Source organism: Pongo abelii, chromosome 1 (assembly GCF_028885655.2).
Source record: "Pongo abelii isolate AG06213 chromosome 1, NHGRI_mPonAbe1-v2.0_pri, whole genome shotgun sequence".
Lineage (NCBI taxonomy): Eukaryota > Metazoa > Chordata > Mammalia > Primates > Hominidae > Pongo > Pongo abelii.
Genome location: NC_071985.2, coordinates 32,238,422 through 32,310,510, shown reverse-complemented (window position 1 = coordinate 32,310,510; position 72,089 = coordinate 32,238,422). Strand labels below are relative to the sequence as shown.

Sequence of the window (72,089 nt, the reverse complement as noted above, 5' to 3'; positions counted from 1 at the left end):
TCAAACTCCCAGAGTCCAGTGATCCTCCTGCCATGCCTCCCAAAGTGCTGGGATTATAGGTGTGTGACACCTTGAGCTAGGCCAATTAATAATTCTGTATTCTAGTCAAAGGTCTAGCTGGGAAAAGGGAGAGGAAGAACTGGGATTGGTTCTCAGGCCATTTTAGTACCCAGATGACACAGCCATGCTGGTAGAGAAGGCAGGATGATGGCTGAGGAATTGCAAGTGGGATTGAGAAAGGCGGGGAATTTTAAGGTTCATAAAGTTATCTTGGTCTGGGATGGTTCAAGCTGATTATCACATCCCTGGCAACTTAGCAGCCAGTGGTACCACGAAAAACACAGTTTAGGAACTGTCAAGAGATTATGCTCTGATTATTGGTAAAATGGCGGCTGCCACTTATAACCATGATCTAAGGTCGGTCGTCTAAGAAAAGCAGTGTCTGTATGCAGATGGGCACAGGTACCCACTTCTGTCCAATTCCACGTGCATGGACACTCTCTCATTGCCTCTTCCTGAGGGTTACAGGTGCATGGTTACCCCTTCCTTGCCTCCTTTTGGGGGTTACAGGTCACAGATCTGAAGTATTTCTAAGAGGACAATTCCTCTTTCTGCCATTTTCCAGAGTTGCTTGAAAACCAGCTAATTTGCAGGAAATGAAATTTCTTCTTTCTTCACTAACTGATTTGGAAACAAATGGGCCTCTCCGTTCTCTGTCACCACCTCCCTTCCATACCCCAAAAGTTTCTTGTCTAGTTTTGTCTACATGGTGGAAATGTCATCTTTACTCGCAACGAGAAAGAGAACTTGGGGTCCTTCCTATCTACAACCCCAAACTGTGAGGAAAGACCCAGGGCTCTAGAGGTCAGGCCACAGAGGCCTAGTGCGGGAAGGACAGGCTAGAAAGGAGACTGCTGTTGGGAGCGCGAACTAGAAAGATATGGCCAGCATTGCTGCATAGAGAGAGCTGAGCGAGTGAGTCTCACAGCCAGAGCAAGTCACTTTCCTAAGCGACGGAAGCTCCCGAGTTTTAAGATCCCGTCAAAGGCGGGGAAAGCCCTAATGCTTCACAAAATTCTTGAAAGCGGAATGAATGATTTAGACTACAAACACTCTGCTCCCACTGCTACCCAGGAGCCTGGCGCCTAGCGCCCCATCTTCAGGACCCAGAGTTTATGCTAAAGCAAAATTGCCGGAGGTACTGGGAGCCCACGCTCTCGGGCCTTCTCCAACTTTGGCCAATATTTGAGCGACGCGTGTCATAGAAACATTTTGGGGGTGGGGTATTTAAATGTGTCTGAGGGTCCTTGGCTAACTAACTCCTTCACTCTCGAAAGTCGTGGGCTTTTCAAACTGAACAAGGTGGAAAGAAAGACAGCTAGCAATTGTGTTTTCCTTTTTTCTTTTCTTTCTTTCTTTCTTTTTAACTGTGCTTTTCCTTTGAGTCTTTTCCTTCTCTCTTTTCCTCAGTACTTCTGCCTTTCTTACTTTGACCTCTTCTCTCCTTCTATCCTTCCCTTCCCATTAGGGCTTAGGGCAAAGATCAACAGCTAAGATAAACCCTCAACCAAAGAGCTGAGCGCATTTACTGTTGGGGAATGGGCCTGAGAGATACTGAGACATCGCACCTCCAGCACCTGAATTCCAACATTTAGAGGTCAGAGCCACCGGTTTCTGACTATGAAGATGTACTAATTTTCACATCTACCCATATCCCCGAATGTGGCCCAGAGTTAGTGGCAAAAACTTGTTTCTGCTTTTAACTTGGCAGTTGAGTTTTGGAAAGCGGTTTTGGGAGGGCCAGGTTGAGAATCTGGGCAGCTCCGGACCAGATGTGGGAGCCCCGGGTCCTGTCTGAACCAGACTGCTGCTGCAATGTGAGCTCGGGAGGGAACTGGGGATGCGAGCTGGGAACAGACTGCGCCCCAGCCCCCATGGTTTGTGACAGGGAACTTCGGGCGCACACACCCAGGGGAGTAGGTCTCCTCCAAATGGCACCGACACAGACTGGCGCTGGGTATTCTCTCCCTGCCAGTCTATCCGCAAAGACCGCCTGGGCACTTTTGGGGGAATGTGGCCAAAAGGGGACTCTAACTGCGACATCTACAGAGGAAGGAGAAACTGGTGGTGCCTAAGAAGTTGATCCCGATGCGCGCAGTGAGGGCACAGGGCCCTGCGCGCCAGAGAAGCGAAGCCAGCGGTCTCCCCTTACTTGTTCTTAATTCCTCCCTACCCCCGCTCTGGCCTCTCATTTTCGGTCTCATGGATCCAAGCCCCGGGGTTATTTTCAGTCACAACCTTCTCCACACCCCGTACCCCCAAAAGTGTACCTCAGCTCAGGCGGGAAAGGGCACTTTGACCCGCCGTGCGAGAGTTTCCAGCCAGCCGCTGCGCGCCTGCGAGATAGAGCGCCTGGCTGCGGCTCCGAGCGCACAGCTCTTCCCCCGCGCGTTTGGCGCGGCTACGCTTCTCTCGCTCCGGGCTGAGGCTCGAGGAACCTCGCCAGCTTGCTGTGGTCCCGTCCCCTTGATGTTTGATTTCTAAAACCGCATAGTCTGCGGCTCTGGCATTTAGAAAAAGAGGACAAGGTCAAGGCCTATGGACCGACCGCGGCGATCCGCTTGCACCTTTGCTCTCACAGCAAGCGAGTCCTGGCCGCAGCCGCTGGAAAACGGTGCCGCAGCGCCCAGTTTACCTGGAATTCAGGGACCTGACCCTGACTCTATTTCCGGCTAGCCCCAGCCTCTCCTTCCTCTCCTTTCCCCGCTTTCCGCCCAGGGCGGTTCTGAGATTTTGATTAAGAGAGATCTGTCCCCGCACCGCAGAGGGATGGTCCCAAATGGCCAGGCTTCCTGGGCACTGCGTCCTTATCCCCAGGTCAGAGCTACTGCGAAAGGAAAGGTCTCCATCTGGACGCACCTCGTCCCCTCCCCCAGCGCTCCGGGCCGCTCTCTAGGGCCAGCTCGGGCACGCGCTTTTCCCCCTCCTCACCCCCTACCCCGCCCAGCCCCGCACAGTTTTATTCTTTATGAAACACACACGCCCACCCCGCCTCCCACGTAAAGGCCAGTCTTGACTCATTTTGCGCCCAGATGCAAACTCAGCTGGAAGTTGAGAGTAGGGCCAAAGAGGTGAGGGGAGGGTAGGAGATACAGCGAAATAGAGAATGAGAAGGGAGAAATCAAAGGGGGAGGAGGGACAAGAGAAAGCGTGTGGAGCTGGAGGTTGAAGGGGCAGAGGCGGAGGCCAAGGACTGAACAAGGGGCGCGCGCGGCGGCGGCGGCGGCGGCGGCGGTGTTGGCGGCGGCAGGGCGGCTGCACCTCCTCCCAGCCTTTTCGTCCGCGCGCGCGGAGCGGGGTCAGGCGCGGACTCACATTCACCGACTGCAGAACTGTTTTCCTTGCCACTACCAGAGGGTGTTTCGGGGCTCCCCACGGTCTTCTGCCTGGCTGCTTGCCGCGTGAGAGCAGAAATAAAACAAAACAAATCACGGGACACGACGGAGTCGGGCCGCTGGGCGCCTCCGGGATCGCTCTCACTTTGCACTCGGAAGCGGGCGCGGGGATTCGGGCTGCCGCGTGTAGCCTATAAATAGCAAACTTTTTGACCGAAGCAACTAACAAATAAGAGGAGCAGGCGTGCATTTTGCTCAAGATCCCCCCTTTTCCGGGGACCACCTTACTCCCACCCCCGCCCCCTTTGCAGTAGTTGTGAGGGGACAGATTGGGAGAGAGAGATGAAATTTAATTTTATTAGAATTTACAGTAGTAGTGTTATTTTTGCGGAAGGGGGTAAGAATCTCGCCATTTATCTGACCTTCTCTACCCACCTACCTTTGCTACCCTTCTCCCCCACCCAGCAACTGGCACTGGCTGGGAAGGGCAAAGAGCGGAGCTCCCAGGGAGGGTGGCTGTTGAAGCCAGGGGGCGGAGGGGGATCCGGAGCCGGGTTTCTCTCTGGGAGTACCGGAGTGACTGGGAGGGAAAGCGGAAAGCAATGCCAGGAGTTGGCGTTTTCTTGAGGTACTGGGACAGGAATTTAGGTAACCCAGAATTTTGGATAGAAGTGCGAAAGGTGAGTGCAGAAGGCACAAAGGAGTTCCTGCAGTGCAGATTTCCTTTCCCAGAAGCGACAATAACCCATTCAGCAACTTTACTTCAACCCTAGGCTCTGGCCTACCGGGAGGGCAAACGCGGGCACCCGGGTCACGTCATCGCTTGCTTGGGGGCGCCAGCTTTAGGGTAAGCCTGAGCTGCGGGATAGCTCCGTGGGGTTTAGCCATGGGGTCTTGCTTACTAATCACCCCGCACGCCCTCACCCTGTCCCTGGACGCCCTTTTGCTGCACCCGCCCACATCTGCAGACCCAACGGATGGGATATACTTGACTGGGATTCCTGAAAACAACTTACTGCCCGCCCTTCCCCCTTCCTTTTGGCCAGGCCGGATTGTGAGTGGTGATTGGCTCAGTAGGATTTTCATTTTCATTCTAGGTGCTTCCTTAAAAATAAAGCCCCCCGAATATAACAGACACTCGCTCCATACACCAAACTCCCCAGTTCCTGAGGTTGCGACGCTAAATTTATCCTGAATGTCGCACAGAAACCAGGGTCAATAGGACGATCAACACGGATGGGTGTGGGGATTGAGGAAATTGGAGATATTGCAGCTGACGCCAGGTACCGGGAGAGGAGAGTCCGCAGATGCAGGGATGTTGCTCTGCTCCTCTTTGGACGCTCTCTGCCTCAGCGTCAGGCCTGCGAAGTGGGAGTCAAGCCCGTCCCGTGGGCCTAAAGCGGCCAGCAGCTGGGGTGGGGAGGGGAGGGAGCCGGAGGACAGTGGTGCTTTTTCTTTCCAGTGCCCCACCTCTGCCCAATGCCAGCAGCCCGTACACTACACAAGAGGTCAAACGCCTAACCTCTACTTGTACCCCAAAGGGCAAAAACCAAAGAGGGTCCCCCATGCAGTTTATGTGGTGGCGTTGCTGACCCATTCGCGCCTTTCCTAACACCGCTGCCCACCAGTTACCTCCTCCTAAGACCGCTTCCCACTAGTTACCTCCTCTTAAACGCAAAAGTTACTCTGTCCCAGAATCCAGTTTGGAAAGAGTGGAAAAATGCAGAAATGCTAAGGGGGCTCCGGCAGTAGCTCCCCCTGCGGGGTGTGCCCACCGCCCACGGCTCCACGCAGGCGTTTGCGCGCGTCTCCCTTTCCACCCCCGCGAAGACCGCGCCCGGGGCGCGAAAGCTGACGGACTGCCCTTCCCAGGCTGCCCCAAGGGCCTGGGAGGCTGCGGTGCCGCCCGTCGGTCCCGGTCCCGAGCGTGCTTGCTTAAGAGTTCTCAAAGACGGGGTTGGAAGCAGTACAGGCGTCCCCGGTTATCGCTGCCGGGCTTGTGCGCCCCACGCCACCTACCTGTCCGGCCTTCCCGCTCCAATTGCTGACCCGTTTAGGGAGCCCGGCCTGGAGCCCGCCGCCTCCAGAGGAGCCCGCCCTCGCCCTCCCCCGCGCGCCTCCGCTCTCTGGGACGCCCGGCCAAATGCGGGGCGGTCTCTCGTGGGCCATTGGCTTGGGCCACCGTTCCGAGTCAGCTCCTAGGATTTCCCCAGGCTTTGCGGCCCCTTTGTGGGTCTAGGCCAGCGCCTCACCTTCCACCCTATTTCACCTCCAGTCCCCTTAGGTGCCCCCGCATCCCTCCTCCAGAGTCCAGGCTTTGAAACTGCAGCAACTCCGCAAAGAAAGCCTTTGGGAAAACCTTCTAGCGGGCCGAATGTGGAGGTCGGGTGGGTGGGTGGGTGGGTACTCGCGGCATTTCTCAAGGTTCTGGGTATTCGTAACTAGGGGAACAGACCCTATGGGGGCAGAAATGACAGACGCACGGACAGCGTCCCTGTGGCTGTCTGCAGCGCGAGGTTCACGTCTATTGTTTTATGCCTCCGGGAGAGCTACCCCGCGTGATAGATCTTTTCAGATCCATCACTGGAAGAAAAACCCTAGTGATAACGATTATCTCCCGCTCGCGCTATCTCGCCATCGCCCCAATTCATCTCTCTCTGGCTCCAGCCCCTTGGGGAGACGAGGAGGGCGAGGCGCTGGCAGGAGGACCCGCCAAGCCGCTGTTCTCGGATGGAGCGGAGAGGGAGAGGCACGAGGCCACTTCATTCGTCCCTTTCCGCTTCGGGCTGGGGAGATAGGACACGGAGGGTTTCTTTCTCTCTCTGCCAAGCCTCACGCTTCCTTCAAATGATTTTAGTCTGGTGCTCCGGTCTATCCATATACGTTTCCAATCTCATGGCTCATAAACTATTAGCAAAATGGTTTCATTATTCACCTTCTGTATCCTACAAAAGGGAGAAAAGAAAGGAGCGGGAGGAAGGCACAGTGGGGGCGGGGGACAGTCGTCGGACACTAGTTAACAATGATGCCTCCGGTGTTTAAATCATGGCTCTTACTGCTTTCTTCAAGCCGACACTCAACAAATCTGGTCTGTTTCCAAGGATCTGTAGCCGACCCCTTCTCCCCCTCCCCCTCTCCTGTCTGTCTCTCTCTCCATCCATCACTATCCATCTCTCCTCCATACTTGGTATTCTGGAAGGACCAGATGAATAGCGAGATACTGCAAATCCATTATTTGCTTCATTAGGTGTCATCAATAAGGCACGCCCTTTAGATACGACACACATAATTAATTGGTTAGATTTGCTATCCCTGGCCTCCTTTTGGGTGGTGTTGGTGATGGGATCATGTGGCATCCCTGAAACCAAAACATGTTAAGACAAAAGTCTAGGTTGATAACCAAGAAGTTGACTTAGAGGTCGGTGTGGCCTTAAAGTGCCCAACTAGGCACCAAGTCCTCCTCTGGCTTCTGCAAGTGGGGAAGTTGCAATGAACGATGTGTGGGAGTGTGGGTGAATGTGGGCGTGCATAGGAGCGCCTGCCCCTGTGAATGTGTATAGGCAGGAGAATGAGGCGGGTTGGGCCGGGGGTGCTAACAGATTTCAGAGAGAGGGAAGATGCAGTCAACAGCTCTTACTCAAGGTCTTTGGTGGATTCTGAGAAGTGTGACACACACATACACACAGTCAACCCAAATGAAAACACAAATAGAAGCAAAGTGACACGTGGAGGCCTGAGAACCTAGGGCAAAGGGCTAAATAAGGCCGAAAACTGCGGGCAGGCGGGAGCTGGCAGATGCAGCCTTGGGCCAGTGGAACCTGGACCTGCTCCTCCGATGAGGTCGATGATGATATTAGGTGTCTCTGCGAATACTGTTACTTTTCATATAAATATTTTTAAATCTAGAATGACTATCACTCCACCTCCAATACATACGTACTCTTCCCCTGCACTTTTTTAAAATATAAAGGACGCTAGGCAAGTGAGCTTGCGGTAATTATCCCTGGATAGAGAAACCAATCTGGCTGGGAGAGGCCCCTCTGCAATCGCCGGCGGCGGCGGCGGTGCGCGGGCCCGCGCAGAGGCCGGGGACTCCGGGCGCTTGCTAGGTCACCGCGCCGCGCGACCGCCGCTCGCCGGCTATTTAATATACATGGGGTGGGAACGGAGCGAAGCGGATCTCCGAGCCTGCCTGTCCTGCAGAAAAAAAAAAAAAATCAATTTGCTATTTATTTTTGAAATATATAGATTTAGGGAATTTTTTTTCCAGCTCGACCCCCTTCAAGAATGGCGGCCCACATTTAATTACGTCTTTTAATGACTTTTCCCTTATTTGCCATCGCTATTTCACGTTAAGGGCGGGGGCGGGGTGGAGTTTCTTTAGGGGGTTTTCAATTCTGGTATCTTCAAAAAGATTTGCCTTATGTGTTAATTGCATGCTGTTAAGCACATCTGGGACTGCGTGCTGACCAACTCAGACCAACTTTTAATTAACACATTGACCCGGAGAAGAAGCAGCCGCCCAGCCTCCCCCTCTAAATATGTATATTAGCCGCGCCGCCAGATGCAAGCGAGGAATTGCCTGCGTCGAGGGGCGGGAGGGGGTGCAAATTGCAACCGTTCTCTCTCTTTCTGTGAGCGTTTTTTCTCGCCTCACCTCTAGGAAAACAAGGAAAAAGAGTAAATGACCAGCTCCTGGAGCAGGCTTCTTACATGACCCCAGGCAGGGGGCTTGGAGGAATGGGAGGGAAGGCCCGCCAGAGCTGTTTTCTAAGGAGCCTGCCTTGGGCCTGAGTGAGGACTCCAGCCTAGGCTCTTGGAGTGGACCGAGTTCTACTAACGAATACGGGAATGCCCTAGGATCCTGGTGGAAGGAGAGAACGAGCCACTGATTGTCTTTTGCGGTTCTGCTCTTCCTCCTTCCAACCTCCTCGACTTTGCCGGAGGCTCTCCGAGGCTAAGCCACAAACTCTAGGGCTCCGGGTCCCAGAAAAAGGAATACTTGTGTTCCCCCCTCCCCCACCCCTTCGCCGGATGGATCCCTGCTTGGAGCACGCTGTGGTCAAGATAGGGTAACGGAAATGAGTCGCTATTTTTAGGACTCCAGGCCCTTTCCCAGAGGTCTAGGCTATTCAGGGGTGATCTTTAGCAAAGGCCAGTCAAACCCAGGTTGGAGGGATAAATAAACCTGGAGCACAGCAGAGATAATGCCACCTGCAGATATGCAATTTCACCCTAAGTAATTTCATTCAGAATTGATGGCGTTTCACTGGAGTGATGCCTTCAAAGTGAGTGCCTAGCTTGCTTCCCTGTAGAGCACAAATGCGGGTTAATCCCCAAATACGTACTCATTTTCTCTTTTCGCATCTAATCTCAACTGCCTCGCTCTTCTAAGTGCTTAGCTTCTGCACACAAGCCTATAAAAAAATGTCAGAGTGGTATTCCTTCTCCTAGCCATAAAGAAGTTGGAGTGAATCACTCCCAAGTCACCATTTAACGTCCCCTCCAGGTAACAGTTGAAGTTTCTTGTTTGACATTTTTCATTCCCCAATACAGAAGTTTTCAATAAATACGCAGTACTAGCGTGAGGAGAAGCCTATGTTACAATAAATTCACAGCTATATGCTCCAACTATGTCGATGCTTTGGAAAATTTAATGTGACAAGATTGCTCCCCAAATTCCTTCCACCTCTTTTTTTTCTTGTTCTTATTCTCCTTTTTTTGTCCTTCTCTTGAGTCTATTTTTCCTACCCACTTATCAGAGAATCTGCAAAATTTGAGACTAAAAGAATAGAAAAGATAAAGACAAGAAAACGAAGTTCTATTACTCAGTATTCCTCTCAGCTCCTCCACATCTTTTTATATTCAGATAAAGGTGTAATCAACGTACATCTTTAGACAGGGAAAAACCAATCAGCTGGTAAATTACAATGTCCCTTTGCAAAGATAAGGCCTTTGGAAAGTTAGCACAAGAATCACCCAAACCAGCTTTATTTCGAGTTTTAGTGAGCTCACAAATTGATCTGCAAAATTGCAGCCCACACCTGATATCCAGGGGAAAACAAGCGTTGGTAACTCCAGCTGATTCTTCTTTTGATTTACTCTGCCTGGTAAGATGTATCCTGGAGTGTTCTGATAAGAAACAAGAAAAAAAAAAGGAGTCAGCAGTTTGATTTGGAAACTCTTTTATTGCTGAATATGGTTGCAGGTTTAAACTAAAGAATGTGTTTCTGCTGGGGACATTTGCATGACACATCCATATGCATTAGCAGCTGCACAGTGTTATATCATCAGTTCCTGTGAGCATTTATCTTTTTTTCTCCCTTCTGTCTTTCTCAAAGGAAGTAGGTAAGTGGCTTGTAGGAAAACCATATAGACTTTAAAGATTTGTAATTCTTCCTGTTTCCTTCAGGCCCTCAGCACCTAAGTGGCCTGTAACAACCTATTTCTTTGGAAGATTTTGGAATATTTGAAGTAACTAGCCTCCCTGGTTACTTTTTAAAATTAAAATAATGAATTAACAGTGTATAAAATATAATAAAATAATTATCTAGAGAAAGGGGCCTTGATGATTCAACTCTGTAGTCAAAAAAAGGCACTGTCATCAACGTCCTTCTAATTTGCTTAGAGACATTCCAGAGGAACTTTTCATTAGATAATTCTTCATGTCATCAGTCTTCACTTTTTGATACTTGATGGAGATAATACATTTGAGGGAAGACAGCTAAGACCTTGGCATGTTGGCATGTAGTGATGATGTCAGAGAGCACAACAGCAGTTCTGGAAGATGTTTGCTTTTCCAGGCATTGTATGATGGTACAGGGGCCATTGTCTAACATCCACAGCAATTGTCTGCACTGAATCCTACCAATACTGTATTTCATGTGTCTGATTCTCTGAGAATTCCAGTGGTCTGTAAGCCACAGGAACTACAATGTCAAATTGGAATCAGAAAAAAAATTCAATTCTTATTTTGTCTGACTCAGTTCAGTCACTCAGGGCAATTTTTTTGAAAACAGAGAACTGTGCATTTTAACATTGGGGTAACTAGGAAGTATTTGGACTCAAAACCAAGAGATGTAGCATAAGTACATTTTTTGAAATCACTTCTCATTTGTGGTCAAAGTCAATGTTTCATGGAATTATTTGCACATAATCTGAATCATCCTCAGATGTTTCTATTAAGTCAAATTCAAAGTGTGGGTATATTGCAAAGTGAAACAAAAACCTTGCACACACACACACACACACACAAGCAAACAAAAAAATAACCCTTACCAGGAATTGTGATGACTAACAAGATATGCTAGTAAAGATACGGATTTTCATCCATGTTGTAGTGTTTTGGGCACAAAAAAAGCTATTTAGAAAAAAATGAAATGACAATAATCAGTAAAATAGTGCCATCCATTTTTTTCTAACATACTTGGAACTAATAGGCACTATTGTACAAATGTGCATGTGCAATGACACATAAATATGCATGAGTCTAAATAATAATCTATTTTAATGTCTTGTTTCCAGATGTTTGCAAATACTACCAGTACATTGAATTGACCTAACCAAAAAGTAGCTAAGATCTCTGCCATTCAATTAAATCCTGGGTGTTTTATGTATCACATGGAACAACTTTCTCTTGCCCTCCATTACACATAAGGTTTTTGGCAAAAAACAAAAAACAAGCAAACAAAAAAACCTCTTTAACTTTAAAACAGTAATTCAGTATAATATGGGTGAAAGTAAAAACTGTTATTTGATATTATATGATGGAAAATATTACCAATTCCAGTATTTTACTCAACTATTTCAGTGATAATTAGAACATCCAATTGTTGGGGCTAGCTAGCTTAGCTGTTCAGATTAGAACATGGTCCAGAATTGATCCTGTGGTTAATTGTGTCTGTACTTGAGAGTCACATACTGCATCCCTTAATCCAATCAGCCCTGGACAATTATGTGCCAGAGGTGATTGGAGGGCTAACCAAGAATGTAGATGAATCTGCACATATCAAAGAAAAACCTTATTTTAAAAAGAACATATGTTACTTGCAGCATTAAATACAGAAGAGAGGAAGTATATGTTTGCAATTCAAATGAAATCTTTTGGGCAAAATTTATGAGAGAGCAGGAAAAGGGAGCAAAGAATACCTAATTGAGGCTACAAGGAGAGCTTAGGCATGATGAAGAAAAATACTATACCTACTTTGATATTGGTATATAATTTAAAATTTTTATAGATAGGATGCTACTACTTCAAAGTATATCCATTTTATCTTTTTAAGGTAAAGAGAAGATTTGTTTGTTTGCATGCTTTGAGCTTGGATATTGATATTAAACATTTCTGGAAGTACTAATGGTATCAGTAAACTTAGGATATGGGAGATCTGAAGGAGTTACATATTTGCTTATTCATTTATCTTTTGGTTATGCTTGCAGAATAATTCTATTTCTCCCTCAAAGACTTTCTTTGTTATGGGTCATAATATCATAGCCTCTTTGAAATATGATGGCTAGCAAAGATAAAACATAGACCATTACAACTCGTCATCCTTGGTTCAGCATATACAAATCAAAAAGCAGACAGAAGCTTTGTTAAGTCAGTACTTAATTCTATGACCATTTATACTCATTTCCAAGAACTATGAGCTAGGTAATGTCTGTGCAAATGCCACTGATTGCAGTCTGGAATGTAAGTAGCTTAGAAGTCACCACTCTCTCCTAACAACAAGTTTAAAAAAAAAAAACTGATCGGACTGAAAAATCTACAAATCTTCTTAGATCTGCCAGAGAAATGAAGTCATAGGGCAAACCACTGTCCCAAAAATTGGAGAGACATACAGGCAGTTAAGAGAATCATAACTTACTGGAGCAGGTACTTAGGAGTAGAAGCCTCTGTAGGAACCAGTGCCACGGTAGAAAAACCTAAACTGTAATTGACAAATTGCTGGAGACTCAATGTGGACAAATCTGAGAGTTAAAGACTCCAAAAACCTCATTCGTAGGTTGGCCCCTACACTTTTTTCTGTTCCTCCTCCTGGAACTCTACCAGGTTCTCACAATGAATATGTAAGAAAAATCCCCTTGTATGTTCAGCAGGAAGAAAGGAAAAGGAACCATTTTGAAATACTTCAGAGCATTCTGTTTCTCTGAACAAGGCCTAACCTCAGGAGAAGCTATTTTTCCAGAGTCTTATTAGAGTTTTATCAGAGCCTAGTCTACTTGGAGGAAGGGCAACACCCAACTCCAGTGATCACTAGCCATTGCGTCCAACATAGGGAGGGGTGACAGAGAAGCACTGGTGAAGCTCATAGCCCAGAGACACAGGTTCACCAAAAGACTAGGGCCTAATCATAGGACTGTAGAACACTTCCCTTCCCCTACACCTTGTCACCACATTACTAAAGGCCTATTTATTTTAGTTGCTTTTACCCGGTACACCATGTTCACCTTTTAACAAAAAAATTACAGGGTATACTTAAAGGCAAAAAAGTTTGAAGAGACCAAACGGGCATGACAAGGAGTCAGATATGGCAGGAAGGTTGGGATTTTCAGACCAGGATTTTTTTTTAATAAGATGAATATGCTAAAGACTTTAATGGAAAAAGTAGAAAACATGCAAAAACAGATTGACAATGCAAGCAGAAGTATGGAAATTTTAAGAAAGAAACAAAGAAATGCTAGAGATCAAAAACACTGTAAAAGAAATGAAGAATACCTTTGATGGGCTCATTAATAAACTGGAAACAGCTGAGAAAAAAAACTGTGCGCCTGAGGCTATGTCAATAGAAACTTCCAAAACTGAAAAGCAAAGAGTAAAGGTCTGAAATAAAAAACAGCATTTCTAAGAAATGTGGGAAAACTGCAGAAGGTGTAACATACACACAATGGGAATACCTGAAGCACAAGAAAGAAACAGAAGCAACATTTGAAGCAATAATGACAGAATTTTTCCAAATTAATATCAGACACCAAAGCACAGATACAGGAAGCTTGGAGAACTCCAAACAGGATAAACGCCAAAAATCCCCCAAGCTATGTGTAGCCATATCATATTAAAACTCTAGAAAATCAAAAATAAAGAAGAAATCTTTAAATATGGCAGAGAAGAAAAAGATGTTACCTATAGAGGAGCAAAGATCTGAATTGCATCCAATTTCTCCTCAGAAATCACACAATCAAGAAAAAAATGGAGTAAAATTTTTAAAGTATTGAGAGAAAAAACTCTAAGACATGTAATTCTATACCCTGTGAAATTATTCTTCAAAAGTGAAGGAGAAATAGATAACTTCTCAAAAAAAAAAATTGAGCAACTTTGTTACCAGTAGACGTGCCTTGCAATAAATCTTTTTAAAAGTACATCAGAGAAAAATATGATAGAGGTAAAAAATTTGGATCTACATAAAGAAAGGCAGACAATCAGAGAAAAAATAAGGTAACACAAAAGCTTTTATTTTCTTACTTTTTAATTGATTAAAGAAATAACAGTTTGTGCAAAATAATAATAGCAACAATGTATTTTATCATTTATGCATATATATATGGGCTTATGTATGTGTACGTATTTGGGAAATAAAAGGCAGCAATAATACTAGACTTGAGAAGGAGGAATTAGAAATATTTTATTATAAAGTACTGATATTACCTGTGAAGTAGAAAACATTATTTAGAAGTAGGCTTGGATTACTTATAAATGTATATTGCAAATTCTAGGTCAATCACTAAAAAAAAATGATAAAAAAAGTAGTTTAGCTGATATGCTAAGAGAGAAGAGAAATTATAATAATGTAAAATGCTCATTTAAAAATCTCAAAAGGCAAAATACAGTGGAAGGCAAAATTGGAACAAAGAACAAGTGTAACAAATAGAAAACAATAACAAATATAGTAGATATTTTAGTCCAAGTATATCAATAATCACTTTGAACATCGATAGTCTAAATGCACCAATTTAATGACAGACATTGTCAGAATTAATCAAAACAGAAGACCTGACTATATGTTGTCTATGAGAAACTTACTTTAAATATAAAGAAGCATATAGATCAAAAGTAAAGAGATCGAGAAAAGTATACCCTGTTAACCCTAATCAAAAGAAGGTGAAAGTAGCTATATTAATTTCAGACAGAGCTGACTTCAGAGTAAGGAAATTTATCAGAGATAAAGAGGGGCATTACATAATGATGTAATACTCCAAGAAGACATAGCATATTTGATGCATGCACCCAGCAACAGAGCATCAAATATGTAAAGCACAAACTGATAGAACTCCAAGGATAAATATATCAATCTATTATTAGATTGAGTTGGAGACTTAAAACATCCCTAGCAGAAATGGACAGATCCAGCAGGCAGAAAATCAGTTAAGGACATAGCTGAACTCAACAGCATCACCAATCAACTGAACATAATTTACATCTATACACGATATTGTCCAAGAACAGCCGTTTACACATTCTTCTCAAGCTCACATGGAACATTCACCAAGATAGAACACATTCTAAGCCATAAAACACACCTTAATAAATTTAAAAGAATAGAAATCATACAATGTCTGCTCTCAGATCACAGTGGAATTAAACTACCAATGATTAATAGCTGGAAAGTCCCCAGATACTTACAGATTAAAAGCACACTTTTAAGCATGGGTTGAAAAAAAGAGAAGTCTCAAAAGAACTTAAAAAATGTTTTGAATTAAATGAAAATGAAAATACAAAATATCAAAATGAAAACATTGGAATATTAACGTTTGTGAGATGCAGGAAAAATAGTGCTTAAAGGAAAATTTATAGCATCCTTAGAGAAAAATTTATAGCATTGAATGCATATACTAGAAAAAAAGAAAGATCTAAAGTAAACAATCTAAGCTTCTAACTTTGGAAAGTAGAATATGAAGACTAAATTAAATCCAATGTAAAGAGAAAAAAAGAAATAACTGAAATTAGAGCATAAAACAATGAAATTAAAAACAGGAAATCATAGAGAAAATCAACAAAACCATTAGCTATTTTTTAAAAGATCAATACAATTGATAAGACTTTAGTCAAGCTATCTATGAAAAAACATGGAAGACAGAAGTTACTAATATCAGTAATGAAAGAGGGAGCATCACTATATATCTTATGAACATTAAAAGGATAATAGTGAAATATTATGAACAACTGTATTTCTATAAATTTGATAACTTAGGTGAAATGGCCCAATTCCTTGAAGGACACAAGCTGCCAAAACTCACATGAGAAGAAATAGACACAAGAAGGGGAACATCACACTCTGGGGACTGTTGTGGGGTGGAGGGAGGGGGGAAGGATAGCATTGGGAGATATACCTAATGCTAGATGACGAGTTAGTGGGTGCAGCGCACCAGCATGGCACATGTATACATATGTAACTAACCTGCACATTGCGCACATGTACCCTAAAACCTAAAGTATAATAATAATAATAACAAAAAAGAATAAAAATAGTTGGGAAAAAAAAGAAATAGATAACTTGAATAGGTCTATATTTATTAAAGAAATTTAATCAATAATTAATCTTCTCAACAGAATGAAATGTATTTAGTAGATTCTACCAAACATTTAAGGAAGAAATTATACCAATTTTCTACAATTTCTTCCAAAAAATAGTAACAAAGAGATTATTTTCTGATTCATTTTATTAGGCCAGCATTACTCTAATATCAAAAGTGGATAAAGACATAACAAGAAATGACAACTACAGACCACATATCTCTCATGAACATATATGCAAAAATCCTAAACAAAATATTAGCAAATACAATTCAAAAATATATAAAAATAATTATACACCACAACCGAGGGGGATTTATCCCAGGTATACAAGGCTGGTTCAATATTCAAAAAAAACAATTAATGTAACTTATTATATCAACAGACTAAAAAAGAAAAATCACATCATCATATAAATAGATGCATTTGACAAATCCAACATTCTTGTATGCTAAAATTCTCAGCAAACTGGGACTAGAGGGGAAATTTCTCCACTTGATAAAGAACATTTACAAAAAACCTACAGCTAAAATTATAATTAATAATGAAAAACTTGAAGTTTTCCCAATAAGTTTAAGAACAAGGGGAGGATGTCCCCTCTCACCACTGCCTTCCAACATTATCCTAGAAGTCCTAGCTAATGCAATAAGACAAGAAAAGGAAATAAGAGATAAACTGATTGGGGAGGAAAAAGTAAAACTGTCTTTGTTCTCAGACAGCACAATTGCTTATGTAGAAAATCTAAAAGAGTCAACAACAACAACAAAACCTCCTGGATCTAATAAGCAATTATAGCAAGGTTGCTAGATCCAAGGTTAATATACAAAAGCCAAGCACATTCCTATATAGTAGCAATGAGCAAATGGAATTTGAAATTAAAAATATATTACCATTTATATTAGATAGAAAAACTGAAATGTTTACATATAAATCTAACAAAACATATACAAAATCTAAATGAGGAAAACTACAAGACTAAAGAAAGGTATCAAATAAATATATAAATGAAGAGACATGGATACAAAGACACAATATTGTCAGTATGCCAGTTTTTCCCAACTTGATCTATAGATTTAATGTAATCCCAGTAAGTTTTCTCAATAAAATCCCAGTAAGTTATTCTGTGGATATTGACAGACTGATTCTGAAGTTTATACGGAAAAGCAAAAGACCCAGAATAGCCAATTCAATATTGAAGAAGAAGAACAAAGTCAGAGGGCTGACATTACTCAAATTCAAGACTTACTATAAAGCTATGGTAATCAAGACAATGTGGCATTAGTGAAAGAACAGACAAATAAATCAGTGGAACAGAATGGAGAGCCAAGAAATAGGCTTACACAAATGGAGTCAAGTCATCTTTGAAAAAGGAGCAAGGCAGTAGAATGAAGCAAAGATAGTATTTTCAACAAATGATGCTAGAACAACTAGATATTCACATGCAAAAAAAAAAGAATCTAGACACAGATTTCACACCCTTCACAAAAATTACCACAAAATAGATCATAGACCTAAATGAAAATCACAAAACTCTGAAACTCCTAAAAGATAACACAGGAGAAAACCTAGATGACATTTCATATGGTGGTGACTTTTCAGATACAGCCCCAAAGGCAGGATCCATGAGAGAAACAATTAATAAGCTGGACCTAATTAAAGTTAAAAACTTCTGCTCTGTGAAAACAATATAAAGTGAATGAGAAAAACGGCCACAAAATGGAAGAAAATATTTTCAAAAGACACATACGATGAAAGACTGTTATCCAAAATATACAAACAATTCTTAAAACTCAAGAGTAAGAAAATGAGCAACCCAATTCAAAAATGAGCAAAAGACCAGAACAGACACCTCATCAAAGAAGATGTACAGGTGGTATGTAAGCATATGAAAAGATGGTCCACCTCATATGTGATTAGGGAACATGTTAAAACAAAATTGAGATACCACTGCAGCCTTATTAGAATGGACAAAATCCAAAACACTGATGACACCGAATGCTGTCGAGGATATACAGCAACAAGCACTCTCATTCATTGCTCATGGGAATGCAAAGTGGTACAGCCACTTTTGAAAACAATCTAGTAGTTTCTTACAAAAGTAAACATGCTGTGTCTTACCATGTGATCCAGCTGTCACACTCCTTGTTATTACCCAAATGAACTGAAAATTTATGTCCACATGAAAACCTACACATAGATGTTAATAGGAGCTTTATTAATAATTGTCAAAAATTGAAAAAAACCAGAAGATCTTTCAATAGTTGAATGGATAAATTGTAACACATCCATACTACTCAGTGTTAAAAAGAAATGAGTTATTAAATTATAAAAATACATACAGGAAACTTAAATAGTTATTACTAAGTAAAAGAGGCCAATTTGAAAGGCTCCATACTCTGATTCTAAGTACATGACATTCAGAAAAAGACAAAACTATGGAAACATTAGAAAGATAAATGGTTGCCAAGGGTTAAGGGAGAGGGGGGAATGAATAGGCAAAGCATGGAGGATTTTCAGGGAAGTGAAATGTTTCTGTATGATGCTCCAATGGTGGATATATGTCATTATAAATTTGTCATAATGCATAGAATATATGACACAAGTTTACCCTAATGTAAACTATGGACATTGGTAATGATGTGTCAATTTGAGTTCATCAGTTGTAACAAACATACCACTGTTGACAGTGGGAAGGATTATGGGTGTGTGGGAACAGGGAGCATATGGAAACTTTCTGCTCATTTTTTGCTGGGAACTTACAACTACTATATAAAATAAAATTTATTAATTAGTTATTTTTAAAAGCCAGTGATTTGCCATGATATTAATAAATTGTTATTAGCATATTTCAGCTCCTAGGCACTAGGTCCTGCTGCTTTGTAAAATCTTTCCATAAATATTTTTATTTCTATTCATTAACAATGAGGGAGAGTGAATACAATACTGAATGTGAAAATATCTTTGTAAATAGCATGAATTAGTGCAACAAAATCAACTCCAAGAAATATTTCCAAGACAGAAAACAGGCATGTTTTGGAGGATTTTTAGTTATTAAGTGGAACAACAATACAATACAATACAACTAGAAAGCGTAATTTACATTATATAACATTACATTTTCCAAATAATTCTTTTTGTAAAACCCTTTAAAGCAAGTTTTAATACCCATTTTGCAGGTGAGGAGGAAAATAACTTGGGTAGGTAATACAGCCAAGTATATGGCAGAGCCACGATTCAAACTCTAGTTTGTTTTACCCTCACCCACACTCTGAAGCACTCTCCTCGTTTTATACATCAGTCTTTGATGCACTCTGGTAACATGAGTCTAGTCCTCGGAAGTGGACAGTCTTGACATAGTGTCAAAATCAAGTTTCTGAAGCACCATATTCTGGACCTGGTAAATTCTCCAGGACTGTAAAATACTACCATGGAAAGTCTTGTGGCAGACAGCAAACTGACCTTTTTCCTGATGCCTCTGTCTTCCTGTGTGCTTTTATTGAAAGTGAAGTAGCCACTTCATAATGGCTACAAAAGAATTATTTGAGAATGTCTGAATCTGTACCATGGATGAGGATGATATAATATTAAGCAATTACAAATGGCATACAGGAGGGATATTAACTTCTATAGTTTTTATTTACAAATTTATTAAAGAAATTTGAAACTCTCATGCATGGATGGCTTTACTTAATGCCTTTATATTTTTTATCATCCTTCATCCTTTTTTTCCCTGTCTATCCAATTGTCTTGTCAGGATGGATTGAAATCATTTCCTTGTCTAACGGCTTTCAAAATAATTGCAAAGAATACTAAGACTCTCAAATCTTAGTGTTAGTTCTCCAAAGTTTACACTGCACCTCTTGTCTTTATCATATTGCTAACCATATTGCTAAGCTGTAGCTACTCTCCAGATCTGTTCAAAGCCAGCATTTAAGAGGATTGCTTTCCTTCAGTGGGTTCTGTGAGGTGACTGCTACCAGCTATTTATTACTTGGAAATAGTTTTAGTGTTTGTAATATTGCAGTTCTGTCTCTCCATCTCTATCTCTCCTACCTGTGTTCTGTGTTTTGTGGGGTCCGAGAATGGGCATTGGGAAGGCACAGTTTATAATCTGCTGGAAAGAATGCCTAACATATTGAGATTGAAACAAAAACAAACAAATAAAAAAAACTTTCCCCTCCCTCATTCTGTCCTGTGGAAACACAGATTCCTCCTTATATCGAACATAAACAGCAACCATCCCGTTTGCCTATAGCCACCTGGAAGCTCTCTGGATAGCCATTTCCAACTCACTGGAATGTAAATCATACATGCATGCATATAGCTATTTATATTTGGAAAGAATAACCATATTTCCTACAAAAATTTAATTGTCTGGGCAACTCAGTTGGTTAATGGGGCCAAAGGTGAAGTTGCAGCTCTTGTACAGTCAGCCCTTCTCACTGTACACAGTCGCTGGTCACAGAGTGAACTCCCAGTCTCCACAGTCTCTTGAAAATGTGTTTACTGGGGGAGAAGGCAGGCAGATCACAAGTTATCGCCACTCTCACTAAAACAGCGCAGAGCTCATGCTTGCTGATGATGCATCTTCAAATGAGGAGAGTAAAACATTGATACCTCTGGTCTCATACACTTTGTTTTCATTTGCAGATTTAGGTAGCATTCAGTCAGCATGGCCCCTTGGTGGGCACAATTTTTTTCTGTATCATCAGAGCCTGGTGTGGAGCCAGAGTCAGGCTGGTTGCGCAGTAAATGTTTCTTCAGTGAGTTAAAGTTACAAAAGTAAATCCAGCTATAAAATAAAAGCTAACAAGTCCCACTGCTGGACTTTAAATAAAAAAAAAAAAAAGAGGAGATGAAAAGGGTGCATCGTGACTTTTAAACAGACTATTGACTTTCACTGGAGTGTACAGCTCACATAGTGATTAGGAATCTGCACCATAATTGTTCTTGTCATGCACACACTTGGCTACAGTCGATATCTTTTTATCATATACATTTTTTAATCATGTATTAATAAACAAGAAGTTTGTATTTTATTGATGATTGGATTATAATATTGACTAACTCCACAATCTCACACATGGCTTCTGAAAATATAAACAAGGTCAAAATGTAAAGATCACAGAGTGTGCATCAAAGACATAAATTAGCCTCTTTTCCAACTCTCTGTATGATTTGTAGGAGAGCAGGAGAATTTTGAAGTTATTTGTTAATGAAATAAATGACTTGTTCTAGACCAAAGAGAATAACATAAATAAAGATTAAATTAAAATTATTTTATCCTACTGGAATACTGAGTGGTTTTACTCTTAATAAATTTTGGTTGTGACTAATTTGCTGAATAGAATTTGATTTGGGCTGCTTTTAGAATCTTCATTGAGGTTATACAAAAATAAGTCCTCTGGCGGCTGGCAAACAGAAAATGTTCTCTTCGGGAAAGTGGATTTTACTTCACCACCTGCCAAAAAAATTAGGGTTTTCTCCTTCAAAGCCTGGGTTCTTGGAAGAATTAGAATTTTTCCCTTCCCCTTCCTGATATATCTTCTTTCTCTGCAACGCCACCCTCCCCACGCATGGTGTCTACTCCTGGTGCAAATTGCCCAGCATTCCAGAGATACTTCAGCTAGCTGGCTACACAGGGTGAAAGTACAAACTGTACAAAAGTAAGACAAATTATGGGTAGAAAAATCTCAATATGACTCATTTCCAGTAGACGAATTCCCAAATACTGCAAGCATTTTAACCATTCTTCTTCCCTCTTTCCTTGTCATTAAAACTTCTAGTGTAAACCTAAGGATGGTCCTCATATCATCCTTAGTCACTGGGAAACTGATGGAAACACTTTTCTGGACCCCATCTTGGCCACCTTCTTTACTTACGTGGCCTGTGAACTCTGTCTTCTCTCTTGTGATAAACCATATTCCCATGCCTTCAACTTGATCAGGGCACTCTGGAAACCACCTCCTTGGGTTTTATATCTTTCTTTTTCTAAAGGTTTCCTTTGATTCCCGGTCACTCTTCAAACTGATGTCTTCAGCTCTCCTTCTGTAGTATGATTAATTGCGCCAATGTCAGTTTCTTGGTTTTGATAAGCTACCATAGTTGTGTAAGATGTTACCATTGAGGGGAAGCTGGGTGATGGATACATGGGCTCTCCCTGCACTGTTTTGCAAATTCTTTTGTCTGCAATTATTTCTAAATAAAAAAATTAAAAATCAGACGTATTCATACTAAAAGCTAATTTCACCTACAGCTCATAATTACATGTGAGTAAAAACGTTGCTGCACTCTCAAAATAATCATGCAACTCAGAATTACTGTTGGGGTGAGGTATTGGGGAGGGGAGATTGTTTTCTTTATTAGAGGAGTTATCTTCTATTTCGAAGTTTTAACTGCTTTTGGAGAGGGGCTTTTGGGAGCTGGATGGTAGAGCATAAGGGGACAGTAGGAGAAGCAGATTTAAGCACAACCATAAGAAAGAGATTGTTTTGTGATGTCTAAGAAGGAGGTAATCAAAAGCACAAATATTTTGCATGTTCACATAAAGTTGTCTTTCTCACAATGAAATGTATTCAAATAGAATTAATACTTCTTTGGAGCTCTTCATTTGCATCTGTTAAATATGATAATAATACCTTATGTATATAGTAATTTACAATTTTCAAAATTCACATGTATTATCTCTTTGATCTTCATAAAAATTCTGTAACACAGGCAAAGCAGTGATTATTATTCCCATTTAAATACAAGAAAATTGTGAATCAGAGAAGATGAGTGTACTTTCTCAGGAGAAGCTAAGACTTGAACCTGTATTTTCTAATTCCTAGTCAGATGTTCTTCTTAATGTACCATATATTATTAAAATATCCAAGTTTGGAATTTATTTTTATCTGGCTTAAGGAGCAAAAACCACAAAAATTGTTTACTTTGCTTTATCTTTGCTGGTGGGGGATGGGGAGAGAATTACTTTAAATAGTAGCAATATCCTAAGAAATCACAGGCTGTGAAATACTTAATGAACTTTTTTCCTCCATATATCACTCTGTGACTGTGTTTCCTATGAGAAACTCTCTGGGGCTGTCCCCCCATGTCTCTCAGCTCTCTGCTTTTCTGGTAATGCTTTGACCCTCTTCTCCTCCACCTTGGATATTCTTTTACCTTGCTTTAATTTAGAAACCAAGATTGTTTTTATATTTTATCTTACTTATGTGATAGAATTTTGTAGTCAAGCTTCTTAATTTAAAGAGAGAATCTAAAGAATATTTTTCGGTTTCTCATTTTTTAAACCAGATTATTGATTTTTCCTAAGTGGCCCCTTTTAGTCTTATATTTGTGTTTGCTTTTGGTCCTAGATTCTACTGCCATTGACCTTCCCTAATCAATCAAGCCTATTTTTCACCAGAAAGTTCATTTTGAGCATTAAAAGTGATATTCAATATATTAAAATTACACATATAAAATGTCAGGGTTTTTTTGTTTTGTTTTGTTTTGTTTTGAGACAGAGTCTCACTCTGTCACCCAGGCTGGAGTGCAGTGGTGCAATCTCGGTTCACTGCAACCTCCGTCTCTCAGGTTCAAGCAATTCTCCTGCCTCAGCCTCCCAAGTAACTGAGACTACAAGCATGTGCCACCATCGCTGGCTAATTTTTGTATTTTTAGTAGATATGGGGTTTCACAGTGTTGGCCAGGCTGGTCTCAAATTCCTGGCCTCGAGCGATCCGCACGCCTCGACCTCTCAAAGTGCAGGGATTACAGGCGTAAGCCACCGCACTCGGCCAAACGTCAGTTTTTTCACGCCCTTTTAAGATCAGTTATACATATTATGTTATTTTTAAATCTGCAGATTTGATCCATAACTTCAAAGGAGCATTTCAAAAATGTTTATTCCCTTTTACAGATTTATTGAATACCTTTAAGCATTTGAAAAGATGTATAATTTTATTTATTCTAGATTTACTTTTAAATAATTCACTTATTTTTATCTGAATTAACAAACAAAACATTTGCAAGGAATAAATAACTTCTATACATCTAAGAGATTAAACATATGCATATATGTATGGTAAACCCAAAATTTTCTTAGATGTTCCAAAAAAATACATACATGTAGTAAGCAATCACCTTATATTCACAAGTCTAAAGCAATTGCTCAATTTCGCATCTTCAGTAGGAGTTAGAAGGCTATCCCTCCATTAAAAGAGATTTTCTTATAACGATACATTAAATATCAAATATGCACATATTCCTTTTAGCATGAAATTTCAGCGCTATGGCTTTTTCACTTTTTATTTTTAAATGTATTAACATACAGTAAAAATGACTTTTTTTGGTACAGTTCTATGAATTTTAACACATATATAGATTTGTGTAATCACCAATAAAATCAGGATACAAGACACCAAAGTTCCCCTTTAATTCCTTAAAAGTTTCCTTTAATTCTTTATATGACTGCACTCTGCCAATCTTCAAACGTGTGTCTTATAGCTTTCCTTCTGTAGGCTAACCTGCTGTGCCAATGTCAATTTCTTGGTTTTAATAATCTACTGTTGTTATGTCAGCTCTTACCAGGGGGAAAGCTGAGTGATGGACGCATGGGACTAGTCTGTACTATTTTTGCAACTAATTTTGAGTCTATAATTATTTTAAAATAAAAAGTAAATGTTTCTGTGTTCTCTGTCTGGATGCATTCCTGTACTCACAATTCATTTTCAGGAGAGAGGTTTATCTATTTTCCTACAAAACAGTTCCATTACTCCCAAAAGCCCCCATATGTAATCATTTTGTAACCATACCCTCTCTCTACCTACCTGAATTGCCAAAGAGTCACTGATCTGGTCCTTGTCATTATAGCTTCATTTTTTCAAGAATGTCAAGAAAATGAAATTATACAGTATATATGATTTTGTGAGATGGGCTTCTTTCACTCAGCATAATGCCTCTGAGATTCATCCAAGTTTTCGCATTATTGATACAGTTTGTTCCTTTTTCTTGCTGAGTGGTATTGCATTGTATGGATGTACTACAGCTTTTTAATCCATTCACTTGTAGAAGGACATTTAGGTTGTTTCCTGTCTTTTGCAGTTACGACTAAACTTGCTATAAACTTTCATGTACAGGTCTTTGGGTGCATAAGGTTTCATTTCTCTAGGGTAAATATGTAGGAGTGGGATTGCTGGAATGAATAACATATGCCTAACTTTGTAAGAAACTGCCAAGCTTTTTTCCAGAGTGGCTATACCTTTTCAATATCAATGTATAAGAATTCTGGTTACTCCACATCCTCACCAGCACAGTATATTAATAATTTTTATTTTAGGAATTTCAGTAGATATGTAAGGGTATTTCATGGTGGTTTCTGCATTTCCCTAATGGCTAATGATGTTAACCATGCTTTCATATGTTTATTCTCCTTCTATATATTCTTTTTGGTGAAGTGTCCAAGTCTTTGCCTCCACACACCTCCTTTTTGTTTTTGAGACAGGATCTCATTCTCATCACCCAGATGAAGGTTCACTGCAGCTTCGACTTCCCAGGCAGGAACATGCCACACACCCAGCTTTTTTTTTTTTTTTTTTTAGTTGAGACAAGGTTTTGCCATGTTGCTGAAGCTAGTCTCAAACCTCTGGGTTCAAGTGATCCTTCTACCTCTGACTCCCAAAGTGCTGGGATTACAGGTGTAAGCCACCATGCCCGGCCAATTTTTAACAGGGAGTTTGTGTGTGTGTGTGTATTATTCAGTTTTGGCTATTCTTTATATATTCTGGAAACAAGTCTTTTGTTGGATATGTGATTTGCAAATATTTTCTCCCAGTCTAGCTTGTCTTTTTTCTTAATATTGTTTTTTTGCAAGGCAAAAGTTTTAAATTTTGCTTAAGTTCAATTTATCTTTCTTTTATTTTTTGACTTGTGTTTTTGATACCATCAATAAGAACTCTTTGCTGAATCCTAAGTTACCAAGACTTTTTCATATGTTTTCTTTTAGAAGTTTTTTTTAGTTTTACATCTTACATTTAGATCTATGGTCCATTTTGAGTTAATTTCTGTATAAAGTGTGAGATTTAGGTTTAGGCTTATTTTTTGCCCATAAATATTCACTTGTTCTAATGCCATTTGTTGAAAATATTCTTTCTCCATAAAATTGGCTTAGCATCTTTGTCAATTGGCCCTATTTGTATGGGTCTATTTCTGGATTTTTAAATTTTCTTACATTGATCAACATATCTACCCCTTTGTCAATACTCTACTGTCTTGATTACTGGAGCTATATAGTAAGTCTAAAAATTGAGAGGTGCAGTTCTTCCAACTTTATTCTTTTTTGAAATTCTTTTGGCTATTCTACTTCCTTTCCTTTACATATAATTTAGAACCATGTTGTCTATATCTACAAAGAATTATCCTTGTATATTTGACAGGAATTATGTTAAACTTACAGATCATTGGGGGGAATTAACATCTTTACTATACTGACTCTTCCAACCCATGAACATAGTATATATCTCCATTTATTTATTTAGGTTTTCTTTTATTTATTTTATCAACTTTTTATAGTTTTCAGCTTATTGATCTCTTTTTGTTTCCTTAGATTTATATGTGAATACTTCATTTTTCAGTAGTATTGTAAATGTTACTATCTTCAATTTCAGTTTCCAGTTGTTCATTGCTACTATATAGAAATAAGATTAATTTTTGCATGTTAACTTTGTATGCTGCAACTTTGCTAGGCTCACTTATAAGTTCTAGATTTTTTAAATAGATTTCCTGGTATTTTCAAAATAGACAGTCATGTTGTCTGCAAGTAGTTTTATGTCTTCTTTTCCAATCTGTATGTCTTTTATTTCCTCTTCTTACTTTATCGCACAGGTAAGGACTTTTGGTAGCCCCAGTCAAGTTTCAGTGTTCATATTTTTGGTCTAATATAGCATATACTTTCTAATCTCATAAGTTTTAAAGCTGTTTCTTTTTCTTTTCCTTTTTCTTTTTTTCTTTTTTTTTTTTTTTTTCAGACAGAGTTTCGCTCTTGCTGCCCAAGCTGGAAAGCAATGGCACGATCTTGGCTCACTGCAACCTCCACCTCCCAGGTTCAAGCGATTCTCCTGCTTCAGCCTCCCAAGCAGCTGGGATTACAGTCATGTGCCATGCCCAGCTAATTTTGTATTTTTAGTAGAGACGAGGTTTCTGCCTGTTGGTCAGGCTGGTCTTGAACTCCCGACCTCAGGTAATCTGCCCACCTCGGCCTCCCAAGGTGCTGAGATTACAGGAATGAGCCACCATGCCCGGCCTAAAGCTGTTTCTTATAAGTGTCATCATATGAGGTTTTATCTTTGCTCCTTACATAGTAGTGTTCACTTTTTTGTTTTCCACCAAAGGAGTCACCAAGGGAAACCAGATAAAACTGTGTTCATTCTTTATTAACTTTAAACACTTTAAATGCCCCTACTTCCCATACATACTGAAGCATACTAAAATTATTTAAATAAAGATAAACGATCTTAATAAATCAGCAAAGATTGTCAAATTCCCATTAATTTGGCAACTTTCTAATGAAGAGTTTATCTTTTAAAAACACTAGGATATTATAGCTTTTCAAAAAATTATGAATGAGATACCTGTTATGTCACAGAATACAGCTGGACATGGTTAAATTAATTGAATCACCTTTCAAGTAAAGAATCTGAATCACATTCAGATGACTGGTGCCCCAAGCATGCGGATGTCAGGAGCCTAGTTCAAATTAAGGCAACTAGAGTGAACTTCAGATATCAGATTTTAGTCTCTAATTTGCTGAAAAGCCCAAAGCAGCCAGTTCTTGAGACTGAAATAAAGGTGGGTTCCTGACACAGAGAATCAGGTACAGTGGCATAGCTGGAAGGTCAGTCTTGAGGAGTGCCAGCAGTAAGAGTGCCTCCAGTGGTAATACTGGACTCCACCATGTGGGGCTGAAATTCTTACTTAAGCTCAACAATGACATTCAAACAGTAAATAGGAATTAGAGGTGGGTTAGGGAGTAACCTCCATGTGGGGACAGGAGGGATGAATAGGCAATAAACCACACAGATTTTGATAGTGTGAAACATACGTGGCAGGTTTCATTCATCTTTACCTTCCCCCTTTCACCCACCCCCGACAATGCAGAGGGATCTTTATTCTTATTTCCAAAGTCAATTTTTAAATTAGAGATGTTTATATTTGAAATGTTTAATTAGTTTCAACTATGTAGATTTATGGAATTCATTCTATTGATCAAATTGAGTAAATATTTAAAAGTTCTGAAACTTCTACTTTGTTTCTAAATAGAAAATCTCTTTCATTTTAGCATTTCTTTATAGAATACCTTTTTTTTCTTTTCTTTTTTTTTTTTTTTGAGACAGGGTCTCACTCTGTTGCCCAGGCTGGAGCACAGTGGCACAATCATAGCTGACTGCAACCTCCAACTCCTGGGCTTAAGCAATCCTCTTGCCTCAGCCTCCTCAGTAGCTGAGACCACAGGTGAGGGCCACCACACCTGGCTAATATTTGTTTCTTTAATTTTTTATAGAGGCAAGGTCTTGCCATGTTGTCCAGGCTGGCCTCAAACTCCTGGGCTCAAACATTCATTCTGCCTCAGTCTGCCAAAGTACTGGGGTTACAGGTGTGAACCACTGTGCCTGGCCCCACCTTTTCTTGAAGAAGAAAATCATTTGACCACCCAGCAGGTATCTTAGAAACTTATAGGTGGCAAAGTTCAGGTATTTCATTTACCTAATTTCATTATTAGCAGCAGCCAAAGCATCATTTTGGACAGATTCTTGGACAGAATCTCTGAAAAGAGCGCTCAGATCATGAAAAAACAATTTATTTCTGTCATATATCACTTCATATTAGGTCATGATTCACCCTCAATTATGTTCTCACTTGAGGTATAGGTCTAGACCTGCCAGGATAGAAAGCAATGTGATAAAATGGGTTGAACAGATAATCCCCACAAAGTCTGATCCATTCTAATGGTTCTATAATTCTGCTCAGGTTTCCTTTTTCCTTATCTCTCATCTAGTGCTTTAGTATTGGAATATATGATCATAGGCCTCAGAATAGCTCTCTGTGTGCTTCCAAAATGCCTACTGGGCAATTAAACACTTTTTTTTCCTCAAGAAAAAGATATTTGTAGAAATGCTAAAAATAGATCAAAATCTCTTTCTGAATTCAAGTCACTCATATAACTGCTTTGGCTCTCACAGCCTCCTAAAGGTCACCTGTGTGGTTATTTGCATTCCTTGTGCCATCAACAAATATAAATTAAGCCACCTGCAAGAAGAGGAACTTTAAATTTAGGCAATGGGCATAGACTGGGCCCAAAGGATCAATTTCCACTAAATGAGGCTATAAAAACTAAACATGACCTAAGCATTCTTCTGCCCTCCAAAACAAGGCTCAAGATGACAGTAAAGTGAAGAAAACATACTACCTAAAAGAAAGCAAAGGATGCGACAAACGCTTATCCCACCCTTTCTTGATACAACAAAGCACAGATGAAATACAGCATTGGAAGAACCAATGGTCTGATGCAGTAGCTTTTCTTCTGTTTCTCAAATGGTATTACTATTAGAGATTTACACACACACAAACACACACCATTCTCACAGTAAAATATCATCTCTAAGATGTATTAGCAGGAGGCACCACCTCAAAAGACACAAAATAAGAGCTCTCAAAGGTCATTACTTAAATATAGAACAGCATGCATTTCTCATCAGTGCATAATTTTTGTGTGTAAATGTATACAGTGGAGCCTGTCCAGTATCTTACCCCAGTAAATTCATATGAAGTAGCCTGCAGCGATCTTACTAGGTAAGTCTGTATAGCATGGGGCTGGAATCAGCTGGAAGGCAGCTTAATAACAGTGGGGAAAAAGTAAGGCAGTACTAGACATTTGGCATTGTCCTATGTATTTTCTGTCTTTTGGGGTATAGTGTGGGCTCTTTGTCATAATTGCTTTCCTTAGGAATTTTTGAAGAGCTTTGAGGTTTCTTTTGTATTAATTAACCATGAAAAGTAAAGTGTCTTCTGTATCTCCCTGTCATTGAAAAGTTGCATCAGTTTGCTTATTCCAAGACCAAACTAAAACGTTCTACACCAACATTTCCAAAAGGAATGATATGAAAAAACAATTTTAATGTCCACCTATATTTAGAAATATTGCTTTAAACAAAGTTAAAAAGATTGCTTTTCTTTGGGGTTTTGCAGTGCCTGTAATAGATTAAGTTTACATTACGAATCTCCTGGATTGAGGAGCCAAGATGGCCGAATAGGAACAGCTCCGGTCTACAGCTCCCAGCACGAGCGACGCAGAAGACGGGTGATTTCTGCATTTCCATCTGAGGTACCGTGTTCATCTCACTAGGGAGTGCCAGACAGTGGGCGCAGGTCAGTGGGTGAGTGCACCGTGCGCCAGCCGAAGCAGGGGCGAGGCATTGCCTCACTCCGGAAGCGCAAGGGGTCAGGGAGTTCCCTTTCCAGGGGTGACAGATGGCACCTGGAAAATCGGGCCACTCCCACCCGAATACTGTGCTTTTCCGACGGGCTTAGGAAACGGTGCCCCAGGAGAGTATAGCCCGCACCTGGCTCAGAGGGTCCTACGCCCACGGAGTCTCGCTGATTGCTAGCACAGCAGTCTGAGATCAAACAGCAAGTCGGCAGCGAGGCTGGGGGAGGGGCGCCCGCCATTGCCCAGGCTCGCTTAGGTAAACAAAGCAGCTGGGAAGCTTGAACTGGGTGGAGCCCACCACAGCTCAAGGAGGCCCGCCTGCCTCTGTAGGCTCCACCTCTGGGGGCAGGGCACAGACAAACAAAAAGACAGCAGTAACCTCTGCAGACTTAAATGTCCCTGTCTGACAGCTTTGAGGAGAGCAGTGGTTCTCCCAGCACGCAGCTGGAGATCTGAGAACGGGCTGACTGCCTCCTCAAGTGGGTCCCTGACCCCTGACCCCCGAGCAGCCTAACTGGGAGGCACCCCCCAGCAGGGGCAGACTGATACCTCACACGGCCTGCCAGGTACTCCAACAGACCTGCAGCTGAGGGTCCTGTCTGTTAGAAGGAAAACTAACAGAAAGGACATCCACACCAAAAACCCATCTGTACATCACCATCATCAAAGACCAAAAGTAGATAAAACCACAAAGATGGGGAAAAAATAGAGCAGAAAAACTGGAAACTCTAAAAAGCAGAGTACCTCTCCTCCTCCAAAGGAACGCAGTTCCTCACCAGCAACGGAACAAAGCTGGACGGAGAATGACTTTGACGAGCTGAGAGAAGAAGGCTTCAGACGATCAAATTACTCCGAGCTACGGGAGGATATTCAAACCAAAGGCAAAGAAGTTGAAAACTTTGAAAAAAATTTAGAAGAATGTATAACTAGAATAACCAATACAGAGAAGTGCTTAAAGGAGCTGATGGAGCTGAAAACCAAGGCTTGAGAACTATGTGAAGAATGCAGAAGCCTCAGGAGCCGATGCGATCAAATGGAAGAAAGGGTATCAGCCCTGGAAGATGAAATGAATGAAATGAAGCGAGAAGGGAAGTTTAGAGAAAAAAGAATAAAAAGAAACGAGCAAAGCCTCCAAGAAATGTGGGACTATGTGAAAAGACCAAATCTACGTCTGATTGGTGTACCTGAAAGTGATGGGGAGAATGGAAACAAGTTGGAAAACACTCTGCAGGATATTATCCAGGAGAACTTCCCCAATCTAGCAAGGCAGGCCAACATTCAGATTCAGGAAATACAGAGAACGCCACAAAGATACTCCTCGAGAAGAGCAACTCCAAGACACATAATTGTCAGATTCACCAAAGTTGAAATGAAGGAAAAAATGTTAAGGGCAGCCAGAGAGAAAGGTCGGGTTACCATCAAAGGGAAGCCCATCAGACTAACAGTGTATCTCTCGGCAGAAACCCTACAAGCCAGAAGAGAGTGGGGGCCAATATTCAACATTCTTAAAGAAAAGAATTTTCAACCCAGAATTTCATATCCTGCCAAACTAAGCTTCATAAGTGAAGGAGAAATAAAATACTTTACAGACAAGCAAATGCTGAGAGATTTTGTCACCACCAGGCCTGCCCTAAAAGAGCTCCTGAAGGAAGCGCTAAACATGGAAAGGCACAACCGGTACCAGCCACTGCAAAATCATACCGAAATGTAAAGACCATCGAGACTAGGAAGAGACTGCATCAACTAACGAGCAAAATAACCAGCTAACATCATAATGACAGGATCAGATTCACACATAACAATATTAACTTTAAATGTAAATGGACTAAATGCTCCAATTAAAAGACACAGACTGGCAAATTGGATAAAGACTCAAGACCCATCAGTGTGCTGTATTCAGGAAACCCATCTCACGTGCAGAGACACACATAGGCTCAAAATAAAAGGATGGAGGAAGATCTACCAAGCAAATGGAAAACAAAAAAAGGCAGGGGTTGCAATCCTAGTCTCTGGTAAAACAGACTTTAAACCAACAAAGATCAAAAGAGACAAAGAAGGCCATTACATAATGGTAAAGGGATTAATTCAACAAGAAGAGCTAACTATCCTAAATATATATGCACCCAATACAGGAGCACCCAGATTCATAAAGCAAGTCCTGAGTGACCTACAAAGAGACTTAGACTCCCACACATTAATAATGGGAGACTTTAACACCCCGCTGTCAACATTAGACAGATCAACGAAACAGAAAATCAACAAGGATACCCAGGAATTGAACTCAGCTCTGCACCAAGCAGACCTAATAGACATCTACAGAACTCTCCACCCCAAATCAACAGAATATACATTTTTTTCAGCACCACACCACACCTATTCCAAAATTGACCATATACTTGGAAGTAAAGCTCTCCTTAATAAATGTAAAAGAACAGAAATTATAACAAACTATCTCTCAGATCACAGTGCAATCAAGCTAGAACTCAGGATTAAGAATCTCACTCAAAACCGCTCAACTACATGGAAACTGAACAACCTGCTCCTGAATGACTATTGGGTACATAACAAAATGAAGGCAGAAATAAAGATGTTCTTTGAAACCAACGAGAACCAAGACACAACATAGCAGAATCTCTGGGATGCATTCAAAGCAGTGTGTAGAGGGAAATTTATAGCACTAAATGCCCACAAGAGAAAGCAGGAAAGATCCAAAATTGACACCCTAACATCACAATTAAAAGAACTAGAAAAGCAAGAGCAAACACATTCAAAACTAGCAGAAGGCAAGAAATAACTAAAATCAGAGCAGAACTGAAGGAAATAGAGACACAAAAAACCCTTCAAAAAATAAATGAATCCAGGAGCTGGTTTTTTGAAAGGATCAACAAAATTGATAGACCACTAGCAAGATTAATAAAGAAAAAAAGAGAGAAGAATCAAATAGATGCAATAAAAAATGATAAAGGGGATATCACCACCGATCCCACAGAAATACAAACTACCATCAGAGAATATTACAAACACCTCTACGCAAATAAACTAGAAAATCTAGAAGAAATGGATAAATTCCTCAACACATACACCCTCCCAAGACTAAACCAGGAAGAAGTTGAATCTCTGAATAGACCAATAACAGGAGCTGAAATTGTGGCAATAATCAATAGCTTACCAACCAAAAAAAGTCCAGGACCAGATGGGTTCACAGCCGAATTCTACCAGAGGTACAAGGAGGAGCTGGTACCATTTCTTCTGAAACTATTCCAATCAATAGAAAAAGAGGGAATCCTCCCTAACTCATTTTATGAGGCCAGCATCATCCTGATACCAAAGCCTGGCAGAGACACAACAAAAAAAGAGAATTTTAGACCAATATCCTTGATGAACATTGATGCAAAAATCCTCAATAAAATACTGGCAAACAGAATCCAGCAGCACATCAAAAAGCTTATCCACCATGATCAAGTGGGCTTCATCCCTGGGATGCAAGGCTGGTTCAATATACGCAAATCAATAAATGTAATCCAGCATATAAACAGAACCAAAGTCAAAAACCACATGATTATCTCAATAGATGCAGAAAAGGCCTTTGACAAAATTCAACAACCCTTCATGCTAAAAACTCTCAATAAATTAGGTATTGATGGGTCGTATCTCAAAATAATAAGAGCTATTTATGACAAACCCACAGCCAATATCATACTGAATGGGCAAAAACTGGAAGCATTCCCTTTGAAAACTGGCACAAGACAGGGATGCCCTCTGTCACCACTTCTATTCAACATAGTGTTGGAAGTTCTGGCCAGGGCAATTAGGCAAGAGAAGGAAATAAAAGGTATTCAATTAGGAAAAGAGGAAGTCAAATTGTCCCTGTTTGCAGATGACATGATTGTATATCTAGAAAACCCCATTGTCTCAGCCCAAAATCTCCTTAAGCTGATAAGCAACTTCAGCAAAGTCTCAGGATACAAAATTAATGTACAAAAATCACAAGCATTCTTATACATCAATAACAGACAAACAGAGAGCCAAATCATGAGTGAACTCCCATTCACAATTGCTTCAAAGAGAATAAAATACCTAGGAATCCAACTTACAAGGGATGTGAAGGACCTCTTCAAGGAGAACTACAAACCACTGCTCAAGGAAATAAAAGAGGATACAAACAAATGGAAGAACATTCCATGCTCATGGGTAGGAAGAATCAATATCATGAAAATGGCCATCCTTCCCAAGGTAATTTACAGATTCAATGCCATCCCCATCAAGTTACCAATGACTTTCTTCACAGAATTGGAAAAAACTACTTTAAAGTTCATATGGAACCAAAAAAGAGCCCGCATCGCTAAGTCAATCCTAAGCCAAAAGAACAAAGCTGGAGGCATCACGCTACCTGACTTCAAACTATACTACAAGGCTAAAGTAACCAAAACAGCATGGTACTGGTACCAAAACAGAGATATAGATCAATGGAACAGAACAGAGCCGTCAGAAATAATGCCACATATCTACAACTATCTGATCTTTGACAAACCTGACAAAAACAAGAAATGGGGAAAGGATTCCCTATTTAATAAATGGTGCTGGGAAAACTGGCTAGCCATATGTAGAAAGCTGAAACTGGATCCCTTCCTTACACCTTATACAAAAATCAATTCAAGATGGATTAAAGACTTAAATGTTAGACCTAAAACCATAAAAACCCTAGAAGAAAACCTAGGCAATACCATTCAGGACATAGGCATGGGCAAGGACTTCATGTCTAAAACACCAAAAGCAATGGCAACAAAAGCCAAAATTGACAACTGGGATCTAATTAAACTAAAGAGCTTCTGCACAGCAAAGGAAACTACCATCAGAGTGAACAGGCAGCCTACAAAATGGGAGAAAATTTTCGCAACCTACTCATCTGACAAAGGGCTAATATCCAGAATCTACAATGAACTCCAACAAATTTACAAGAAAAAAACAAACAACCCCATCAAAAAGTGGGCGAAGGACATGAACAGACGCTTCTCAAAAGAAGACATTTATGCAGCCAAAAAACACATGAAAAAATGCTCACCATCACTGGCCATCAGAGAAATGCAAATCAAAACCACAATGAGATACCATCTCACACCAGTTAGAATGGCAATCATTAAAAAGTCAGGAAACAACAGGTGCTGGAGAGGATGTGGAGAAATAGGAACACTTTTACACTGTTGGTGGGACTGTAAACTAGTTCAACCCTTGTGGAAGTCAGTGTGGCGATTCCTCAGGGATCTAGAACTAGAAATTCCATTTGACCCAGCCATCCCATTACTGGGTATATACCCAAAGGACTATAAATCATGCTGCTATAAAGACACATGCACACGTATGTTTATTGCGGCATTATTCACAATAGCAAAGACTTGGAACCAACCCAAATGTCCAACAATGATAGACTGGATTAAGAAAATGTGGCACATATACACGATGGAATACTATGCAGCCATAAAAAATGATGAGTTCACGTACTTTGTAGGGACATGGATGAAATTGGAAATCATCATTCTCAGTAAACTATCGCAAGAACAAAAAACCAAACACCGCATATTCTCACTCATAGGTGGGAACTGAACAATGAGAACACATGGACCCAGGAAGGGGAACATCACACTTCGGGGACTGTTGTGGGGTGGGGGGAGGGGGGAGGGATAGCATTGGGAGATATACCTAATGCTAGATGACGAGTTGGTGGGTGCAGCACACCAGCATGGCACATGTATACATATGTAACTTACCTGCACGTTGCGCACATGTACCATAGAGCCTAAAGTATAATAATAATAATAATAATAATAATAAAAAGAAAAAAATTTAAAAAAAAAAAAAGAATCTCCTAAAGTAAGAAATAGTAGTCAGGGTTTCCAAACTTGCTTGTCCACAGAATCCTTTCTTGTGGAGCATCTATTTGAAATATGTTTTGCAGAAGATACTTGAATTAAACATTGCTTCAAACAGGTTTCCACAGAAACATCCTTAAAGCCAGAAGATCTTGTTCTTCCTTCTTGCTAGCTGGTCCCAGGTGATTGGTGGCAGGGGCCAATCCGAATATAATTTTGCCCTTTTGTTTTCTTTACATTGAAAGGATCTGCTTGGTTTGGTTTTACAGAAGATGATACAAACATCCTCAACAAAACTACACACTCAGCAGGGGAACACAAATTTGGAGATACAAAATAAGCAGCCAGCCTTTCCTTGGTTGATTATATATATAAAAAAGAAATAACAGTGACAATTGATCGTAATGTAAAATTTGAGTGTGGGAAAGTCCTGCAAATTTGAACTATACTCTTCCTTATCTTCTCTGATTTGTGTGCTATCAGTATATTAATATACAAGGTTTTACTCTGCGTGTGTACATTTATGTGAATAAATTCTCTGTAGTAATACCACTTGAGATATACTGATGATAAAACATATTCTGTACAGAAGAAATTCGAGTTCATATACTAGACCAATATAAAATCTCATTATATACATATTCCTCATATATAAAGAGAAAATACATATACCTATAAATATATGTGTATATGGGCATATACAAATACACCTATATGTATGTAGATATAATATATAACATATAAATATATATTCAATACATACAATATATAGGATATATGTACACACACAAACACACATAGAATGCAAGTATTGTGACATAAAAACAATTCTTTCTGTGTTCCCCTCCACCCAAATAATCAGATGGTCATTCCTCATAGTAACTCAATAAGGTTACAAATTCAGATCATTCTGTAGATAATTTTATTAACCTAAAATTTTGCTTTAAGCCAGTTAGTTTTCCATGGAATAGATGTAACCTGTGTCAACATTCTTGGAGACAGCCTAATGAACATAGGTTGTCATAATGTGCTGTGTTGTAGGCAAATCCAAACTAGGTGGAAGAAGCAGAAGTCATTCTGTCTTGTAGACAGGGGATTCAGCCAAGAGTCTGACTGATGTTTTTCCGACTCAATTGATGAATTCTTTGTCATCTTCTAGCTTCAGTCTTAGTCCCTGTGTTTTGAGGAAGTATACATAAGTATTTAAGAACACACAAAATGTACAAATCTAAGAAATGCCAATTAGTGGTGCCCACAAACTCCTGAATTGAAGGGAGACATTTCTAGGGGAAGGAGGCATAGTAGAAAAACTGATCCTGCCTTCCTTATCTCCTCCCTTCTGTCCTTTCTTTCCTTACACAAAGTAACTTAACTAGACTTTAGGAGAAAAGTGAGGACGAAGATTAATGGAAAGTTGGACGGAGGGCATGTTTAGTCTGCCGAGTGAAAAACAAATGAATGCAAATGACAAGAAAATAAGTTTGGCTAGAGCAAAGGGTAAGTCCAAGAAAACAACTACACTTTGGTAATTTGGGGATGAGATCTTTTTATCTTTCATTTGATGGATTATAGAAGCAACTTGAGGTTTCAGTATATAAGCACATACTATATAGTTATCTATATTAGCTATCAATCTATATATATACATTGTATATACATATAAAGATATATTGCATACATATAAATATACATGTGCTATGGATACACAGATAAGTTTAGATAGATACATTATATATGTGTATTGCTCTATATACCTATATATCATATATAGATGTATTATACATAGGTATAAACAGACAGCTATAAATAGATGTATACAGTGCATATCTATATCTATATATAAAATTTACTAACAAAAGGATTCTAGGAAATTGGCTAAATTACCATATAAGGGAGAAATAGGAAGAAATTACATTTATAGAAATGAATCTTGTTACAGGAATTATTTTCCTATTTATATACAATGGTTTTGATTGAAATTAATAAATTAAAATTCTAATAATAGCGCTTATGGGCTGAATTGTGCTTCCACAAAATTCATATATTGAAGCCCTAACCCCTAGTGTGACTGTATTTGGCGATAGACCTTTAGTGGGATGATTAATATTGGTGCTCAATAAGAACTTTTTGAATTGAATCGATGACCTCTCAGGGTCCCTTTGTATCTTTCTATGAGATTGATCATCTTTGCGAAGTAAGTCAGCTTTTTCCTACTCTGAAAAATATCAATCCCACACCAGAGCACGACTTTAAGCTTCTCCCAGCCCATGGCTGGACAACGTACAAGTTTAGCTCATTCACTAATTAGAAATTGCTTGTCTTAAAAGAGTAAAGAAAAATGCTGTTTCATCAGCACTTTCTTGTTCTACCTCTTCCTTTTAAGTGCTAATCTACATCAGAACATCCATATCATCTCCCATCTATCTTCTAGCTAGAGCCACTTGCAGGAAAGAAACAGTCCTAATAGTAGTATCCGGAGTCTCTACTTTCTCTCCACCTGGATCATTTACACTTCAAGTCTGCCACCAAATCTCATGCAATGGCAAATAAGGAGGGAAATCTGCTTATCAAAGGGGGGCCATAAACTGGGTACTCATAGGATATTTGCTTTACGTGATGTTTTAACAACATTTAGCGATTTGTAAATCATCTTCCCCCAGAAATCTACATTTCTGGTTCTTTGAAAATGTTGGAGCTAGGCACAGTGGCTCATGCCTGTAGTCTCAGCTGCTCAAGAGGCTGTGGTGAGAGGATTGCTAGAAGCTAGGAGTTTGAGGCCAGCTTGGGCAACATAGCGAGATGCCATCTCTAAAAAAACTGAAAAACATTGGCCTATTTACTTCCACTGTCCCACATCCCCCCCAATAGCAGCCCACAGGTGTTGAGGGGTGACTGCTCTCCTTAGACTGGTCCTGCACTCTACAGCTAAGCACAGGCCTGACTCATTTTAGGAATGCAAATACAGATACCATCTGCTTCCCTTTCTTATGGACAAAATCCATCAGATCCCTGGAGGCACTGAGTCAATAATGTGCATTGGACTTAGGCGTTTTGTCACTGATAAATATAGGGGAGTAAATGCACGGAGGCAAGTTGGGAGTCATTCCTCCTGTGGTGTTGATTATGATGGACAGCTGTCCCATTCTCAGCACAGACATTAAGAAAAAGAAGGCTCAGAAACTTCCCTCCTACTTCATCCCTGGAGCCGACGCTCTAGGACCAGAAGGAAACCTCACTTTCTGAGGATACCTAGAAAGGAGAATACAAAAGCACAGACCCGCAAGAACTACGCTGGCCTGACACCAGGCCCATGCTACTGACCAGTCCCACCTCTGACCATGCCCAGGCCAGGGATGTGTTGGGTCATTTTCTGAGCATGAGGAAGAGGTAGACATCCTCCAGACTGAGAAACACCAACTCTAGATCCCTCTGGCCTAGGATTTCTTCTTTTTTTTTTTTTTCTTTGCTAGAGAAAGCATCTAGAGGGGCCTAAGAAGCTATGAAAATCAGGCTGAATCTTAGAATGAGTTCCATTTACGAGCTTCAACAATAACTTCATGTGTAGGGAATAGGGAATTCAGTTAACCTCTCTGTTCCTTGGTATTTTAATTTGTCTGAAAGTGATAATCATCATATTTAGTGACCTCCCGGGTGCCCTGAGCATTAATGAGACAATGTGAGAAAATTATTAAGTTCTATGGTAATGTTAGTCCTAATTCTACTTTTTTTAAGCTTCTCATTTCTCTTCTAGGAAAAATTTGTTAAATAAAAATGCCTAGTACTACAAAGAGTGTAGGAAAAAAACTAAAATCATTATTGAAACAACTTTAGCAAAGAAAATAGCAAATTTCCTCAGCCACAGAGGGGGACCTTTTTATACCCAAATCTAAAGTACTATCTCCTCTTTATCATTTCACCCCGGCCCTTTTGGGGAGCATAATCGTAACTTAATTTTGGAACTCTATGTCTATTACAAATCCTTCTCTTCTAAATGATTAAAGTTAACAAAATATCTGAAATGTCTACGGATTCTTATATAGTAAGTGCTAAAACATATGCTTGAATGAATGAATGAACAAAGGAAGGAATGAAAGAATTTTCATTTGTCTTGGTTTTAGAATAATAATAGAATAGAGGTAGAGGTAGAAAGGTCAGAAACAATGGAAGAGGATTAAGAATGTTGTCCTTAAAAGCTATGACACTCAAAATCATTCCTCGCCTTTTGTCAACCAACAAGTCCTAATAAGTCCCCACCATGTCCAGCAATGGGAGAGTAAAAGACCTGTGAGACATTGCCTCTTTCTTGAAACAGTTTAAAACCTAGTTGGAGAATCACAGCAAACAAATATGCATATACACACATGAAACAATGAGAAATGATGGAATATAAAACTCTGGATTATGAGTATATGCTCAGCAGACATTCAGAGAAGGGAGAGGTCACTAGAGATTGATACAGTCAGAGAAGTCTTATGAAGGAGGTGGTACTGAAATTGATCTTTAAAATACTGTCTGGATATAGTTATAAAAGGAGATGAACTTGCTATATCCCCATCTATTTCTCACATTAACCCTGTGAGGTTAATCTCTTTCCATAAATGAGGAAACAGCTCAGGCAGATTAAGTCACTTACCAAGGTCACACAATTGAGGTCTATCTAACACAGCAGAGCTGTGTAGGTCTCTCCTCTACACAGCACGTCTGTTCTGTAAAGTCTGGATTGCTGCGTATCAGAATAATAGCCAAAGCTGGCCTTTTCTGGTCTGGTCCCTGCACCATATTAGCCTCACTTCCCACCATCTCTCCATATGGCCTCAGCTTCAGCCACACCTTGTGTTTTAGGAAGGTTCCTAGCAGGAAACACATGGCACACTTAAAAAGGTTTAACTGAAAATAATGAGGAATTATTCTTAGAAAAGTGGATATCTAGGGAAACCAACAAAGGCTGGCAAGGCACCTAGGGACTAGCAAGAACAAGAAGCCATTACTACCCCAGGACTGAAGAGGCAAGAGGAATAAATACTGATAACAAAGTCTGGAGTGCACTGACACAATGTAGTGGGGCCAGGCAACAGGAGCAATAGCTTTACATAGATACTGTCAAAATCAATGAGAATAAGTACCCCAGCCTCTCCCCTGCCTGCCTTTGCATCTCCTACTGGTGCCTTCCATTGATCAAGTCTTTGGAAGACAGAGGTCAAGGGGCTCTGAGAGATGCAGGCCACAGAGACCGGGTTCCTGGACACAGAGAAGGAAGGGCAGAGAACTGATCTTAGGGGCAAAAAGAGATACAAGTTCTCTCTGCCTTTGCTAACATAGCTGTCACCCAGAAGGCCCTCCATTGCCTGGGTACCTCTTCTTCCTCCTTTTAACTTAGCTTAAGGATCACCAACCCTGGGAAATCGTTTATTACCCACAGCTTAAGTTAGGAGCTGTCCTCTGTGCTTTCACAGCCTCTCTGCAGACCTTGATTATTGTGGTTATCATGCTGTTGGACTAGACCCCACATGAGCCAGATGCATCAGGGGCTGAGGAAAATTGCTACCCTACTTCAACCTGATGAACACAAGGAAGCTGATCACATTGAGCACTCAATGCCAAGCACATATTTTCTAAATTTTAGATTTTGATTTAATTTTAAACTTAGAGAAAAGTTTTCCTTTTTCCTCAGATTCACCAATTAATATTTGGCCCCATTTGTATTATAATTCTCTACCTATATAAACATTTCTACACGCACATACATGTGTGTAAATTTTTCTTTTTCTTATTTGAAAGTTGGGACCATTGTATAGTTCTTTGCCCGTAAATAATATTTCAGTGTGTATTTCCTAAAAACAATGACATTCTCTTACATACTTAGAATACGATACTCGAAATTACGGAAGCTAACATTGATACAGTAGTATTATCTAATCCATAGTCCATTTTTCAAATTTTGTTATATGTGCCAATAATGTCCTTAATAGCTATTCCTTCTCCCCTTCCCTGGTCCAAAATCCAGTACAGGATCATGCATTGCAATTAGTTGTCACGTATCTTTAGTCTCCTTTCATCTGGAACGCTTCCTCTGCCTTTCTGCATCTTGACCTTGACATTTTTGAAGAGGACAGGACGCTCATTTTGTAGACTGTCCTGCAATATGGTTTTCCCTGATGTTTCCATATGGTTAGATTTAGCTTCTTCGTTTTTGGCAGGAATACCAGAAATGATATTCTGTCCTTCTCAATGTCTTACATCAGCAGTCACATGATGCTGTTTGTCCGGATACTCATGATGTTAACTCTGATGATTGGTTAAGGTGTGTCTGCCAGCTTTCTCTATTATAAAGTTACGATTTTAAATTTCTAAATAATTTGTGGAAGATATCTTGAGCCTATGTAAGTATGCTATTCCTCATCAAACTCCAGCCACTTTTTTAAAAGGAAAAGAGGACAATTCATTGGGAATAGTGAGCAACAAAAGGAAATGACATGAACACCCAGTCACTCCTAATTCCCTGTCCTTGGTGCCAAGGCAGGTCACTATGATTGTCCAGGGTTGTCTCTTTAAAATCAGGACTTGTCTCTGCTGGGTTCATGTAAAGCTTCTTTTAGGAGAAAACTGAAGGAGTTAATTTGAGTCTCAGTAAAAATAACAAACCAACCCCAACAGCACTTTCTTGGGGTCAGGACTCAGTCCACTTGGAATTCTCCTCTTTCCTCTTATCATCAGAAGCAGGGATCCCTTCCTGCCTATTCCAACTTCACTAAATGTACATCAAAACCAGGCAGGCTTTCTACTGGTTTATTTACTTCTGAGGTCTGAGTGGTAGAAGGACAGCCTAATTATTATTGACCCAAGTCATTTTTCTTGCTTAGGAAACAATTTAATATTATTAACAGCCAAAGTCTGGTAAAATTGGAAGCCAAAATAATCTTGTCCTCAGACCTTGAAGAGTTACACAAGGTTAATGTCTCTGCCTTTTTAAAAAATGTATTTATAGAATTTTAAGCTGGTACTTGTTTCTTATTCCATATCTCCCATAATAAGATCATCACAATGAGAAATTGAAATCACCCGTAGAAGACTGCATTGTAGCTATGAGTTTTGTTGTATGTCCCACACTAGACTGGGATCTCCCTGAGACCAGGACTGTGCACCATTTATTTACTTGTGCATCCCCCTTCTTCTGGCATATTGCACACCACATAAAGAGCGATGAGGTTTAGTTTAATAAATAAATTAGGCCGAGGTGGGCGGATCACGACGTCAGGAGATCGAGACCATCCTGGCTAACACAGTGAAACCCCGTCTCTACTAAAAATATAAAAAAAGTAGCTGGGTGTGGTGGCGGGAGCCTGCAGTCCCAGCTACTCTGGAGGCTGAGGCAGGACAATGGCATGAACCTGGGAGGTGGAGCTTGCAGTGAGCCGAGATTGCGCCACTGCACCCCAGCCTGGGCAACAAAGTGAGACTCCATCTCAAAAATAAATAAATAAATAAATACATAAATTAAATGGTCTCCAGAAGTTTAAGTTATTCTTCCCTGCACTCTATTTCTTTTATTAAAATATTTCAACCTAGAAGCAAAAAGAATTCAGTTCAAATCTATACTTTTTAAATTATTTTGACTGTAGAGAATTATAAAAGTTTCTTAAAAATATAAAAAGACATCTAAATAAATGTACAGATACCACTTTTTCAGTAAAACTGTCTTTATATTTTTAAATAGTTTTTATTTTGAAATAGTTTAAGATTCACAAAAAGCTGCCAGCATGGTACAGGGAGTTCCTGTGTACCCAGCACTTACGTATAGAATACATTGTCCAAACCCAGAAATTGACTTTGCTGCAGTACAAACGATTATAAGAATACAGGCTGTACTTAAGTTTTTTGGGACGCTAGTTTTTACAAACACTCTTTTTTTGTTTAGAATTCTAAAAACTTTTATCCCATCTATTGTTGTGTGCCACCATCACCATAATCACAATACAGAACTGTGTTCATCTCCTTCACGTTATCACTTTACAGTGACATTCTTCCCCCCACAAGACTAATTTCTGGTAATTTTTTTTTTTTTTTTTTTTTTTTTTGAGATGGTGTCAGGTTCTGTTGCCCAGGCTGGAGTGCAGTGGCGCTATGTCAGCTCACTGCAATCTCCGCCTACCGGGTTCAAGCGATTCTCCTGCCTCAGCCACCTGAGTAGCTGAGACTACAGACACACGCCACCACGCCTGGCTAATTTTTGTATTTTTAGTAGCGACAAGGTTTCACCGTATTGGTCAGACTGGTCCTGAACTGCTGACATCAGGTGATCCACCCACCTCGGCCTCCCAAAGTGCTGGGATTACAGGAGTGAGCCACTGCACCCGGCCAATTTCTGGCAACTTTCTATCTATTCTCTATAATTTTGTCATTTTGACAATGCGACATGAATGATATTATACAGCACGTATGTTTCTTGATCGACTTTTTCTCACTCAGCAGAATGCGCTTGAGGTTCCTCCAGGGCTTTGCCCAGAGCTTCCTTCTCTTCTCCTTCTTTTTTTTCTTCTTAAGTATTCTAAGTAAGTTTTATTTTATTTTATTTTTGTATATATTTAAGATGTACAGCATGATGTTTTGACATGCATATATATATGAAATGATTACTACAGTCAAGCAAATTAACATATCTATCATCTTACATAGTTACTGTTTTAGCATGTGTGGTGAAAATACCTAAAATCTACTCTCTTAGCAAATTTCCAGTATGCTATACAATATTATTAGTTATAGTCTTAATATTGCACATCAGACCACTAGAATTTATTCATTCTACATAACTGTAACTATGTACCCTTTGACCTTCATCTCCCCATCTTCTACTTCCTGTTTCTATGTATTCCAGTTTTGTTTTTTCAGATTCTATGATGCAAAAAGATCATGCAATGTTTTTCTTTCTGGGTCTGGTTTATTCCCTTTTATATAATATCCTCTAGGTTTATCCATGTTTTTAGACTGAATATTATTCCATTGTGTGTACATAGCACAATTTCTTTATCTATTCATCTGCCAATGGACAGACACTAAGGTTTTTTCCAGACTTTGGCTACTGTGAATAATGCTGCAATGAACATGGGGTACAGATATCTTTTTTTTTTTTTTGAGATGGAATCTTGCTCCGTCTCCCAGGCTGGAATGAAATGGCGCAATCTCGGCTCACTGCAACCTCCACCTCCCGGGTTCAAGCGATTCCCCTGCCTCAGCCTCCTGAGTAGCTAGGATTACACACTCCTGCCACCATGCCTGGCTAATTTTTGTATTTTTTAGTAGAGATGGGGTTTCACCATGTTGGCCAGGCTGGTCTCGAACTCCTGACTTCAGGTGATCCACCCGCCTGGGCCTCCCAAAGTGCTGGGATTACAGGCATAAGCTACCACGCATGGCTGAGCACAGATACCTTTAGAAGGCTGTGATTTCATTTCTTTTGGGTATATACCCAGAAGAGGAATTGCTGTGTCATATGGGAGTTCTATTTTTCATTTCTTTAGGAGACACCGTATTGTTTTCCACAATAGCTGCACTACTTCACTTCTTTATCTCTATAATTCCTCTATTATAACTTCTTCTGGTCTTGTAGTTAAAAATATAAACTCTATGATAATGACTTCTAAATCTTTATTTCCAGGTTCCTAGAAATTCGGTCTTGGATATTCAGATATCTACTTTATGACTTTGTGAATGCCTAATACATTTCCCAAAATTAACCTGGCCAAAACAATTTCTTCTGAAAACTAAAAAGAATTGGAGAAAGCACCAATCTTTTTCATTTCAACAACCACTATTTGCCAAGATAGATATTGAGGCACTCTCCTTGATTTTTCTGTTTCTTTTACTTTTCTCATTAAATTCTTTAATAATTCTGTTGATTGCACCTACAATCATATCCTGAGTTTGAATATATTTATTCTCTCTAGAGGAGCGGAGCGTGCAGAGCAGAGGTTAAACACCTGGGATCTGGGTTCTTCTTTAAGTATTCTAAGGAACTTTTATTTTATTTTATTTTTGTATATATTAAAATGTACAACATGATGTTTTGATATACATATACATAGTAGAATGATTACTACTGCCAAGCCAATTAATATGTCTATCATCTTGCTTCTTGATAGATGTGAAATCTCGGTTCAATTGCTTACATTTTCTATACTCCCACTTCTAAATGAGGACAAAATAACACCTACCTCATGGAGTTTTTTGTGATAATTAGTCCAGTAAAAATGTGCACACTTTTAACAATCCCTAGTGCACAGTAAACACTCAAAAAGTATTAGCTGTTATTAGTCATTTGTTCATAAATGCTATAGAATGGCGGTGATCTTCTGAAAGGCACTGTTGTAGGCACTGTGGATATGCAGTGATATAAAGGAGTAATGTACATTAGGTGATGCTAGTGTTTGTGGTTACTATGGAGGTTGAGTTATGAGGAGTGAAGCTGGCTGGTGGCCTCTACCTATCACATCTTTGGACCTCCTGCTGTGTTTACACAGGCTGGATTGCCCCAGGCTAATCCTAGACAGTACTGACCAGAAGGTGCTATAGCCAGGTCATTTCTGCTCAACATGAGACTCTTCTATCAGGCCATCTTTGCTCCAGGGCTTCCCACCAGCCTGTCCAAGGCTTTCTCAGAGCTGCATTGTAATCTGAGATCCTCACTACCCATTCTTCCTTTCTGATCCTCCTCTTACCTGTCTTCTTTTATAGATATCAGACCTGTGTTGCTGTCTGAAGGCTCTACCCACGTACTTCTCCTCCCTCTCCCCTTTATCCTTCTAAAGCATTTTCCCTAGTAAACCTCTTGCACATCTAAATCCATCTTGGCATCTGCTTTTTGGGAGACCCAAACTGACCCAGTGCTAAAAAGAAAAATGAAACAGGGTTAGGGAGCTAGAAAGTGACTCAGAGATACACAGGGCATTTACTGAATGTGTATTTAATAAGATGAGCAGAATTTGTTAATCTGTGGGTGGGTAAGGTATGCCAATATCCAGAAGGAGTGTATTTCAGACAAAAGCATTCACAAGTGCAGAAACCCTGAAATGGGAACATTCTGGGTGTGTTTAAAGACCAAGAAGAAGCCAAGATATCTGGCATGACTTGAGCAAGGGGGTGAATGAACTGTAGGGGATAAGGGCAGATGAGCAGTGGAGAGCCAGCTCTCTTAGGGCCTTGCAGACACAGATAAAGATTGCATTTTTTTCTGTCACAGACATGAAACACCATTGGAATGTTCTGAGCTGAAGATTGACATGATCTCACTTTTTAAAACATAAAAGCAGGATTGTTCTACCTGCTTTTTGGAGAACCCAGCTAAAGTTGGTGCGTTCACAATGGAAGAACAAAGTGGGTGTGGTAGACAAGATTCTAGGTAGTCCCCAAGAACCCTGCCCCCGGTGTACATATCCTGTATAATTCCCTCGCCTTGCAGGTGCATAGAACCTGTGATCCAGTTATTAATTAGTTAACCTTGGCCTAATCAGATAGGCCCTTTAAAAAGAAAAGCAGCTGCAGCAGGTGTAACCCTGCTGGCCTGGAAGAAAGCAAAGAGCCATGTTGTGACATGTCTATGAGGCCCACATGGGAAAGAGGCCTGCAGCCCCTAGGAGCTGAGAGTAGTCCCTGGCCACGGACAGCTACTAAAAAACAAGGACCTTAGTCCCACAACTGTAAGGAACTGAATGCTGCCAACAACCTGTATGCTTGAAAGAGTACTATGAGCCTCAGATGAGATTGCAGCTATACTGACACCTTGAAATCAGCCTGATGAAATACTGAGAAGACCAGATAACCTGTGCTCAGACTCCTGACCCATAGAAACTGTAAGAAAATAATTTGTTGTTTTAATAATAAATTATAAACAAATAAATATAATAAATAATAAATTTATGTTCTTTTAAGCCACGGTGTGTGTAACAATTTTTTACAGAGCAATAGAAAATGAATCAAGTTGGCAATGGTGGAAAACAAGCAGAGAGGCTATGTAGTTAAGAGGCTATACAGTCCTCCAGATGGGAGATGATGGTGGCTTGAGTCAGGGCAGTAATGCCGTATCTTTTGGTGGTCAAGCCAATGAGATTTGTTGATGGATTGAATGTAGAGTGTGAGAGAAAGACATCAAGGATGACTGCAAGATGTTTGGCTTGAGCAACTGAATGTTTGGAATGTTCAGTGACTGAGAATGGAAAGACTATGGGAAGGATAGACTTGATATCTTTTTGACAGACTGAATCAGGAAGAATCACAAATTCTGTTAAATTGGGAATTCCAAGTATACATCAAAGTGAAGACGTCCAGAAGGAACACTTGAGTGTATGAATTAGGAATAATGGGTGAGGTCCAGGTTGGACATACGTTAATACATTTTGGAGTCATTGGCAAATGCATGATATTTAAAACCTTAAAACTGGATGAGATCATAGCAATTATTACTAATATTTCCAGACCTGTCCAAGCCCCCTCCATCTCCCACCTGGACTTCTTCATTAACTTTCCAGTGGTCTCCCTGATTCCACTGCCCTTTTACTATCCATTCTTCATGCTGCTGCTGGAGGGATTTTTTTTTAAACCCACATGCAAATCAGATAAGGTCACTGCTCTGTTTAATATCTTCCAGAGGATTCCCATCACACCAAATTAGTTAGCTTTTGTTGTGTTACAAACCACCTCAAAAGTTAGTAGCTTGAAGTAACATTCATTTATTTTCATTCCTGATTCTGTGGGTCTATTGAATATTTATTCTGCTCTCCAGTGCTAAGCTGGGGCTGGATGATCCAGGATGGCCTCATTCCTATGTCTTGTGGTTGCTTAGTCGGCCAAGTCGTAGAGGGTTTAGCTGAGATGTCTCTTCCCCTCTCCATGTGATCCCTCATTCTCCAGCAAGCTATACCAGGTTTCTTTCAACGGTGGACTCAGAGCTCCAAAGAGCAGCCAGAGAGAAAACCCTAATGCACCAGAACCTTCCTAGGCCTTTGTTTATGTCATGTTTGCTAATGTCCCAAGGGCTAAAGTAAGTCACTGGGCCTGCCCAGATTCTAGGAGGTGGAGAAATAGGCTGTATCTTTTGATGAAAGCCACTGCACTACAAAGGCACACTGCAAAGAGGAATATGCAAAGAATAGCCGGGAAGAATTAAAATTGCACCTAGAAGACAATTCTGAATCCTTACTCTGGCTTTCAAAGTTTGGCATGATTTGACCCCTGCTCTCTTTTTAATATCATCTCATTCTATTCTCTGTCTTTCTTTTTAAGTAGGCTTGTTTTTTATTTTTATTATTTATTTATTTATTTGTTTGTTTGTTTTGAGACAGAGTCTTACTCTGTCGCCCAGGCTGGAGTGCAGTGGCAGGATCTCGGCTCACTGCAAGCTCCGCCTCCCAGGTTCATGCCATTCTCCTGCCTCAGCCTCCCAAGTAGCTGGGACTACAGGTGCCCACCACCACGCCCGGCTAATTTTTTGTTTTTTAGTAGAGACGGGGTTTCAGTGTGTTAGCCAGGATGGTCTCGATCTCCTGACCTCGTGATCCACCTGCCTCGGCCTCCCAAAGTGCTAGGATTACAGGCGTGAGCCACAGTGCCTGGCCTAAGCAGGTTTATTTTTTTCTGCAGCAGTTTTAAGTTCACATCAAAACTGAGCAGAAGGTACAGAGATTTCCCATATAACCCTGCTCCTATTCATGCATAGCCTCCCCCATTATCAATATCCCCCACCATCTGCTCTTTTATACCCTAGGTCTTGAGCCAAAATGCTTATCTTTCCATAAGTTAACAAACTTTTTCTTGGTTCAAAGAACCTGAAATGTTCCTTCTGTCTGGAATGTTTGTTTCCCCAGCTTTATTGAGGTATAACTGATAAATAAAATTGTATACATTTTAGATATACAGTGTAATGATTTGGTATATACATATACTGTGGAATGGTTACCACAATTAAGTTATCCATCACCTTACCTAGTTATCTTTTTGTGTGTGTAGGGTAAGAACATTTGAGATCTACTCTCAGGAAATTCTGAATATCCAATACAGTATTATTAACTATAGTCACTGCACTGTACTTGAGCTCCCAGAAACTTACCCTGGAATGCACTTCCCCCAAATCTTGGTATGACAGGCTCCTCCTTTGCATTGAGGCCTCAGATTAAATGTATTCTTCTGAGACAGGCCTTCTCCTATATCCTGATCACTCTCTAGCTCATCTTCTGAGTAAATTCTGTTTATAATATTTATGATCAATTGATTTCTTCTAGTTTGTTTATTGCTTCATGTGCATGACCACCACCCCCTTCCAAAAAAAAAAAAAAAAAAGTAAGCTCTGTATGTGACAGTAGGGATTTCATTTTGTTTATTCCAAGAATGGCCCCTTGCATATAGTGGATATTTAAGCAACTGTTAAATAGCATTCTCAAATGCCAAATGAAGAGTATTTTTCTCTTATGGGAAACTGAGAGCTGACTATAATTGAACAACCCCAGTTCAGCTAAAATTTGTATGAAATCTGTATAACTAAAATGATAAAAGAATAGAAAACTATTTTAAAGTAGGAAACAAATATGTCTTTTAGACAATCAGGTAATACTGTCTTTTAAAGGAATTTACAATGTTAAATTTCTTTTTAAAGTTCTCTTTTGGTGATGTGACTCAGATGTAACAGTGCCCAGGTCCCTGGGTTAGTATCTCACCAGCCACTCATTTTCAACTGTTCTCTTCTGATTCATAACAAGTGGTCAAATATCCTTTAATGAATAGGAAAGTCCTTAATACTTACTTCCTGTCCTTTCTGACATGTTTGCCAAAAAGCCACTCATTAACAAATTTTGTTTCTCAACTGACCGACTGTTATGGGTTGAATATTTGGGTCCTTCCAAAATTTATATGTTGAAGCCCTAACCTCCAATATGATGGTATTAGGGGGTGGGATTTGGGAGGCAATTATGTTTAGATGAGGTCATGAAGGTGGAGCCCTTGGGATGGGATTAATGTCCTTACAAGAAGAACAAACACCAGAGCTTCCTCTCCCCTCCATGTGGGGACACAGCAAGGAAGCAGTCATCTGAAAGCCAGGAAGAGGGCCGTCACTAGGACAGGACCATGCTGATGCCCTGGCCTCAGACTTCTGGAACTGTGAGGAATAAATTCTGTTGCTTAAGTCACCCAGTCTATGGTATTATGTTATGGCAGCCTGAGCTAAGATACCTCCTTATCTTACCCTCCTCTTTCTCTTTCTCATTAAGCCCATTTTTTCTGGTTCAACCAGTTTTAGTGATTCTGTTTTCCAGGGGACATCTGTAGCTTGTTTCATTTGTATTTTCTGATTAGTCCTTGCATCAGATTCATTTGTCTGCTCCAGCGCCATTCACTTTTCTCAAATGAAACAATTCTTGTCTCCTCTAGTCTACTCCAGCATTCATCAACTTCCTTTCATATCCCCCAGGGAAATTTCCATTCTCCTGGCAATAGGCAGAGAACTTCCCAGGCACTGCACTGGATATCTTAAATCTGGTTCCTAAAAGTCAATGTGCAAATAGAGATGAGTGCAAATTGAATGTGGCGGGAGTAATGTGGCAGAAGAGTAATATTCCTGGGATTCTAGAATAATGAAAGTGGCCATTGACCAAAGTCACTGTGAAAAGAATATACTATGTGTTTACTTGCTGTTTTGTTTTCCTTCTGGTCATAAGAAGCCCTGACTTCCCAGCCTCCTTTGCATCTAAGTGGGGCTATATGTCTAGCTCTGTTCAATGATATGTTTGTGGAAGTAATCCACCCCACCTTCAGATTTGGCACCAAGGCTGGTGCAGCAAATTGGGGAGGAGCTTGACACAATTAAAGAATGGAATTCTCTGAGGATTATCCATTAATATGAAGGCAATGGGAAAAGATGACTGTCTAAAAGGCAACTGAGCATACTTTTCTTCCCATGGGGTAAGATTAAGAGATTAGAACTTGGGAAATATTCATATGATGCTCAGTAACTCCTGGTGACATCCACACAGAAGTTCATTTGAGATTCACAAGCACAGAGGAAGTTTCTTACTAAAAACTAACAGAACCACATAAAATAAGAAAGTGAAAATGTATAGAGAAAAAGTCTAGCTACTCAGAGACCTGCACAAGAAAAGAGAAAATGGATAGCCAGGGAGCAGGAGCAATTACTATCAATAATAGTTACTTTCAGCAGTAGTCTACATTGGGCTCCTTAGAAAAGAAAGCTTCCAATTTTCTGGCAAGGGGAGGAGAAACTGCCTGATTGCTGGCACTGGGGCAGGCATGGTGGGGTTAATGAATGCTCCTTGTACAGGTTTCCAAGCCATTCTTCTGTTATCAACTCCACATCACACGCCAGCCTTCAAAGGTAGTGGGGCTTGTGATAGGAGCTATCTTTGTTCTTACTGGCATTCTCCCCTGCAGACAGTTGGAATCCTGGTTTCTTTATTCCCTGCCTGTAGCAACCACTTGTAAGGCACTGTGTGCCACAAACTGTCTGCCCAGCTGATTTCAGTGCAGTGGTAGACAGTCCCATGTGCATGATCTGTTTCCCACATCAAGCATGGACTTCAGCCTCTCTCTGCTTTGCCACCCCAAAGTTTTGTCTGAAGTAATTGCCTGAAAGTAACCCAGACGTATAAAGATTTTAACCCTCCTGAAGGTAGGGGAGGGAGTCATGAACACAGGTTCTAGCCTGCTCCAAGTTGCTTCAACACAGCTCCTCTGAAAGCTCCCAAGGGATCTGAGACCCAGTTGTGCAACATAGGAGTTAGCTCATGAGCCCCCTTCCAGTTTCACATTCCCCACCTTCTCACTTCTGCTGTCCCGGTTCATTTTCCATATAGGCTTTGTTTCATCTTCCGCTTTTAGGGAAACCCAAGGTTCCAACTAGACTTTCCATCTGCCAGTGTCTTGTCAATACATCTGCTGCAGTTTCTTCTCTAACCCTTTTTGTCCCTTATGAGTTTATAGTTGTACATTTCTATTGTCATGCCTGTGGGATTAGGAAAGAAGTGGAGGTAGTGTGTGTCTTCAAGCCACTCTTCTCCCCCTGATGAGTCGCACCCAATCCTGAGCTTGAATGAAACTTCCTGGATCTTCCCATCAAAAGGTCTCCTCTTTTGCTTTCTTGTAACATCCTACATTAGTCTTCATAACCTGAACACAATTTGTAATTTTACCTTTATTTGTTGTTTTACCACTCAACCACTAGAATCTCGGCTCCATGAATCAGAGTCTACGTCTTTTTTGTAGATCTCTATGTGTTTTTGTTCAATAAACAAAGGATTTTCTACTGTCCCATAGGTTCTACACAGTTCCAATCCCTCTAGCCCTCCCTATGGTAGTTAGGTGACTGCTCAGGTCACCCACACAGAGGCTCTTCTCTACATCTCTCCTTGAAAAGGCTCAGCTTTGAGCTGATTCACAAATATGTCATCAAGAACTAGATGTCAGCTAGAGGAGGACAAAGTTCTGCAAGCATGGACATGAGTGGGCAGCTGATTTAGGAGATGGAGGGGGAAAAAAAGAAAAAGCAGAAGGGCACAGAGCTAGGCTTGGTTTACTTTATCCCCTGCTCTGGCTAATTCACTGCCTGACTCCCAGTATCTTATAACTGGTATTATTCCTTACTGCAGAATTGCCCATAGCTCCTGGTTCCTGGGGTCCTGATACTCCCTTGCTTATGAACAGGGATTCCCCCACCATGCGGAGGCACCCTATACCTGCCTGAAGCAGCCTTTGATACCATCGCCAAAGATAATACACAGATACTCTGAAGACCACCTTCACAAGACCTTCAGCCACATGGCAAAATATAGCATGAAGATAGTGCCTGTAAAGTAATTTAATTGATGATTCTTGTTTGAAAGACAAAAATAAATGATGTTTCAAATAATAGTATCTGAGATATTTTACAGATAGACCAAAGACTGTTTGATTTAAAGAACTATTAAAACACCACAAAGGGATTGAGAAGGTTCACCCTCCCCCTTTCTAGAAAGTCCTTCATGTGACATCCATCTTCACCCTGCCCCTGATTTTAAAACTAGCACATGTATGACATATAATACAACATTTATAAATTAAGGAAGCCTACCTCTTTTAAGTAATATTCTTTAAATCTCCATTTCTGACAGTCCTACTATTTGCACAGTAACTGTAATAGGCGTATTTTTTGGAAAATAGTGAATAAAAACTGACAAGCTATCTGGGGAATCTGAATGTATAATTGATAGGGGCATAAATTAATATGATTAGGCCTTTATTGGGTGCAGTGGCTGCCAAACCTACAAAAGGGGCCTGGAATGAATCACGGCTGTGGTCTCGAAGCTGATAGACATCAATATGTAATGTGGATTATCTCAAGCTTTCTCATGTGTTCCGCTTATGACAGCACTGAGCCTAATTGAAATTTTTATCTTTTTGTTGCATACAGACAGTTTTGGCTGGTCACTTCCTTTGGAAAGAGGAGCGAACCAGGTGATAAAAAAAAAAAGTCAAGGTTTTCAGTGAAGGTCTTAATAAAATCGTTTTATAAAGGTTTTAGAAATTAGTGCTCTGTAAAGCCACTTTGGAGAACCTGACTTCTGGAAATTCCTTTGCACTATGATTTTCTGAATATTAAGCAGGCATGTCCAAACCAAAGTAACAAAGACACAGAAGATTCTGTCACTTCTGTGGAAATTGACACATTCTTCATAAAATTGTGGTTAGTAGTTTAGCCTTTTTTTGATGTTGTGTAAAACCATTTCTTAATTACAATGATAAAATACATCTTTGTAGAATAACATCTATATTTCCATAAGTAACAAAATTAAAATAATTTTTCCTTTGATTCCAAACAACAAGCATGTGCTTCAGTTAAATAATCATCCCTGCTTATCCGTATTCTTGCTGATACATGGCTTCCCACTGTATGTTTTAGGTTGTAATTCTATAATCAAAAACAGGAGGTCAAAGCTGTTATATTTACAGGAGGACATGTTAAGTTTCAGAGATCAAAGCACTTAACATCTGTAATTCTCCAGAACTTCATCCTTTTATAGCATATAAAATATTAGCCACATTTTACATCTGCCCTTGGCAGTAATAAGTTTCAGATGTGAAACAAGTTCAATATGATTTTGGGGAACATTTGTGTATGGCAACCAGAAAGGTCAGTATGTTTTATGTACTTTGTGATAAAAGTAAGTGTTGATATCTTGGGACTGGACAATGAAAACTAATGGGGCATTGGAACTTTCTTGGTGACCTCATGAAGCAATTTACGATCCTTTTATCACCCCTAATATGATGTTGTCATAAAAATGATCTTTTAATTAAATGTAACAGGAAAACTCTGCACCCTCATCGGGGTGTTTCTGGTCCTGGTGAGTTAACATTTTTAATAGCATACCTTCAGCAGTCAGCAATGTTGAATTTATAAAATATGGTGCCTCTCAAACACTTTGAAAGCTATAATCTCCATAACTGTATCAACCTAAGAGACTGAAGAGCAAAAAGAAAGCAACTGGAAGAATTACTCTTGCAGAAAGGCAATGGAGTATCATGGAAAGACAATTGGCTTAGAACAGAAATGGCCTATCACATACTAAGCTCCTACAACATGCGAGGCATTCTGCCGAAAACTTTACCATAACTTTTATTTCATGTAGTTTAACCCTTGTTCTCTGGAGAACTGGGTTCTGTATCTGACTCTGCTACTATTTGCTTGTATGATTTTGGGCACAACATCCTACTTTCAGTTTTCTCTTCTGTAAATGGAGTGAGAGAGAAAAGAATTGGACCAGATGGTCCCTAATTCCTGCATTAAACTTCTATAGAAGCCAAAGAATAAGGATAGAAAAGTGAGGAAGAATCAGAGCAAGGGACATTATTGAAGGTTAGCAGGAACCTCCCACAGCCCAGGGTTTTATAGACACAGATGATCAAGATATGGTTCCTGACACTGAAGAACTTGTAGTCTTGTGGGGGAAATGCCATGCTAATATAAAAGGTAAGTGTACTGGAAAAGGCAAACCCAGAAGGCTATGAAAACAGGAGAAATTGTAGGTCAAATGAAATGTTTAGGGACAGCCTCTGGAGGAGATGATGACTAGCTAAGCCTTAAGTAACGAGAAATGTTAAGTTGGGTGAAAAAAGGTAGGATTGATGTCCCAGGCAGAGGGACACAGAGGAATAAAATGCCCTGGTAAATGCAAGGAACTGCAAGTGGTTTGCTCTTACTAGGGCATGCCATACAAAATGGATAGTAGGGGGAGCAAAAATGGAAGAGAGAAAGGGGACATAGTCTAAGAACATTCTTGCAAGCTGGGCTAAGGAGCATGGACTTTGCCCACAGGAAATGGGAAGCCACAGATGGTCAGGCTGAGTTTTAGAAAAATAACTCTGTCTACAAGATGAGGGAAATTTTAAAACAGAATAAAAATGGAGACAGGGAGATTAAAAGGCTACTGTAGCGTTTGTTGAAAAGATAATGAGCTCTGAACTAGAGAAATGGAATGGGTGTTGAGAGGAGTAGACAGATATGAGAAACATTTAGAAAGTAAAATCAGCAGGGCTTGGGCTTAATTGGATATAGGATTAGTCTAGGAAGAAGGGACAGTTCAAATCAAAATGTCTAGCCAACTCCTTCAATTTAAAAAAACTGAAAGTCATTTAATCTAGTGGAAAAACTCAATTGACTCTTTGTTATGGCAGTCAAAAAAAAAAAGTTTAGTTAACTGGAATCTTCGTATTTTACCAAGTAGTTGGCATGAGTCTAGCGATCACTTATCTACCCCAGAAGCCAGTGGTAAAGAAAGCCATTTTTACCACCACTTCATAGTTGATAAACGGAAATCCTTGATATCAAGTGACGCACCCCAATGATGGCTGGTGAAGGGAACAAAGCCAGCTCTCCCAGCTTCCAGTTCACACCGTTACTCTTTGCGTAGTATGCCCCTTCTGTGACAGAAGGACTTAAAGCAATTCTTTTCAATTCATGTTGTTATTAGCATTCATAATTCTAAAAATATTTTTTCTCTGCTAACTTAAAGATTTTCCTTAGTAAAATTCCTTAGTAAAACAGTTGTCCTTAGTAAAAATTGTCCTTAGTATTTAAAATTCAAGTGCCCAAATATTTGCCTGAAGAGTGCCATGCTGTAGCTACGATACTACAGAAAAGTGGACACATTTAAAATATCAGCACCCTTCTATTTCAAAAGGTAGCCCCAAATAATTCCCTATTATAAAATACTCTTTTACATGAGATGTGTTCCATTCACAAGAGGATTCTTGACAATGTGACTGAGTCTTGATTTTCCATGGCCATTGGGTAAAGTGTAAGCATGGATAACCGGAAAAACAACAATAATCCCAAGTCTCACTCTAACTAATCTTTTCAAACTCCTCATGTACCAACTCTTTTACCAGAGCTTCCAGCATGCAATAAAATTTACCTACTTGAATTTTGTCTTTTTCTCCCTTCAAGACCTGTGGATGATTTCATCCTGAACACTAGGGAAATATGAAACACAAAGACCTCACACATTAGCTGCAATAGTTAATTTTTTGTGTTAGCTTGACTGGGTTAAAAGATGTCCAGATAGCTGGTAAAGCATTATTTCGGAGTATGTCTGTGAGATTGTTTCTGGAAGAGATTAGCATTTGAATCAGTAGGCTGAATAAAACAGATGACCCTCTCTAATTTAGGTGGGCTTCATTTAATTCAATGAATTCCAGAATGGAATAGAAAGGCAGAGAGGGTGAATTCTTCTCTCTCTCTGCTTGAGCTGGAACATCCACCTTCTCCTGTCCTTGGATCGGCACTTCTGGCACTTGGGACTTGGAACTCAGACCAAGACTTACACAATTGGCTCTCTTGGTTCTCAAGCTTTTGAGCTTGGGCTGAAACTGTGTCACTCGCTTTCCTGGACCTCCAGCTTGCTGACAGCAGATTGTGGGACTTCTTAGCCTTCATAATTGTGCAAGCCAATTCCTATTTTATATATCACATTGATTCTGTTTCTCTGGAGAACCTTGGCTAATACATTAGCGAACAAGGTGATATTTAGCAAAGGCCATACATTGTATTTAGAAAGTTGCTGAAAAATCCATTAACTCTGCACTGTATCTTTCAATCTTCTTCTGAGCTATGAAATCCTAACAACTCAAATCAACATTCTCTCAGCCCTGTGTTAACACAGGAATTTCTCAGGGACTGAGGTCAATGGTCCAGGAATAAAAATCAAGTAGGAAATAGCAACATATGGCTGTGGCCACCGGGTTGGAATGTGAATGTTAATAACACAGTACATTTGGTGCCTTGATAGGTAAGTTTTGTTCAGCATGATTCTGTTACTTTTGTCTCAGAAGGATGGCAACAAATGGATTCGAGAGAACAGTTTTCATACTGACTATCTCTCTCTACTCTTACTGGTTCAAGCTCATTTTATGTATTGATTAGACTCTTTGAAACATCTTCCTAAATGATCTCTCTGCTTTCTTAATACCTTTAGAATAATTTGTACTCTATGCTACAAAAATTATGATATTTGACTTGACTTGTTCCCAGAGATATTTCAGTGTCTTTGTATAGTTTATATGATAAAACCTAAGTTCTTTTACTGGCTTATGACCCATTTATGGCTCAGCCAATGCCTCTGTGTTCAGCCTCATGTCCTGCCACTTTTCATTCCTGAGTTTCAGCCAAGTGAAACCACCAGTAGGTCTTCAAAGATACTACCTTCTTTTATGCCTCCCCACACTAGCGTAGTGCCAGCTTACCAATTCATCAAGAGCCAACTGGCCAGCAATGTTGTACAAATCTTGGAAAAAGTCAGGGCATGAAGTCCAGACAGTCACGAGCTGGAATCCAGGCTCCACTACTGACTGGCTGCACGACCTGGAAGGAGTTACTTAAGTCTCTAACCAGCAGAATCCTCACCAGAAAAAATAACAATGGTATCTACATTATAAGAATTATGGAAGAATCAAAGAGTGAATGTATGTAAAACTCACAGTACAGTGCCTGGCACTTAGTAAGGACTCAAAGTATTAGATGTGACCATATTATTAGTAATTTTTAATCATTCTTTTATGCTTCTCCTAGGTCCAGATAAGTGGTCTATCAGCCATATTCCCAGACACTTGCTGTAACTGTTTGAAAGTCTGTCTCCCCGTACAAGCTCTGCAGGATGTGTGCATCTCACATGGAAGCCTCAGGACCTGTCTTTGAATGAATTAGTGAGGAAATGGAAAACTTCTCTCTACTGCTCCTATAAATGCAGAATAAGGTACATTTTTTTTCACACCCATTACAACTCAGTGAGAATTCCTTATGACAGTTTATAGCGCATTATCAAACTCCTCTTTATTGGAAAATGGGCTTTAAATTTTTTTCAAGAATATGTGAAGGACAGCTAATGAGCCCATGTTTCACTGATTTGAATCACATACACTGCTTTCTATAAAATAATTATTTTTCACAGTGCATTTTAGCAAACTACATGGTATCTTTGTCTTGGAAATGATGGTGTTCTTTTGTTTTTATTTAGTCATTTTCTCTAATCTTCCTTCCTGTTACTTATTACTACATTCTATTTAACTCTACTGTTTGCTTTACCTGTTCTTATATCTTTCTATCATGTGTTTCAATCAAGTGGGTTGAGGTTTGTAGAAAAATAAGGTGAAAGTGAGCCTTAGAAGACAAACACAGTAGCCATGGTTTCAGAATGGCTAATCCACCATCTTGAGACAAAAGTTGACTTTCTTTTTAATTTAATTCCATTAATATATAATAATACATGTTATAAAAATGTAATTTTTATTGTAAAAAGGAAACCATAGAGACACTGAAGCTCCCTAGAACTCTCAGATCCTTTTCTGTGCTATGTTTGTACATGTATGCATATATGTATATGCATATTTATTTTTAATCATTTTTGACACTGAATTCATAATATGTTTTCTGAGTTTTTAATATGCAACACTATCATGTGGAAATATTTCCATGTTAGTAAGTATATAACTCTTAGTTTTTTAACTTTTGTATAGTATTCCATAATACAGCTACACTGTGATTTATTGGCCATTTGTTCTTGGTAGACATTTATGTTAGTTCCATTTTTTGCACTGTTGCAAACAGGGCTGCAATAGTAACATTTCTAATTTTGTCTTCTTTTATAAGGGATGTACATTTCTCTGGGAGTTCATGCTCAGAAGTGGAATTTCTATGTCTCATTGTTTGGATTTAAGAAAATGTAAATGTATTCAATTATTTTTTAATAAGAATACAATCATATAGTACAAAACTCAGAAGTTATAAAAGCGTATTAAGAAATCTGCATTTTCTGATTTCTCAAGCTTGGAACATTTACCCCTGTGGAGCTGAGACAACAAGGAGTCCAGCCCATATGGAGAAGAAATATGGAGAACCAAGGTGCTCTAGTCAACAATACCAGATGAACTGCCAGATGGCAGTCAGAACCAGCCACCAGTCATATGAGTGGGCCGTCATGAGTGCTCCAGCCTACTCAGATCCCCAGATGACTGTAGCCCATCTCCCACCTCCAGATGAACCACCCTGCTGAGCCCCATCAGCTCTCAGAATCATGAGAAATAATAAATCATTGTTATTTCAAGCTGCTAGGTTCTACACTGATTTTTTCCCCTCTAACCTAAGAGTATAGAGACTCAAGATGCCCTAAATATATGCTGCAAGGGTGATTTTTAATTGAATAATGAAAATGTTTAAAATATTATCTCAGCATAATTTTAATTCCCATTTTTATTATGAATGGAGTTGAGCACATTTTCATATTTCAGTTTTTTTAATGAAGTTGTATTAAAGTTGAGCCACCTCTGGCCTAATTGTGACAAATGTCTCTCCTCCTCACTTCCCGTGAAATATACCTCAGTTATTTTTTTTTGAGTCCTCAAAAGATTACCTCCCACAAAAGCATTCACCCCACAGTCATCAAGCAGTATCTTCCCCAGGCTGGAGTGCAGTGACATGATCTTGGCTCACTGCAACCTCCACCTCCCAGCCTCAAGCGATTCTCCAGCCTCAGCCTCCTGAGTAGCTGGGACCACAGGCATGCACCACCACACTCAGCTGCTCTTTTCTGTTTTATGCCTTCCATCTAACATGGCTTGTGAAATCCCAGGAAGAAGTCTAAGTGTTGCTACTGCCATGCACTTTTTTTATCCTACCCAGACCCAACACTTTTCTACTGCTTATAAAACAAAAGCTATGCTTATCAATAGTTGATAACTTTACTGGGAAAGCTTGGAGGAGGGTTATTAGCACTAACAACTTTAGGGCTCTAGCTCTGCCAGCCATGGAGTCCCTGTGGATTTAGAGAGCTCAAAGTGGATTAATTCAATGCTCTCATTTTAGATATAAGGCAACTGCTCCTAGCCAGATTGAGATATTGATTCATTGTTACAAAATAAGTCAGTGGTAATTTTAGGATTAGGGTGAGGCTCTTGACTTCAATATTCTATACATCAACTACCTATAATTTTGAGTAAACTAGGCCAGGCATGGTGGCTCATGCCTGTAATCCCAGCACTTTGGGAGGCTGAGGTGGGTGGATTGGTTTGAGCTCCAGAGTTCAAGACCAGCCTGGCCAAAATAGCAAAACCCATCTCTATAAAAAATACAAAAATTAGTTGGGTGTGGTAGTGCACACCTGTGGGAATCACTTGAACCTGGGAGGTGGAGGTTGCAGTGAGCCAAGATCATGCCATTGCACTCAACCCTGGGTGACAGAATGAGACACTGTCTCAAAAAAAAAGAAAGAAGAAAGAAAGAAAGAAAGAAAGAAAGAAAGAAAGAAAGAAAGAATCTAAAAACAAATTAACTATAAAAAATTTTTTGAGTAAACTTTTTTATATTTTACTTTTCATTCTGTCATAGAAAGTCTCCAATAGCCTTTGTTCAGTATTAGTTGGCACTCTTGGTTACACGTGACAGAAACTTAACTCAGACTAGCTTAAACATAAGATAAACGTACTGGCTCCTGTAACTGAAAAGTCCCTGCATGGTGGGATTCCAATGCCCAAAATGTATTGTCAGGGCTCTGTTTGTTTTCATCTCTCAGTTTTGCTTTTAGCTCTTGGCTACATTCCCAGGCAGGCTCTTTCTATGAGGCATAAAGAAAGCTACCAAGAGCTTCAGTTTTATACAGTCTTTTTACCTCACAATCTCCTGATGGCCTTCTTGGGTCACATGACCTTCCATGAATCAAATATCATAGCTAAGGAGATGAAATACTCTGCCTGGGCCTGGGTTATAAGCCCACCCTTGGGACCTGGAGCAAGGGCGAGCAATATCACACCTAATTTATGCTGAGTGAACTGGGTAATTGCAACATAGGGGAGACATGGTATCCACGTAAAAAGGTATGAAGCAGATAAACAAGGAGTTGTCTACTACCTGTATTAATATTTATCCAGTCCCCTTTCTACTAGATATGACGTTAATAAAACCTGGTACTTCGTTGAAGTTTCTGAACTTTTGTGGATAAGATTTCTTAACTAAAACCTTATAAGGCAAATTACCAATTCAGGTTTTGGATGGTCTCTGCCCCTTGTTTTGGATGAGGCAAGAGCAGGAAAATGATGCATGCCAGTGGACAGCTGGTACTACTCGGATTCTCGAGTGAGTGTCTGCATTTAACTGGACAGTTACGTAAACACACAACTTACATAACCATATACAGCAGTCCTGATCGTCACTCTCCAGTATCCTGAGGGTTAAATAATCTTAAAACCAAAATTGTCATTTTTACAGCATTTTTTAAAAATTAGCTTTATTGAAATATAATTTTGTAAAATACAATTTACTCACTTTAGACGGTATCAGTCTCATGAGATTTAACATGTAGCAACCCCCATCCTCAAGATATAGAACATTTCCATCATCCCGAAAATTTCCCTCATGCTCAGTCAGTCGTCAACCGTTTTTCCCCATGTCTGGCTTTTAGCTATCTCTCACTTGTTTTCTGTCACTATAGTTTTACCTATTAGAGAATTTTATATACGAGAAAACATGTGGTCTTTCATAAAGTATTTCTTTCACTTAGTATGATACTTTTAAAATGCAAATACATTGTTGTGTGTAGTTGTAGTCTGCAGTGTATTCTATAGATATACCACAATTTGGGTGTTCACCAGTTGATAGTCATCTGGATTCTTTCCAGCTTTTGGCTATTATGAATAAAGCTACTATAAACATTCACGTACAACTTTTTATGTGAGACATATGTTTTTATTCCTCTCAGGTAAGTATGTAGCAGTGGAATTGTTCAATTGTAAGGTAAATATATAATTAACTTTATAAGAAACTGCCAAACTCTTTTCCAAAGTGTCTGTGCCATTTTGCATCCAACCAGTAGCATATGAGATTTCCACATGCTGCACATGTCTGTCAACACTGGGTGTTATCAGATTTTTAATCGCAGCTGTTCTAGGGAATGTGATGATATTTCACGGTGGTTTCAGTTTTCATTTCCTTAGTTAGACTAGGGACATTAGTCCTCATAACTATCGATGTGAGCATAGTTCAATGGCTTATTGGCCACTTACATATCTTCTTTGGTGAAATGTCTTCAAATCTTTTCCCTTTTTAAAATTAGATTGTTTGCTTTCTTATTGAGTTGAAAATTTGCTTTATTAAAGAGTTCTCTATTTAGCCTCACATATGTCTTCACTTGATGGGAGAAATATTTAAGCCAGCTAGACCTAAGATAAAGAAACAGAACAATGACTATTTATCCCCAGTTCTCTGTAGGGGCAGAAACATATTTTCCCTTGCCTTCATGGTGCCCTATATAGAGGCAGCTCACCTAGAGTTGCCTTTCTGCCTCTTTGCCTGTCCCTTCACCAAGAGGGTGAGTTTAAAGACCTAGCTGATTGGTGAATTTGGGAAAGTTTGTGAGTGAGTTCAGTGAAGCTCTTGGCTCTCTGGGATTTGTTGTGTGTAGGGACTGTGTCATTTCTCCTCCTTTCCACTTTAATCATGTCTTAGCCTGTGATTTTCCAGCCACTGCATGTGCCTGGGAGGTTTCATTCAATTCAGAAGATCCTAACAAGCCCATTTGGTCTTTACGCTAAGCTTTACCAAAAATCAGCTTTTCCAGCAAATTCATCATGGGAGTGATTATTCCATTATCTTTGCCAAATAATGTTACCCAATCAAGGGAATGATTATCGTATCATATTCATACATCTCAACCATACTGATGGGAAGGGAATCACACAGGGCAGGTAAACCAGGAAGTGGGGATATTGGAGGCCTACCCGGTACCTTATACCACAAGAATAAGAAACTATCTGTACTCAGGACAGAAAGATACACGTAAGAATCTGCTTTTTAAGGGGTTTTAGGTGCATACAAGCAAATTACAGATGGTGCATATCTTTAAGAACTCAAAGTGTGTTAGGTTGTTCTCTCATTGCTATGAAGAAATACCCAAGGCTGGGTAATTTATAAAGAAAAGAGGTTAAATTGACTCACGGTTCTGCAGGCTGTACAGGAAGTATGATGCTGGCATCTGCTCAGCTTCTGGGGAGGCCTCAGGAAACTTACAGTCATGGTGGAAGATGCAGGGGGAGCAGGCATGTCGCATGGTGAAAGAAGGAGCAAAAAAGTGCAAGGGGGGAGGTGTCACACAGTTTAAAATGACCAGATCTCACAAGAACTCACTCACTATTGCAGGGACAGTGCCAAGGGAGATGATACTAAACCATTCCTGAGAAATTCACCCCCATCATCCAGTCACCTCCCATCAGGCCCCACCTCCAACACTGGAAATTACATTTCAATATAAGATTTGGGCAGGGACACACGTCCAAACTATATCACCAAGGTAACATAGATCCCACTTCAACTCCTGGTTTTGGAAATGACCAAAAACCAAGATATTAAAACAGTGACGGAAGACTTCTTTTAGGGCCTAATTTTCCTATTTAATAAATATTCCATATTTATATTCATGCAATCATTAGCTAACTGCACATTTTTGCCCTCTTTGCCAGTATTTCTAACATCCATTATCCTCCTTGCTTTGCCATTCCTGTAGGTTTGTACTTCTATTCTTTATTTCTTTTTCATAGAAATCTTGTAATATCTGCCCTGGGACTTCTGAAATCTATTTTTATACCAAACGATTCAACATGGATAATTTCTAAGGATCCATGTGTTCAACCTAGAGTTTGGCAGATCTCTAGGAAACAGATTACAACACACCACTAAAGTCCAAACTGAAAACTCAATTTCTCCCAGACTGATGACTCACAATCTGGCTACATGTGGGGCACCTGCTGACCAGTTTCTCTGTTGCAGTTTCCCAGGCAGGTTACCTTCAGGTGTCTGTCAGTTCTGTTAAGATGAGCCCCAGTCACTTCTTTGAGGGTGACCAGACATCCTGGTTTTCTCAGACCCATCTAAATTTATGACTATTGTTCTGGTATAATTATTCCCTATGCACTTTTCACTCTCAAAAGTGTCGCAGTTTGGACAATAAATTATATGGTCACTCTATGATGCAATGAACTATACGTTCCAAATTAGAACAGTACTTCATGCACACACATGCACACACACACACACACACACACACACAAATAGTAAATTAAGTATTTATTAAATTCAAACTCAGCTTATGTGCAAAATTCAAATTGTTTGACAAATTTGACTCTATGCTTTCTGAATTCCATTATGCATTTTGTGGGCTTAGTTCCATAGTTAATAATAATGTTTTTTAATTAAAAAATTTACAAGCCTACCAGTAAGTATTTCTATCTACTCAAACTAAGATAATCAAGTAATGTATTCTGAAACTATGAATATATCAATAATATATATTAATGGAGCCCCACTTTTCAATTCTACTATGTTGTACAACACCAGAAATGCTCTGCCATGATCTGTGATTCTAAAGACAATTATAGATCATAATAAGGTTGAGAAGAGAAAAGAGAATGAGAGGAGACACTGAAGAGGTAAGTGAAAATGGAAGACATACGCATATCTAGGTCATAGAAAACTGTGGATGCAAATCCTGGCAGCAAATAATTAAGAGGTAATACCCTTCAAGTACCTACATGGATAAGTTCACCCAAGCAGCTGAGGTCAAACATCAGGTAAAGAATCCAGGACAAAGAATATAGAAATGCCACAGAAATCAAGTAAAATCCAATGATGATTCATTCATCTTTCCAAACTTAACTGATTATTTTCCTTCCCACTCTGGTAGAATAAAATTCCTGATTGTTACAGGACGAAATACTTGCTAAGGAAGGTAACTGAAGGCAGATGACCTGGTTTGAAGTGTAGGTCAGGGATCAGGCACTATTTTTACCAGAGACAGTGTCTGGAGTGACTTTATTTACAGAATATACTTTTAACAAATATTTGAGTAATGTTATGCTTCAGGTTTTGTGCTATGTGGTGGATGCAAAATTGAGAGGAAAAGAAGAAAACTACAATAATGATAATGAACAATAAGATCACTTCTCTTAAGGAGCTTAATGTCTAGTCCTTTAACTATAGATTTCATTCTGTTGTTAAATATACATTTCAAATTTTACTATATTGATTGATTAAGCATGATACTTTTTTATTACTTTCATGTCTAGTTAATTATTTAGAAAATCTTTAGAATATTTTGGGGGCAACAGATCTGTTTTGGTCCTTGTCCTTCGTGTTAGGACTAATGCCTGAGAATCTCTCATTGCGAGCTAAAGCTCTAAAATGATATTTAAGCACATTCTAAATATAAGCACAATGCTGTATTATTGGGTGAAAATGTTCATTTTCAAGAAACTTTTTTTCCAAAAAGCACCAGACAATTACACATTCATTGCCTTCCTTAAGTGCTATCAGTTACATAGCCACCACATAGTATTTCAACATGAGGTTAATTGCAGCTAAAGAAAAGTTTATGATTAGTCCAGACAGGTATTTTTCTTCATTGTCTAATACCATAAATCCATTAAATTCCTATCCACCTTGTCATCCTCTCCTTGAAGACTTGGTTATATGACCTGCAATACTAGTTCAGTTTTGTGATTATAATTGTGATTGGCAGAGAGCTTTCAGAGTTGCAATAAATTTTGCTACAGGCAGAGAGGGATTTGGTACCACCCCAATTCCATTGTGAAATCTGAATTTTTAACTATCTTATTACTGGTGAACAGTCTCATTTGCAGGAAAGAAACAAAGCAAGGAATGTGAATTGTTTGGAGCTTTTGGGGGGGAAAAAGAGCTCATAAAAATAAACATTTTCACCAAATAATACAACATTGTGTTTAACTTTATAATGTGCTTAAAATACTATTTTAGAGCTTTAACTTACAATGCCAGATTCTCAAGCATTGGTCCCAGCAGCAGGGACAGTGACCAAAACATATTCATTACCCCCCAAATTTTTGCTAAATAATTAGCTGGGCATGTAAATCATAAGAAAGCTATCATACTTATCCAATTCTTCTGGCTTTAATAATTCCAGAAATTTGCCTTGGAGGACAAGGTTTGAAGTAGCTTATAGATATGTGGCTTGTCTTCTTATTATTTGTCACTGAAGCATAGCACTGTCTTTAACCCTTTTATTCTGGAATTATCCTGTGTCCTTGGAATGTTTTTCAGATTATTTTCACAGCCCACAGATAATCCTGGGATATACGGGAGGCAGTAGGATGCTTGTCAGTAGAAGTGGTCAACACAGTTTCCTCCGCTCTATTTTTTTCTTTCATAAAGCATATTTCAGGGACTTTCTGGGGTATGTGCATTCGTGTGTGTGCATGTTTGTGTTTATAAACAAGTAGCCCACATGCCCATGATACGTGTATTCAAAAAGCGTATTTCAAAAAGCATATTTCAGGGACTTTCTGGTGTATGTGCCTCCATGTGTGTGCATGTGTGTGTTTATAAACAAGCATGCTCATGATACATGTATTCCTCCTTGAAATTTCAGTTGTTGACATGCTGGAAAAATTGGGTACGTAAATTATTTCTGCCCCTAGGCACTTTACTTGGACGGCCAGCACTTACTCCGCTGGTCACCATAGGTCTCCCTGTCCTTGGCAGCATTCCAGGGGTAATATTTTTTAACATGGATGAACAGCTCTTGAAAATTTCTCCAATGTATTAAGCATGAACAAGCCTTTCTTCAACATCAGACTTGCATGTCTTCCCTTCACATTTATTTCTCTACAATAAACATATTTATTGAGGCCATTATGAGAAAAATCTCCCTCTCCGTAAATGTTTGTCTTCCCCTTTGTCCCTTTTATAGGATCGTGAAGAAATGATGGAGGGTCTTGTTGGGTGGTTGTGTGTGTGCCTGTATGCTTTTTTTTTTCCTCTGGGGAACTCCCTTTTATTGCAGGATTGGCATAAAGTCTTTTTTTTTAAAGCCAGACACTAGGTTTTGGTCATTTGCTTTGGAGTGAGAAATGGGCTAAGTGACAAAATAGGAGATAAGCAGGACTTAAGAGGTAAATGAAAAATGGAGTATTCCCTGTAATAGCATTTGCCAAACATTTCTCCATTTACTGCACCCATTAGTGTCACTAAAGTGTACGTAGGTGCTACTGTTGTCACTGATCATGCTCTAGCCAAGGAGCTGCCTAGGAGCAGTTTCAATTGTGGAAGCGAGATAAATGAATACTGAGATATTAATTAATTTTTCAAAATTTTTATGGTTCTACATAAAGCCAATAGAAAAGTAATCAAATTTTCTGACAATCACCAAGAGCAGTTATCTCTGTGGTACAGGACAATATTGCTCAGATCGTCTGATGTGTGTTTCACAGCGTCTGGGTTCATAATTAAAATAAAATTTAGGGTACTTTTGAATCTTGTTTCTATGAATAATGATAGTTTAAGATTCTGTGGCATCTAGGATGCAGCTGGACAATATAAGGATGAGTTTTATACTGTGGCCTTAGGGAATAAAGGAAGCTATTACTATAATTACAGGCATACCTTGGAGATATTGTGGGTTTGGTTCTAGACCACCACTAATATGGTTTGGCTGTGTCCCCACCCAAATCTCATCTTGAATATTAACTCCCATAATCCTCATGTGTCATGGGAAGGACCTGGTGGGAGGTAACTGAATTATGGGGGGTGAGTTTTTCCCATGCTGTTCTCATGATAATGAATAAGTCTCGGGAGATCTGATGGTTTTATATAGACCAGTTCCCAGCAGGGCGCAGTGGCTCATGCCTGTGATCCCAGCACTTTGGGAGGCCGAGGTGGGCAGGTCACCTGAGGTCAGAAGTTGGAGACCAGCCTGGCCACATGGTGAAACCTTGTCTGTACTAAAAATACAAAAATTAGCTGGACTTGGTGGCAGTCGCCTGTAATCCCAGCTACTCGGGAGGCTGACGCAGGAGAACCCTGGAGGTGGAGGTTGCAGTGAGCCAAGATCACACCACTGCACTCCAGCCTGGGCGACAAGGGTGAAACTCTGTCTCAAAAAAAAAAAAAAAGTAGCTCCCCTGCACACACATCCTTGCCTGCTGCCATGTAAGATGTGCTTTTGCTTGTCCTTCACCTTCCACCATGATTGTGAGGCCTCCCCAACCATGTGGAACTGTGAATCTATTAAACCTCTTTTTCATTATAAATTACCCATGCTCAGGTATTTCTTCATAGCAGTATAAGAACAGATTAATACAACCACAATGAAGCAAATATCACAATAAAGCATGTCATGTAAATTTTTTGTTTCCCAGTGCGTATAAAGTTATATTTACACTATACTGTGGTCTATTAAGTATGCAATATCATCATGTCTAAAAAACGATGTACATACCTTATTTAAAAATATTTTATTGTTAAAAAAAGGCAGACAGTCAATTGTTCCTTCGGCAAGTTGTGATCTTTCTGCTGATGGAAAGTCTTGCCTTGATGCTGATGACTGCTAACTGATCAGGGTGGTGGTTGTGGAAAGTTGGGGTGCCTGTGGCAATTTCTTAAAACAAGGCAAGAGTGAAGTTTACCTCATTGATTGACCCTTCTTTTAATGAAAGATTTCTCTGCTATATGCAATGATATTTGATAGCATTTTACCAACAGCAGAACTTTGTTCAAAATTAGAGTCAACTTTCTCAAGCTCTGCTGCTGCATTATCAACTAAGTTTATGTAATGTTCCAAATTCTTTCTCATCATTTTAACAACGTTCGCAGCATCTTCACCAGGAATACATTTCCATCTCAAGAAAACATCTTTGCTCATCAATAACAAGCAACACCTCATCTATTCAAGTTTCATCATGTGACTGCAGCAATTCAGTCACATCTTCAGGTTCCATTTTTTTCTTCTTCTCTTGCTAGTTCCACCGCATCTGCATTTATGTTCTCTACTGAACTCTTGAGCCTTTCAAAGGCACCCATGAGGGTTGGAATCAGCTTCTTCCAAACTTTTGTTGATGTTGATATTTTGACAAGTTCCCATGAATCACAAATGTTCTTAATGGCATCTAAAATAGTTAATCCTTTCCAGATGTTTTTCTGTTTACTTTGACCACATCCATCAGAGGAATCAGCTACCAATGGCAGCTAAAGCCTTATGAAATATATTTCTTAAGTAACATGACTTGAAAGTTAAAATTACTCCTTGATCCATGGGCTGCAGGATGGATGTTGTGTTAATAGCCATAAAACAACATTAATCTCTTTGTCATGTCCATCAGAGCTGTTGGGTGACTAGGTGCATTGTCAATAACCAGTAATATTTAGAACAAAATATTTTCTTCTAAGCAAGAGATCTCAACTATGGACTTCAAAAATTCAGTAAACAATGTTGTAAGAAGATGTACTGTCGTCCAGGCTTTGTTGTTCCGTTAATAAAGCACAGGCAGAGTAGATTTAGCATCATTTTTAAGAGCCCTAGGATTTTCAGAATGGTAAATGAACATTGATTTCACCTTAAAGTCACCAGCTAATGTTTAAGTCTTTAATCCATCTTGAATTGATTTTTGTATAAGGTGTAAGGAAGGGATCCAGTTTCAGCTTTCTACATATGGCTAGCCAGTTTTCCCAGCACCATTTATTAAATACGGAATCCTTTCCCCATTGCTTGTTTTTCTCAGGTTTGTCAAAGATCAGATAGTTGTAGATATGCGGCATTATTTCTGAGGGCTTTGTTCTGTTCCATTGCTCTATATCTCTGTTTTGGTACCAGTACCATGCTGTTTTGGTTACTGTAGCCTTGTAGTATAGTTTGAAGTCAGGTAGTGTGATGCCTCCAGCTTTGTTCTTTTGGCTTAGGATTGACTTGGCGATGCGGGCTCTTTTTTGGTTCCATATGAACTTGAAAGTAGTTTTTTCCAATTCTGTGAAGAAAGTCATTGGTAGCTTGATGGGGATGGCATTGAATCTGTAAATTACCTTGGGCAGTATGGCCATTTTCACGATATTGATTCTTCCTACCCATGAGCATGGAATGTTCTACCATTTGTTTGTATCCTCTTTTATTTCCTTGAGCAGTGGTTTGTAGTTCTCCTTGAAGAGGTCCTTCACATCCCTCGTAAGTTGGATTCCTAGGTATTTTATTCTCTTTGAAGCAATTGTGAATGGGAGTTCACTCATGATTTGGCTCTCTGTTTGTCTGTTGTTGGTGTATAAGAATGCTTGTGATTTTTGTACATTGATTTTGTATCCTGCGACTTTGCTGAAGTTGCTTATCAGATTAAGGAGATTTTGGGCTGAGACGATGGGGTTTTCTAGATATACAATCATGTCGTCTGCAAACAGGGACAATTTGACTTCCTCTTTTCCTAATTGAATACCCATTATTTCCTTCTCCTGCCTAATTGCCCTGGCCAGAACTTCCCACACTATGTTGAAT

The 72,089-nt window shown here is 39.8% G+C and overlaps 1 long non-coding RNA gene across 1 annotated transcript; it reads left to right on the top strand.

Moving 5' to 3' along the window:
• The first annotated feature begins 30,173 nt into the window (after window positions 1-30,173).
• Window positions 30,174-60,800, top strand: LOC134760773 (uncharacterized). The gene is made up of 3 exons (XR_010138733.1): window positions 30,174-30,262; window positions 59,333-59,516; window positions 60,586-60,800. It is a non-coding gene; the product is annotated as an uncharacterized LOC134760773 (long non-coding RNA).
• The last annotated feature ends 11,289 nt before the right edge of the window (window positions 60,801-72,089 follow it).